Source organism: Lepisma saccharinum, chromosome 9 (genome assembly GCF_977018435.1).
Source record: "Lepisma saccharinum chromosome 9, izLepSacc3.1, whole genome shotgun sequence".
Lineage (NCBI taxonomy): Eukaryota > Metazoa > Arthropoda > Insecta > Zygentoma > Lepismatidae > Lepisma > Lepisma saccharinum.
The window spans coordinates 75,762,135-75,832,505 of record NC_139237.1 but is presented as its reverse complement, the minus strand read 5'-3'; the positions used below and the strand labels follow the sequence as shown (position 1 = coordinate 75,832,505).

At 38.6% G+C, this 70,371-nt stretch overlaps 2 protein-coding genes, 1 non-coding gene and 1 pseudogene across 3 annotated transcripts in view; all 4 read left to right on the top strand.

Annotated features, from left to right (window-relative positions):
- Nucleotides 1-15,861: 15,861 nt before the first annotated feature.
- Nucleotides 15,862-16,476, top strand: LOC145992484 (puff-specific protein Bx42 pseudogene; annotated as a pseudogene).
- Nucleotides 16,477-20,541: 4,065 nt separating this feature from the next.
- Nucleotides 20,542-20,613, top strand: TRNAP-AGG (transfer RNA proline (anticodon AGG)). The gene has a single exon. It is a non-coding gene; the product is annotated as a tRNA-Pro (tRNA).
- Nucleotides 20,614-28,004: 7,391 nt separating this feature from the next.
- Nucleotides 28,005-52,158, top strand: LOC145992740 (INO80 complex subunit B-like). Its single transcript, XM_083129126.1, has 7 exons — nucleotides 28,005-28,284; nucleotides 31,363-31,540; nucleotides 39,340-39,520; nucleotides 44,347-44,473; nucleotides 48,629-48,729; nucleotides 50,495-50,667; nucleotides 51,910-52,158. The coding sequence occupies exons 1-7, from the start codon at nucleotides 28,239-28,241 to the stop codon at nucleotides 52,055-52,057; spliced, it is 954 nt and encodes a 317-aa protein (XP_082985252.1). The 5' UTR covers nucleotides 28,005-28,238; the 3' UTR covers nucleotides 52,058-52,158.
- An 8,463-nt stretch (nucleotides 52,159-60,621) lies between these two features.
- LOC145992152 (TLC domain-containing protein 2-like) overlaps nucleotides 60,622-70,371 on the top strand; it is a 106,730-nt gene continuing 96,980 nt past the window's right edge. Inside the window, exon 1 of the mRNA XM_083128425.1 lies at nucleotides 60,622-61,033. Coding sequence (XP_082984551.1) covers nucleotides 60,846-61,033 — 188 coding nt within the window. The 5' untranslated portion in view covers nucleotides 60,622-60,845. The remainder of the gene's footprint in view (nucleotides 61,034-70,371) is intronic.

Below are 70,371 nucleotides of genomic sequence, written 5' to 3'. Positions count from 1 at the left end.
CACGATCTAATATGAGTTCAATTCTCATGTTGCTTTATTAGTAAGGGTCGTCGTGTTAATTAGATTATATCGACTCCTGATCATCTACCGATGATAAGTGCCAAGAACGCGTCTTACCGTGTTAAACGTATTTGAAAATAACACAAGAAATTTTTACATGATTATGACTTATTGAGGAGAGCGCACATGCATTGGGAGGCTGATAATAGGAAACAGAGAGGACGAGCGCTCTACAGAGAGAGAGAGAGAGAGAGATAGATATATTAAAAGAGAGAGAGGAGGGGAGATAATGAAAGACAGAGAGAGAGAATAAAATAGAGAAGGGAAGACATTGAGAGAGAGAGAGAGAGAGAAGTAGGGAGAGAAGGGGAGACAGTGCAAGAGAGAAAAGAGAGGGAGATATAGTAAAATAGAGAGAGAGGGGGAATGGAAATAGTGAAAGAGAAAAAGAGAAAGAGATATTACAATTGGTGAGAGGAGAGGGATAATGAAAGACAGAGAGAGACAGGGAAAGAGAGTGAAACAGCAAATGAAGGAATGATAACATTAGAGTAAAGAGAAAAAGAGGATGAAATAGAAATACGAAAATAAAGAGATTCGGAGATTGTGAGACAAACAAATAGATAGAAAAGGGGAAAGATGGATAGAGATAGTAAGAGAAACAGGGTTTACTTTTGCAACTTCTAGCAGCGTATTTATTACCTATCTGGATTTATTTAAATAAATAAATATAAAATAAGGCATGTCTGTTTCTTCTCTACTCCATTTCATTAACTCAATATTCATCTTTAAAGCCTGGTTTACATTGGTCGAGTAGACGGGAGAGTAGCTGGAGCGAGTAGAGCAAAGCGAGCTACTCTCCCCGTGTAAGCAACTGGGGAGAGCACTGGAACCACTCGCTGCAGTAGTCAGGACAGTCGAGTGGCTGTCCACGGAGGACAGAGACTCCACCGAGTAAACGCTATCCGGGGACAGTATAGAGTCTGTGTTGTGTTGTGTCTGTGAGTGTCCATGGAATTTGTGTCGATTATAGGAAGAAACAAAATAAACTACAGGCGTATGAAGTTGAAGAGATGAGACTTGATTGTATTTGACGTAGGGGAAATAATATTAAAAATAAGTTCAACGTTCAACCAAGAATGACCGAAAATAGAAAATCAAAGAAATTAGTTTTTTTTTTATTTTTACCAGACATGTCCTTGTGCATTATTGTATTCATTTCTCGTGAATAAAAAGTGTGTAAACCGTTTCAGAACTTTTTTTAAAAAAAATCGCCAACGACGTCGATGGTCCATTCTGTCAAAAGAGCACCAAACAGCTGCAGCGACTATCCCACTTTGCTGGAGGCGAGTAGAAAGTGTGTAAAGAGCTACTCGCCATAGAAGGGTCGAGTCGAGCAGACAGGCCAGTAACTCTCCCGCTCACTCGACCAATGTAAATCAGCCTTTGGTCCAGCGGCGTAGTGCCCACGTAAGGCTTGTAAGTCCACCTTACAAGTTGAAATTATTGAAGAAAACGTATTTTATTCCCGTATTTATCGCTTGAACACACACAGAAATATCAGACTTCAAGTAGAACTTTTAACGAAACAATTGAGGACTTGTTTTGATTCGAGTTGTTTCTCTGTAAGGCTTCTTGAGAGGACTTACGTGTAGGTGAATGGAAGAAATGATTTGGACTCTGCCATGGTGGGTGTGTTTGCTTACGTAGTATCTTCTCAACCAATGACAGTGCACCCCGATTCTGGGACAGATGTAAGGCGCATTACGAGTGGGTGCTAGCTGGCGGGAATTTCTGTCCTCAGGCAGGCGAAGCTTACGCTGGCATGGTTGCCGCTGCTTATGACTCATATGCTTGCCACGGTCGGAAGAGAAAAAAGAAATTCGACTCCCGTGTTGTTTCAACAATGGTTGACGGAAGGTGTAACAAAACGGGTGTCATTTTTAATGTGTAAACTAACTATTAAGTTCACAAACGAGATGGTTTAATGTTGGATATTACCTCCATTAGAAGCAGCGAAGTTAACGATAAAAGAGGAATGTCTGGCAATCCTAGATCCGGCAGCGCCCGCAAAGTTTGGCGCGTGCATCCCAGTTACCCGTAATGTTAAAACATGCGCGTAATACTTAACTTTATGATTTACAGATTTTTTTTTACCTTTTCCTTTCACTAAGTTGCTTGATATGCTTTTCAAAATTTGCGCAAATATCGTAACCATGATAATAATATTCTCGAATGCATTTGCTTGCATTTGCAAATTGTATTCTACGCATTTCCCACAAATGTCTTTTTTTAGTGAAAGAAAAAGAATAAAAATATGACATGACCTTTCCAGAAGAAGAGTTTGTGTCCTTAACTAAGCTGTATGCAAAATTTTTCAATTGCTACCAGTTGAAAGTTGAGCTACAGGTAATTTATTCTGAAGTTTATTCATGAGTACTTGCATACTACCCATTTGAATGAAACTGTTGAACAAGTGTACAAACTAACAGAATTGTTCCTCACTGTTCCTGCCTCTAGCTCGTCGGTGGAAAGGTCGTTTTCTGCACTGAAGAGGATTCATACATTTCAACGCAGCACAAGACTCAGGCAAGGAAATCTGACTTGGGACTGATATCCATTGAAAAGGAGCTGCCAAAGACATTGACCAGAAACTCCCATTTCTACGACGAGGTGATGGAGGTGTTCAGACTAAAGGATTGTCGGATCGAGTTATAGTATAAATGAGAATTTTCATTAAGTAATACATATGCTATTATTGTTAACATAGAGTGTGTGAATTTTGTGTTTGAAATTGAGTGTGCCCATGCATGACTTAGATTCAAATAGATTCTATTTAGTTAAAATGTTTTTAGGTTTTCTTTATCCAATATTCAGGTCAGGTTTATCTAAGGAGGCCTTACACCTTTCATAGACTTACGCTACGCCACTGCTTTGGTCACAATTAATCTAAAACTTCTTTGTATAGAAAATTAATCACAATACGAGGTGATGTATAATATCAATTATTACTTTCTGATTGGTTATAATTTCGCAGTTTACTGCTCATGTAACATTTAGAAACACAGCACTCAAACTAGAGAGAATAACACACTTTATTTAATGAAAATCTCGTAAAAGGAAACTACGAAATGAAGCAACGTGAGCGTTTGGGTTTATTATCCATGATTCTCTTGTAACACGAAAGATTGTAATGTACTTACTTTCTTATGCAAACATTCACGTAACGGACATAATGTTCATCAATCACGATGCAATCATCTCTTCTTGCATGACGGACTGAATAAATATTTAAATTGAGTAAAAGCCCAGACGCATTCTGGGAATTCTTATCCAGTTGTGCATACGTGGATGTTACCTGTTCATTGCATTGTTGTATTCTTGAATACTTTCTAAACAAGTTAGCAGAGATATATGATTTTCACTTGTTTTTATTTTTTCCTTCATTGGTATTCATGTTTCCTTCCGGTGTATTCGGAAAATGAGCTTTCACATGTATTGTATACGTTATGTGGTTATGTTATAATCTGAGCTTGAAGTGGAAAATGTTTGCTGGGTGAATGTTTGGTCAAGGCTTAGGGTTAGCTGGGGGATGCTCCGATCGTTTAATATGGTGACAATGAGACAGCTGGGGGAATGCTTTACAAAGGAATTGCTAGCTAGGGGAGATACAATCCCCCCGCACCCCTGTCTCTTCGAGCACTGTGTATAATCGGAAAGAATTAATTAACAGTTGGGAAGGTTAAGATTCTGTCTGAGGAAATGAAAATTGACACGTTCCAGAAGGATGTTACGATGCGATCAATACTATGTTTGAGACTGAATACATATATAAATGACTGTGCTTTTTCGATGATGTAGTCTAGACATCATACCCCAAACGTCCAGATTATGACGCTGCTCATTATTGTTTTGTAACGAGAAACAATTATTTGAACTAAAGCTGTGCGTACTGAACCTTCTGATCAGCAATCCCCGTTGACGTAGTGGTAAGATCTCAGTCTTGTAATCAATGGGTCCCGGGTTCGATTCCCGGTGGAGTCACGTGGTGGTTCAGATCCCACTTTAAACTGTAGGTCCATTCCATATTAGCCAATCTGTGCATAAAGTGGATTTATTTAAACTCACACAGTTCCTAAGGGGTAATAAATTCAAATTCATGGCAGGCTAAGTACTGGATATAGTAGATTGCTATAAAAGGCAAACCAATTGCCCCCAGCATTACGGCCGCATTCTGAGCACGCCAGTGTACTCTAAATTCCTAATCCTGCGAGAATTCTGATGACACAGTTTACAATAAACAAACCGTTAAACTTGCAGAGCGTTAAATTTCGTCGACATTAAAACCTCTCTGAAATAGTTTTTCTTCATGTGGCGGCTGGTTAGTCTTTCACAAGAAGCAAATGGAATGGACGTAAAAGAACCAAGCAGTTTTAAAGCGAATAAAACCAAACCTTGGCGTGTTCTCCGACTTCAAAACGAATTATCTCTTCGACAGAGTAATGCATGATAACTGTTCTGTGCTTTTACATTGAACTGTACCTGAGTAATTTGAAATGCCCTGCTGTTCTGATTTACATGTTGCCTCCGCGATCTCATCCATAACAGTAAATATTCCTCATAAATGGAATTTCATACAAGTTGACGGAAATGTTTGCCAAGAGTTCAAACTTGTCGATATACATATAAACCACGTTGACTGATTAAATCTATTGTATTTAAACTGACATCTTGTTATGTACTGTAATTGCCCGCTTTAGACGAAAGCATTTTCCTTAACATTTTTCTTAGCATTTGTGCCATGACCAAAATGCTACCGTGTAAAGTGAAAAATGTTATGGCATTTCAGATACCATGGCATTTCTCAAGGATAGGCTCGGTCCGTAGCATTTTTCGTAGCGTAACCAATCAGAAGCAACCTCTAGATCACGAGCGCAGTTGTAATGGCGGCCGCGTGAGATGTAAACAACGTATCACTTCACATTTTTAAAAGCCGATAACTATTCAACCGAGAGGAATAACGTTTTCTATAAAACTGTATTAGGTACAAATCAATGGCGCTGTTTAAATACATACTTTATAACGTATAGTACACGGTTTAGTTGTAAAACCGTGCACTAACCATAGATGGTGTAACTCGGTGTGCCTTTCTTTCTGTATCTATATATTATACAGGGTGTACACAAAATAATATCGGAGTTATAAATTTGTGTAATTTCTCTTATCTATGGCATACAATAATAAGCCATACATGAGATGGAAGACTAAGTCTACAAGTTGATACAACACCTACTATACGCACTCCACATACACACACTGCAACTTTTCGTTACACAGCACAAATCCGACGGTAGTTAGACATTCTGGTCAGCGTCTCCGGCGTAATGGATGCAACACACTGTACATTCTAGCGTCTAAAATCCTGAATTAGAATCCTTCCAAATTCACGTGTGATTTCCCATTGAACTGTAACGACTGAATTCCATTTCGTAAACTGCTAAACACAAATACATTTCTGCTGAGGAGTCGCCATCTTGAACACTGGCGCTGTCACGCGGCGGGGTGAGGAAACAGCTTTTCAATATTGGCAGACAAAATTTTCACAGTTGCTCTTTTGTTACATTTAAGGTACAAATGCGTACGTTGGCTTGCATAGCCACAATAGCTACTTATAACTCCGATATTATTTAGTGTACATCCTGTACATTGGAATCGCAAAAGCTAACCGGAATGTTACATGAAATTCTTCCGTTTAGATTACGATCTGATTTAAGATGTTAGGAAGCATTTACATAGCATTTATGCTAGCAAACATGTTAAAGGGAATTCTTCCGTCAAAAGCGTCCTGTGAAGCTGTTTAGGTAGCTAGAATTACAGATCGAAGTGTGTGTCATACGTCACCTCGGGCAGTTTTGCCCCCATCGCACTTTCTCAGAAATACCGAGAACGTTAACGATTATAAGCTTCATGTTCCACAAGCTTAAAAATATAACATCCATCGTCAACACTGCTGTCATTCTGTTTATTGTTTAATACAGATATATTATTTGTAAGACGCGAATCCTGGAACTAATGTGAAATGACTTAACGCTCTCGGCTATCGAGTCGGTTACTGTGAATATTATTAAAATTAGACACACACACACACACATGGATACATATTTCAGTTGTTGTTTTAAGTCCACTTTATTCACAGACAGGCTAATCGGAACTGGATCTATAATTTAAAGTGGGATCCGAACCACTATGAAATGTGCCTGCACTAGTACACCCGGGACTCCTTGACGACGTTAGCGCTCATATAAATTCGAATAACTCAATAAAATTCTGTGGCTTGTATATACATAATTTGCCTGGATTTAGGCCTATTTGAATATTCAGTTCCAATTAAAATATTTCGAGGCTATGTCGACTGGAGCAGTGTTTCTTTTTCCTCTATGTATTACGAAGACCAGTAGTAAACCATCATGCTGGCCGTGTGGAGTAGGAATAAGGCAAGTCTCGCGTTGAAAACGCTATCTTTTATGCACGTAGTGGAATTGAAAGCAAGAGGCTAGCGACTTCATTTCCTGCGATGAGGCATTTCCGGTACTTTCGGGATCCACCTGATGCGTTTCCTCTGTACCTGCAGGTAAAAAAACTCGGAACCAGGGAGTGACGCGGACGACAGTTGCTCACCCTTAAAGAAACAACTTGGAAATGTAATTAAGTCTGGCCTTGCAGAATTCTAAGGCAATTTTCAGTTCTGTCATCTACTAGCAGCCACTGGCTGCTAATTTTTAATGTTTTATCGTAGGGCAGAATAATATATTATGTTATCGTCAACATTATAACAATTATTACTACTAATACTTCTGCTAGTTGCTTGAATAAATAGCGGCATGTATGTAACAAAAAGCAGAAAACTCTGGGATGCATTTTTGAACCTCTTTACAATGGTATGTTAATATTATAAAATCTTTGACCACATGAATGAATAATATGTCATACATTGACTGCTAAATGTCTGGTAAAAACATGCACATGAGTAGCTGTAGCCAGTGGCGTAACAAAATCGTCAAGGGCCCGCTCACAAGAAACAAAACACACGTACAGTCAGCAATAATATTTTCTTTCTTGAAATGTAAGCAATTACTTTGAATCGCTGGTTGGGCTACATTAACATTATTATTCAAGTTGAACCTGTGCCTATGAATATTTATCATAGATTACAATGTATATACCTTTGACACTTGTGTATTCAAAAGAAGGAAAAAAACAACTACGCACGCTCTTCTTTACAGAAAGCGGGCTCCCCGTCGAGTTTTCTGTGCTGTGCAAATAACGCTAAATAGCGTTAAGTAATAGTAAGTAATATTACTTCACTAACGTCAATAGATGTTGCCATGCTGTGCATAAGGTGGACTTAAAACAAACTAAGGAAAAAAGCAGGATAAAAAGAACTGAGGATCGAATTCGGCACCATGTGTTTCAGATCTCTTCGAAACATCAGCTTTTCGTAATCGGTTAACGGTGGCATTGCACCTGCTATTTCGGTTCAAATTTAAAACTCTACGCGGAGCATTGTAAACATATGGGGGCAGAACAGGTTGACTTCCTCGAATTCTTATCCGTTACCTGTAACATTCCCTGCTCCACTCCCTTTGAAAGAAAGTCCTTGAAGAGCGGAAGGGAACTATTTTCAGGAGAGGGTCGCAGGTGCTGCTGAACAATTTAAAATTTAAAAAGCTTCTGCTTAAAGTGATCAGCAGTGATGTGCCCACAGAATGTACGTTACATAACTTCTTGATTACACGAAATTTACGTGAAGATTACATAGACTCATACAGGGGAGGAGGATTAACCGCGAAAGGGAATAAGCGCGAAATGGAATAAGCGAAGAAGAGCACAACCGCGAAATATAACACAGGATTAAACGCGAAAGGAGCAAGAGGGAAACGGAACAAGCGCGAACAGAATAAACGCGAAAGGTTTAAGGCCGAAACGGAATAAGCGCAAAAGGAACAACCGCGAAACGGATTAACCGCGAAACCAAAATTGAACACCGGAATAAGCGCGAAAGGAACAACAGCGAAACGGATTAAGCGCGAAATGACCAACCGCGAATATTTTTCATTATAATGAACCAAAAATGTTCAAGCAATCCTGTTCCAGATTTTAAATTAATAAAACAAAGTTAACACAAATACATCAATCGGCACTTGATTTAGTAGACACTTGAATAAATACAGCAGAAATCAAATCCTGGGCTTTGGTAGTTATTAACTATAGAGGCTCTTATATAGAAGGAGACTACAATATAAGTCGATTTATTATTTTAGTTTTATTATTTGTTGGGTCTATGATGTTTTTTTAATTATTTCTCCTAATATTATTAGAATTATTTTGGGGTGAGATGGTTTAGGGTTGGTTTCATGTTGTTTAGTAATTTATTAACAGAATGTTCGTTCTTATTGTGCGGGGATATTAACTGCCCTGTCTAATCGAGTTGGGGATGTATTTATCTTACTATCTATTGCTTGAATATTAAATTATGGTAGCTGAAACTATATCTGTTATTTATGGTTTCTGCGTTGGTTCATTCTTCTACTTTGGTTAGTGCTGGAGTTTATTTGTTGATTTGTTTTGGAGATATAGTAATATTTACAATCTTTGGCAGGGTGTTACTACTATTATCTGGGCTAACAATATTTATAGCTGGGGTTGGCGCTAACTTTGAGTATGATTTAAGGAATATTATTGCTTTTTCTACACTAAGGCAACTCGGCTAATAATGTTAACATTGTCTATGGGATTAAAGGAGTTAACATTTTTTCACTTATTAACACATGGCATATTTAAATCTTTGTTATTTTTATGTGCTGGGGTGGTAATTCATGTCATAGGGGATGTTCAAGATATTCGTTGTATGGGTGGCCTTATTAATAAGATACTAATAATTATCTCCTGTAGGGCCTCGCGATGGGGCAGTGGTAGCGTCGTCGCCTTGTCAAGGGGTCCCGGGTTCGATTCCCGGTGGAGGCATATAGCACAGTGGTTTGGATCCCACTTTAAACCGTAGGTCCAGTCCCGATTAGCCTTACTGTGCATAAAGTGGACTTGAAACACCAACTCAAACTATCTCCTGTATGATAATTTCTAGCCTTGCTTTATGTGGCATACCATTTTTAGCTGGATTTTATTCTAAGGATTTAATTTTGGAGATGTTAAGTATATATTTTTTTTTAAATTTGGTTGCATTTATTTTATTATGAATTTCTACTGGTATGACTATATCTTACAGTTTTCCGCTAAATCATTATTTAGTTGGTAAGTTTTATAGAGGTATATCATTTCAATTTTTTTCTGGTGAAGGAGGTTGAGGTATATTTCAGGGTATATCAGGTTTATTATTTTTATCTATTATGGAAGGTTCCATCTTAACATGATTAATTTTTCCGTCCGTTTTTGTTGTTGTTATTCCATTTAACTTGAAGCTAGGGGCAGTTATTTGTATTTTATTGGGGGGGGGGGGGTGAACTGGGTATAATATTACATCTTTCTTGTTTGAAAATTATCCTTTTTTGACTATAAAATAATATACTATGTGTTAGCTGGGGTATGGTTCCTTCCTTATTTATCTTCAGGGGGCCTAATTAATAGTTAATTTGCTATAGGTGGGGGCTATATTAAGTCTATTGATTATGGATGGAGTAAATTGGTTGGTGGACAAGGAATATATAAATGTATAAGGAGTGGTTCTCTGAATATTCAACTAATATATTCTAATTATTTTAATATTTATTTTATATTTTCATTTTTAATAGTAATTTTATTTATAATTTATGTGTGTTTATATAGCTTATAAATAAAGCATGACACTGAAGTCATTAAAGCTTTGTAAGCATTTCTTGAGTTTATTTAAAACCCAACTTTATCATGAAACCATAACCCCATAGCTCTACAGCACCTTGGCGGTCCTTGGCTTACCTACCGACTGCTGGTCTCCCTCCCACACTGTTCCTCCGTCACCTGTTGTAGCGTGGAGATCTTAGACCAGTATTGGGGTGACGGGTGGTCAGCCCGTCGAACCCCCAGCCGTTGTAGGTCTTCTCGACCGGGTTACCGCTCACTCATTCGGAGCTTCCCAATTTCCTCACGATGGTGGGGAAAATATACGTAGGCCGAATTTATTAATAATAAATTCCGACCAGGGCCAGATTCGAACCTACGCCGTCCCGCAGCGAACGATCTCAAGACGAGTGAACGCCTTAACCCTAACCCGCTTTTTTTTTTTTTATAAAGGAAAGCCCCCTAAGCGGAAGCTTCCCCCATCACATTCACTCATGTCATTTCATTCACATTTCTATTTCAGGACTTTTTCAGGACAGACAATCACAAATACCCATGCCTTACCCGGGACTCGAACCCGGAACCCCTGGCGTTGTAGCGCGCTCTGCTAACCACTTTTTTTTTTTTAATTTTTTTAAGGAAATACCCCCTATACTTTTACACTTTTCAATTCTTACATATTTCTTTGTTTCTTATCAACTGGACAAACACAAATACCCATGCCTTACCCGGGACTCGAACCCGGAACCCCTGGCGTTGTAGCGCGCTCTGCTAACCACTTCGCCACGGAGGTCGACACTCGGCTACGGAGGAGGACGTAAAGAAATAGTGGAAGGAGCATTAATGGAATCTCACCACTAAAGATAGAAGTTAGCTACCTGCCCTTGATATTATACTCCCTTAACCGAGGAACTAACCTAATTGTATTATTAACATTAATATGCCGCCTTCCTTTGGCTTCAGTTAAGCAAGTAAGGGTAATATATAATACCAATTTATTCAGGTCGAAGCTGATTGCATTATTGCTTCTTACTTTATGAAGTAAATTGAAGTATCCAATACTTTTTGAGTGCAAGTCAAATGTTATTATTAACCAGTGACGTGCGGTGACGTCGACACTTGGAGTAGCAGTCAGTGGCGTGCTCAAGGAGGGGCGGGGTTGGTGTGGGTCACACCCCTCCCCCCTTTAGGGCCCAGTATTTCTAAAAGAAAATAATGTCCATAACAGGAAAAGATTGCAAAATGATGAATGAGTACTAAAAAAATACACGTAAACCCCACCCACATTCGAAAATAAAAAAACGATTTGATTTGACTACTAAGCCAGAGATCCTGGGTTCGAATCTCAGCTTGGCCATGGGTATTCTTTGCGTGTGTCCCTTCATCAATTTTATCGTATCATCTTCGCGATTAGCCAAAAGTGGCGGAAAAACGAAGTAAAATAAACCAAATCAAGCAATCAATCAATGAATTCACTTCATTTTTGTTACTTAGCGTCGCTTTTTTGTCACATTTGGTTAATTGCGAAGATAATACGATAAAATTAATGAAGGGACAAACTCAAAGAACACCTATGCCCAGGACGGGTTCGAACCCGGAAATCCTGGTGTCGTAGCGCACTGTGATAACCACTCCCCCACAGTTGGTTGATTTGATGTTTTAAACACACTTTATGCACAGAAACAAAACAGGTAACAAAACACACTTTTTTGTAGTTTCTTCAATAATATTCATTTGGCTTTTTGAGTTCTGAGGTACATTTTTCATTCCAAATTATTTCATTATTCACTGCAGAGCTAACTAACTAACTCTATAGCCTTCTTAAACCCGAAGGTTCATGGCTGCAGCAACACAGGCCTTCCATCTGTCCCTATCTTGAGCAAGATCTATATACTCTTTTCCATCCCTACCAATTTCCTTTAGGTCCATCTCAACATTATCCCTAAATTTTCGTCTTGGTCTTCCTTCTGGTCTCTTACCATCAGGTTTCCCAACAAGAATCCTGTGAACTCCTCTTTTCTCTCCCATTCGTGCCACATGGCCTGTCCACCTAAGTCTTCTTGATTTAATCATTCTAATAATATCTGGACATGAATACAAATTACTGCAGAGTACAACACATAGGACAAGAATGCGCACTCATCATGGGTTCGAATCCTGGCCTGGATTGTTCATATGAGGTCCCTTCATCAATTTCATCATATCATCACTCATCCTCATTTTCGCGATAATTAAATGTGGCAGAAAAGCGAGGTAAAATAAACAAAACCAACAACAATATGAAGACGCGTTCTCTTGCCCAAATAAATACATCCGTACTTATTACTGTTAGAGGCCAAGAGTAGTATATTTAAATAATACACTACGAAAACAAGAGTGAGAGAGAGCCCGAGCACATATTTGTAATTTAATCATTGTATATTCCATACTTGAAAGAAAAAAAGAAAGAAAGCATAACATTATTGTCTGCACATAACACGTTCCCATTTCATAAATAATAAAACTACATCCCATATTATACATACATATTGTACAACGTGTAAAATGTTGTGTAAATACAGAGAACATAAGTACTGCAGAAAATTTTACCTTGAGTTCTTTAGAGGATTTACAAAAAAATCTATGAGAAACCAATCCCCTATCTGTCCTATAGGAGATAGACTGGGGGATCTGAAAGCACGGGCTTTCAACCATTGCAGCGGGGAGAGGGGACAAGGGAGGTAGAGGTAGAAATCTTCCTTTTCTTTAGCGCGGCCGTTTCTACCTGGAAACTGGTCAAGCGGAAGAAGAGCGCCAGATTTGCCCACGGAGAACACCGATGGACGAGAAGAGCGTGGAAAAAAAAGGTGTTGCATATGAGCTGTGGTGGCTTTAACAAGACAATAAATATTGTGATTTGAATATAATTCGAGATGTGAGATTGATTGATCTATCTCTGCTAGACTAGCTACTCCTCAGTGCACGTCACTGTTATTAACTATTACTCCAGCATTACTCATGGTAGTGAGTAGCCACCCTGATATTGTGCAGCAACTTATACATACGTAATTCATTTTTCATATCAACAAGTAACATTTTCTAACAGCACAACTGCAGTATTATAATAATTTGTAGCTAATTTTGAAAATGATATAAAGAAATGAATATTTGTTTAGAAAATTAATATTTGGTTATTTCGGTTCTTGTGAAATTTTGTTTTTAACCATTGTATCTAATCAGTATTTTTCAGAAATTTTGTACCAAATTATATCTTTTGGTAACCTATTTCAGGATTTTCGGAACCTAATTTAAGGTTTTTAGAACCTATTTTCGGATTTTTAGAGCCTATTTTAGAAACCTAAAAGCACACTTTTTAGAACCTAAAAATCGGAGGTCTAGTAATAACATAGGTTGTTGACCATGTTGAAGATTGACCATGGAACATCGACATGGTGATTGAATCTTTGCGTTAATTATGTTCTTCAATTTGGAAAACCTTATATTTAGACAACGGTATCAACAATTGTGACAATCTCTGCAAAATATTCACTTTCTATAAATAATAATACAAATTATGTTTGTTTTTGTTTGCTTATGTCCATTTTAGCGCTTTTGCCTTTGGTGCTAGCGGTTCCGGGTTCGATTCTTAGTGAGAGTCCCCAAAATTGAAGTCTTGACCTATAGTGATGGGGACATTTGGTACGTGGAAATAAAAAGTAGCAAGCTCCGGTCTCGAAACCCATAAAATAGCGGCGATGGGACTCGATGCCCTGACGGCCTGACCACAGGTCACCCAATGAAAAAGCCGCTCTGGCACGCCCTGTCCCTTAGAGGACTGTTGCGCAGAGGAGTTTAGTTAGTTAAATCCACTTTAAGTTCAGACAGGGTAATTAGGAGAGAACCTGTAGTTTAAATGAGAACTGAACCACTGTGCTATTATATCTGTGTGCGCCGGGTCGAGCTTGGGACTCTCAGATTACAATGCTACTGTAATATTACGCCTTCAGAGAAGTCCAAACATCCATTTATGGACAACAGTGGTAAAATATGTACAACAGGTTTTGTTTCCATTCACTTAAATTTCTCTGCTGAAGTAAATATTTTTAGAAATGTGCATTCTCAACAAAATATACATTTGCATTGGAATTCTCAGTGGTGTCCAAAAAAATGAACTGGGCCTGTCCGGGATTTGAACCCGGGACCTCTCGCACCTGATAGACGCATGTTAAGAGGAAGAAGAAGAATTTGTATTCTATAGCATGTTATTGATTGGTTGTTATAGTAAGAATGTGTAAGATGTACGTGAATGGCTTCCATGTATTAAAGTTACGTTGTTAATTTGAACCTACGTGTTTTGTATGTCTTGTATATGTATAGATAAGAAATCACACACACACACAACAAGGCTTACATCTATGGCGCAGTCGTACAGGATATTCTTGGTGATTCTTCGTAAGAAGAAGTATGGATGAAGACGTCACGAAGAGTACGCGACGATCATCATTCCAGCATAGGTTTATGCAAGAAGAAATTGTGTCAGCTTGATCAATTTCTACGGTAAGAAACCAAGATTGCACGGTTTGTATATTATTTACAATAATTGTACAAGAACAAAGTTTAAATCAGTGTGATACGGATTGTGTTTACGAAATTGTGATATTTAGTTGACCTCAATTATGAATATGTTCGGTTTGAATTTATTCTCTGAGTTCCGGCCAGATTCGGAAGAAATAGAAGATTATTTAACGAGGTTCGAACAGTCTTGCTTGGCTCATGATGTTAATGAAGCCAGGAAGGTACCCATACTGATTGCAGTTATAGGGTCTGAAGCTTTCAAAGTTCTGAAGAACATCCTTGCACCTGAACCAGTCGATCGTCAAACGTATTCGACCCTCAAAGACAGCCTGTTTACATTATGGCCAGAAAATAAACAAATATGTGGAACGTTTTAAGTTCAGGCAATGCATACAGGAAAGTGGTGAGGATGCAACACGATTTATGGTACGTGTTAAACAACAAGCACTAAAATGTAGTTTTGGCCAGTACTTACAGGAAGCCATTGTAGAGCAAATAATTGTAGGCGTTCGGTCTGACGCCATTAGAAAGAAATTACTCTCTGAACCTACATTGACTCCAGCAACATGTCAAGATATTGTGCTTCAAATGGAATTAATTGAACGGGAAACACAAATGTTCGCACATCGTGAAAAGGAATGTAGTTCTAATGTAGTTGCATTTGCTGGGACACAGAAATTTAAACCATGTTTCCAGTCCCCGCAAGCGCACAAAAATAACTTTGTCAATCCTCAGAATAGAAGTTATAAAAGCACTAAAGAATGTGATAGATGCTCCAGAAGGCATGATCTTGGACATTGTCCAGCAAAATATTCGATATGTTCATTTTGCAAAAAGAAAGGTCATTGGCATGTAAAATGCAAGTTTAGGAAAAAGAACCATAAACTTACGAGTAAGACAATTACCTCGGATCAAACTTCTAAGTCGAATATTAAACCTTTAGACGCTATTGTTGAACAAAACATACATAACGAATTTCATGATTTGTCTTTATTGCACGTTGAAGTCAGTGATTCTCATCCGCCAGAAGATAGTACTTGCACTATTTCATCGAACACAGAAAATACGCAAGTGGAAGATGCAAGGAGTGTTAGTTTCAAGCCAAGAGCACAAGCTATAGATGGCACTAATGTTCTTGTGTCAGCAGAACCGTGCATAGTTGATTTGTGTATTGATAAGCGAATTGTACAATGTGAACTAGATACTGGATCTACAGTTACTTTGTTTAATAACAAGTATTTCAAACAATTGTTTCCACATCGGCGAACACAATTTACTTCACTAACGTTACGAGGCGTGAATAATGATACGTTAAAGTTGAAAGGTCAAACCTTAGTGGATTTATCATTGAATGATGTATTATATAAATTACCGGTTATATTGTGTGAAGAAGAACTGCGTTATCCGTTGATTGGACGTTCATGGCTCGACAGTATTCATCCAGGTTGGAGGAACTTGTTAGCACAATGTAACACAATGTTCACAAATACGGGGTCCGGACGAAATTACAACGCAGATATTAATACAAAAATACCGGAAAGTGAAGGTTTGAGAGCGCAGCTGGAAAAGAAACTTACCCAGAAAGATAAGGAATCATGGGAACGTGACCAACTGCGATATGAGGGACATAAAAGATCGAAGCTCCGGAGAGACAGGGAGAGGGACATTAGTAAACAGATTGCCATTGGAATGCCAGCTAAGAGCATGGCCAGTGACGACACTCAGTTTGACCAGAAGCTGTTCAATCAATCAAAGAGGATGGACAGTGGGTACGGAGATGACGAAGCGTACAACGTGTATGATAAACCTTGGTGGCATGCACGACCTCTGGGCCAACATATTTACAGACCATCAAGAGATCTGAACAAGGATGTGTATGGAGATGATTTGGAGAAAATAATGAAAACAAACAGTTTTGTCCCAGACAAGGAATTCAGTGGCACGGACCGTGGAGCAGCACGCAGCGGACCTGTTCAGTCTGAGAAAGATGAAGACGATCCTTTCGGTCTGGACCAGTTCTTGACTAAAGCTAAAAGAGCTAGCAGAAGACCTAAGGATGCAGAGGGAAGAAGGATTGTCGAACAGACTTAGGTGAGACCAGCACTTGAAACAAAAAGAGACTCCAGGAGGAGATGATAGACGCATGTTAAGAGGAAGAAGAAGAATTTGTATTCTATAGCATGTTATTGATTGGTTGTTATAGTAAGAGTGTGTAAGATGTACGTGAATGGCTTCCATGTATTAAAGTTACGTTGTTAATTTGAACCTACGTGTTTTGTATGTCTTGTATATGTATAGATAAGAAATCACACACACACACAACAAGGCTTACAGCACCCTAAGCGAGAATCATACCCCTAGACCAACAGGCCATGTTGTACGTGAATCGTGTACATTCTGAAGAAAGAAAAATAATAACCTGTTCCGTGATTATAAATAGAAGACCGACTTGCCCTAAGAGGAAGCACAGAATTGGATTATTGCTGTAGGACAATGACTGTATACTAAGGACATGCAGTGGCGTGCCCAAGGGGGATGTTATTGGGGTTATAACCCCCCCCCCCTTCGCCCAGTATTCTTAAAAAAATAGAACGTCAAAGGTAGGTTTGATTGATTTGGTGTTTGGGACTGGACCTACAGTTTAAAGTGGGATCCGAACAACTATGTGCCTCCGCCGGTATCGAACCCGGCACCCCTTGATTACAAGGCGATGACGCTACCACTTTTTTTTTTTTTTTAAAGGAATACGCCTACGCGGTGGTATCCCCCGTCATTCACACTTTTTCAACTTTTACACTTTTTAATTTTTAGCCCGACCCTGTGGCCGAGCGGTTAGCACATCTCGCTGCAACGCCAAGGGTCCCGGGTTCGAATCCTGGTCGGGCTTGGTTGTTTGTGAATGTCCATTTATCAATTTCATCCTTTCATCACTCATCCTCATCTTCGCAAATTAGCCAAGAGGCACAAAACGCGAATCAATATCAATTTTCAATTTTTACAGTATTCTCAGTTTTTCACTTTTGGACAAACACAAATACCCATTCCTTACCCGGGACTCGAACCCGGAACCCCTGGCGTTGCACGCGCTGTGCTAACCACTCCGCCACGGAGGTCGACATCACTGCGCCATCGGGGAGGCCCGTCAAAGGTAGGATAATATGGCAAGTTCAGGGCTGACTACCAAGAAGAAGAAGTATACATAATCCCTTCCTTTCGAAAATCCTGGGCCCGCCACTGAGGACATGTATTATTGTTGGGAGAGACAAGGACCCAGGAGGCCCGGGTTCGATTCCCGGCATGGGAAGTCCTTTTTGTATTAGAACATCTTTCTTCTTCTACTGATTTGCGTTATGCAAGAGTTGATTTTTCAAAAGCAATCCATTACCTATCTCTCCCCGAGAGTGTGGGATACTAATGGTCTTAGGCCAAAGCGACAAAATTGCCTGTTTGTCAGAGTTAAACATTAAGGGGTGCTGAGGGACATCAGAATATGCGATAGGAGCGACGTTTATTATATTTAATAGTAACCCTATAGCGCTACAGCCCAATATTGGGCCAAGGCTTACCTACCGACTGCTGGCCTCCCTCCAACGCAGGCCACCAAGGGGGCGTGGAGATCTGCAGCCAGACTAGGGGACGGGTGGTCGGCCGTTGTAGGACTTCGCGACCGGATTATTCTCACTCACTCGGAGCTCCCCCATTTCCTCACGATGGGTGGGTTGCCACCGGCCCTATACACAGGCCGAAAATTCCCGCAAGGCACCCGCAAGATGCCTTAAACCGCACGGCCACTGAGGAGGACATTATATTTAATGCCAAAACTTAATATGTTCAATATCTAAATATTATTTTACCTATCAAAGTGGCAAGTTTTTTATCACATCCAGTAACACCACATTGACGTTGCAGTGAATTTACATTGCTTCAATAAAAATATTTTTACTTCATGATTTGATTCTATAATTAAATGAATAGTGCACATAAACTATTCTTGATTTAAATATTTGAACACTATTTTTGGCATCTAGTGAGCGGGTTAAGGCGTTCACTTGTCTTGAGATCGTTCGCTGCGGGACGGCGTAGGTTCGAATCCGGCTCTGGTCGGAATTTATTCGGCCTACTTATAGGTCCGGTGGCAACCCACCTTCGTGAGGAAATTGGGAAGCTCCGAGTGAGTGAGCGTAACCCGGTCGAGAAGACCTACAGCAACGGCTGGGGGTTCGTCGGGCTGATCACCCGTCACCCCAATACTGGTCTATGACTTCCACGCTATAACAGGTGACGGAGGAACAGTGTGGGAGGGAGACCAGCAGTCGGTAGGTAAGCCAAGGCCCTTCAAGGCGCTGTAGCGCTGTGGGTTATGTTATTTTTGGCATCTAGTGAGCGGGTTAAGGCGTTCACTCGTCTTGAGATCGTTCGCTGCGGGACGGCGTAGGTTCGAATCCGGCTCTGGTCGGAATTTATTCGGCCTACGTATAGGGCCGGTGGCAACCCACCATCGTGAGGAAGTTGGGGAGCTCCGAGTGAGTGAGCGTAATCCGGTCACGGAGACCTACTATAAGGGCTGGGGATACGTCGGACTGACCCCCCGACTATTCCAATACTGGTTGAAGATCTCCACGCTTAGAGGTGACGAAGGAAAGCGTGGGAGGGAGACCGGCAGTCGGTAGGTACGCCTAGACCCTTCATGGGCTGTTGCGCAACGGATTTATTTATTTTTTAATTTTTTTAGAATATGAGTTCAATAATTTTGTATACTCATAACTATGTCAAAACAATCCTTGAAGTCTGGAAAATTCAGATTTGAAGCACCGGTGTGCTAGCTATAAACCTTGCACAAGCAATCATTTTTATTTGGCGCGGGATTTCTGGCCAGTGCTCGACTTGCCCCTCATTTTCATAGAATATTATTAAAATTTGATTGGTTTTGGTTAGTGGCTAAAGCATGCATTAATGTTTCATGTTTTCTTAATTTTCCAAATCGTACCCCAAAAATTTCATTCCGCTACCCCTCAGAACCCCGGCACCGCCGCTGGAATTCAAAATTGGTCAAAAACAGGCAAATTTGTAGCTTTCGCGGAAGACCATTAGTGTCCCACACTATCGGGGAGAGATAGGTAATGGATTGCCTTGGAAAAATCAACTCTTGCATAACGCAAATCAGAGGAAGGAAGATGTTCTAAAAAAATATATAAAAAAATACTTCCCATGCCGGGAATCGAACCCGGGCCTCCTGGGTGAAAGCCAGGTATCCTAGCCACTTTTTTTTTTTTTTTTTAAAAAAAAAAAGGAAAGCCCCCTAAGCGGAAGCTTCCCCCATCACATTCACTCATATCATTTCATTCACATTTCTATTTCAGGACTTTTTCAGGACAGACAATCACAAATACCCATGCCTTACCCGGGACTCGAACCCGGAACCCCTGGCGTTGTAGCGCGCTCTGCTAACCACTTCGCCACGGAGGTCGACCCGGCACCGCCGCTGGAATTCAAAATTGGTCAAAAACAGGCAAATTTGTAGCTTTCGCGGAAGACCATTAGTGTCCCACACTATCGGGGAGAGATAGGTAATGGATTGCCTTGGAAAAATCAACTCTTGCATAACGCAAATCAGAGGAAGGAAGATGTTCTAAAAAAATATATAAAAAAAGACTTCCCATGCCGGGAATCGAACCCGGGCCTCCTGGGTGAAAGCCAGGTATCCTAGCCACTTTTTTTTTTATTTTTTTTTTATTTTTTTTTTATATAAAGGAAAGCCCCTATGCGGAAGCTTCCCCCATCACACTTCATTCTTTCATATCATTTCATATTTCAATTTCAAGACTTTTCAGGACAGACAATCACAAACACCCATGGCAAAGCCGGGAATCGAACCCGGGACCCCTGGCGTCGTAGCGCGATGTGCTAACCAGTCCGCCACAGGGGCCGCCCAGCCACTAGACCACATGGGAGACATACTTTGTACTTTGGCATTTGATCGTCTCTTCCGTCTCGACAATAATACATGTCCTAATTTGTCCATAGTATACAGCCATTGTCCTACAGCGATAATCCAATTCTGTGCTTCCTCTTAGGGAAAGTCGGTCTTCTATTTATAATCACGGAACAGGTTATTATTTTTCTTTCTTCAGAATGTACACGATTCACGTACAACATGGCCTGTTGGTCTAGGGGTATGATTCTCGCTTAGGGTGCGAGAGGTCCCGGGTTCAAATCCCGGACAGGCCCAGTTAATTTTTTCGGACACCACTGAGAATTCCAGTGCAAATGTACTGCATATTTTGTTGAGAATACACATTTCTAAAAATATTTACTTCAGCAGAGAAATTTAAGTAAATGGAAACAAAACCTGTTGTACATATTTACCACTGTTGTCCATAACTTGATGTTTGGACTTCTCTGAAGGCGTAATATTACAGTAGCATTGTAATCTGAGAGTCCCAAGCTCGACCCGGCGCACACAGATATAATAGCACAGTGGTTCAGTGCTCATTTAAACTACAGGTTCTCTCCTAATTACCCTGTCTGAACTTAAAGTGGATTTAACTAACTAAACTCCTCTGCGCAACAGTTCTCTAAGGGACAGGGCGTGCCAGAGCGGCTTTTTCATTGGGTGACCTGTGGTCAGGCCGTCAGGGCACCGAGTCCCATCTGTTTTCTGGCTTTAGAGACCGGAGTCTGTTACATCTTATTTCCAATTGTCCTTACGAGACTGAATCAACGGCGAAACTCTGTGGGCTCCCGCCGCGAATCGAATCCAGAGCGCTCGTACCAAAGGCGAGAGTGATCCGTTTTGTCTATGCAGGAGCAAAGATTCGACCACCATGTCGATGCTCACAAGTTAAAGAGTGTCGAGCGGGACTGCTGAATGGCATTACTGGCACCATACCATTTTTGGACAATAGAACTCTAAGTGGTAAGCACAGCGCAGAGGTCCTGGGTTCGAATCTCGACCTAGGCAAGAGTGTTCCTTGTGAATGTCACTTCATAAATATCATCATATCATCACTTATCCTTATCTTCGCGATTAACCGAAAGTGCCAGAAAAGCAAAGTAAAAGAAACGAAATCAATCAATCAATAAATGACAGGAAATGAATTCTCGGAATTGTCCGTTAGGGGTAAGGCAGTGATTTAATCATTCACACCCGACACCCACCCTAACACTGATCCCTAAATTTACTGAACCCCTCCTAAAATTCTTCTGAAAGGGCTGATGGTATGGTAATTTTCATACTAAATTTACCTTTACATTCCCATGAAACCGGCCTAACACACCCCATCAGACGGCAACTTCTGGATAAGTTCTTGGGGCAAGCTTTGTTTTAAGACCAACTTATGCTCAGATAGGCTACATTGAATGCTTAATGTGCCTCCACTGAGATCAAGTCTTAATTGATCTATATGGACATAAAGTGGACTAAAACAAACCTTTTGAAAAAAAAAATTGAAACCATTTTCTAAATGTATATAACATAACCCCATAGCTCTACAGCACCTTGGCGGGCCTTGGCTTACCTACCGACTGCTGGTCTCCCTCCCACACTGTTCCGCCGTCACCTGTTATAGCGTGGAAGTCTCAGACCGGTGTTGGGGTGACGGGTGATCAGCCCGACGAACCCCCAGCCGTTGTTGTAGGTCTTCTCGACCGGGTTACGCTCACTCACTCGGAGCTTCCCAATTTCCTCACGATGGTGGGTTGCCACCGGCCCTATACGTAGGCCGAATAAATTCCGACCAGAGCCGGATTCGAACCTACGCCGTCCCGCAGCGAACGATCTCAAGACGAGTGAACGCCTTAACCCGCTCGACTACGGAGGAGGACTCTAAATGTATATATTATAGTCTTTAATTTTCAAACTTGGTTGGTGGGTTGGTTCATTTGGTTTTTAAGTCAATTTATGCACAGTAAGGCTAATCGGGACTGAACCTACAGTTTAAAGTGGGATCCGAACCACTGTGTACCTCCAGGTATCGAACCCGGGACCCCTTGATTTCAAGTGGGCGACCCTACCACTGCGCCATCGGGGAGGCCCCATTTCGAAACTTATCGCAGAAAAAAATAATTGTGCCATTATTATTGTCATTTATAAAAAGGAATAAACACGTTGCAAAAATAGAAATATAGAATATGCGTATCTGGCTCATTCCATAATAGCCTTGCCACCTCAAGGAAACACCCGTTCAGTTTGAAGTTTTCTGCAACGTCCTTAATAATAAGTAACGTAAATTTCACTGACGATTTACCGTTGATTTTCCAATTCCATAGGGAATACCGCCATGCTACTTTGCTTTTGATTGATTGATTGACGTCCTTTATTTTACTTCGCTCTTTCTGCCACTTTTTGGCTAATTTGCGAACATGGGAATGAGTGATGATATGATATGATGAAATTGATGAATGGACACTCACAGACATCCATGCCCAGGCCGGGATTCGTAACCGGGACCCCTAGCGTCGTAGCGCTAATTTGCGCAACAGAAATGGAACACAAACTGAAATTACTTTATGGAAGAAAAAAAAGTTAAATAGGCTTTATAAATAAAGTGAAGAATGTGAAAATTCCTATTTTGCACTACATAGGTAACGGTAAATATCGATAAATATAAGTTTAAAAAATAGTTTTGAGTCTCTGGTCAGCAACCAATTTTATAAGCAATATTTTCGCATCGCCTGAGAACACACACGCAGCTGAACCCTTTCATTTATCTTGCACGTGAGCAGCAGGGATATTTCATAGAAGAATGATCATTACAAAGCATAGCTTTCCTTTCTCCTATCGCTCCTTCTTCCATTAATTAAATCGGTACAGATTTGTAAAACTGGTGCACGTGTTCGCTCACCGTGGGCTACCCATCCGGAACTGGACGCTCGAAGCAGACGACAAACGAGCTCTCCCTAAGGAGCAGGCGCGTGCCCAGGATTTTCGTAAGGGGGGGGTTATGAATCTAACACATTTTCCAGTTCACAGGTCAAATTTCTTGTAATAAATTAGATAATTAATATACTTGGATTTTACCCCAATGAACGCAATCAATGTATTTGCTATGGATGCTTCATGTTTTTATTGCATCATATAAAAGCACCTGCTTGAATATTTCCAAATTATTAATATTTTATATTTAATTGCTCAAATATAATTTTTAAACAAAAAGTATGTGCACTCAACATTGTAACAACATTAAAGAGATTAAGACTACTTGATGTCTTAAAGACAGTAATAAATAAGGTACCACAGTTCAACAATTTAAATTCTGAAATTTAGGCATCGAGGTTTCTGTGCGAGTTCTGACAGTATGTCGTCACAAGTAACTTTTATATCACGGTGAATGTTCAGAGCAGCTAACCCATTTAATCTTTCTTCGCAAATGGTATTTCGAAGATAGGTCTTCAAGTGCCTCAAAGTTGAGAATGATTTCTCATTTGATGTTGTTGTTACCGGGATTGTACATAATATGAGCAAACGTGTGTTTACCCAGGGAAATATTACTTCACTGCACATATCAATTGCTTCAAGAGCATTTACTAGACGTCTTTGCATTGCTGTAAGATGACGATACCACAGTTTCATTTCAGTGTGAGCGTCGTGGCCTTGTAATCAAGGTGTCCCGGGTTCAATACCCGGTGGAGGCTAATAGTGGTTCGGATCTCACTTTAAACTTTAGGCCCAGTCCCGATTAGCCTTACTGTGCATAAAGTGGATTTAAAACATCAATTCAATCAACATTGTACTTGTTGTGGAGATGGTTTTGCTAAATATTGTGTACATTTTTGGCATTGTATTATTATATTATTGGTCAAAACATTTGTTTGACAGTCGACAAACAAATACGAACCGCTTCAGTAATTAACATTTTCTACTACAGTGTCATTAATGTGTCATATTCATTTTCATATTAGGTCTATGGAGAGGAATTTTGTATAATGTTAACGTTATGGAACTGCGAAACCAACTGTTGAAGGGGCCACTCCCCCCTTCCGCTCCGAAGCCCAGTACCGCACCACAGGATCTGTCACTGAGCCCGACAAAATCTTGCCAGACAGTGCTCGAAATGCAAATTCGTAGCCGAAAAGGGAGGGGATGTTTGATCGATTTTGGAAATACGAGGGGGTACATCCTTGTATGGATCAACATGGAGACAATACAGTAGGTGGAGGATGCTCAATATGAAAATTATTCTAATTGGGGGTATGATTTGTGAAACTTTCTTAACTGAAGGCAGCATCCCCTACTTCGACCACTGATGCCAGAAAAGATGCTTTCAGAAAATGAATTTATTACTGCACACGTATATTACTTATTGTATTTGTTGCGTTTGTACAAGAGAAATATTCAGAAGATTTGTAAGGAATATTTACAGTTAATAGGATGCCTATCTAGTCTATCCCGTGTCGTAATACAAACTTTATCCCTTTCCTACAAAATAATAAAACTGTCCATGCCAACCGTGATTTTATAATGTGGTTGCATACATATACACTAGCGACATTAGTGCCACTGCTCCGACGCCAGGGTTTCAAATACCTTGGTGGATCTATAAGATAGGTAATATCGTTTTTCGAGGGTTCGTGAACAAAACAAAAAGTAAATGATTTTAAAGTCCATTTTATATTCAGATACGTTAATCGGGACTGGTCTTAAAGTTTAAATCGGGATACGTACCACTGTGCAATGCACCTTCACAGGGGATCAAACCCAGGACCTCTTTGATTACACCACCATCGGTGAGGCCCCTGAAATCATTGAGGAAACTTGTTCATCATAATGTTCTCTCGCCCTGCGAAAGTTTATTGGTGATATAGGGTGACATCCTACACACGTCTTCCAGACATACACACGCGGGCACACCCCTCCCCTGCACACACACGATTGTATGCTTACAGCACATGCTGTGCCCTCCCAGAAAAACAATTCTAAATCCGCCTATGGATATATCTGCTATCAAATAATGAACGTCACTTACCTCGACAGTTCCTTGACATAATTTTGCAACAAGGTTTGCAATATCTTCTGTTATGCCTTCTTGTTGAATATCAAGAGTCTGAAAGTTCGCACGTTTCACTCTCGCAATTCGGATGGAATTCCTCTGAACTTAAATCGACCTTTTCTGACGTTCTATTTGTGGAAGGTGAAGCTTCAACTTCCATTTTTTGTTTCTTTTTGAAATAATCTAATAATGTATTTCTCCTCTTTTTTCTATCCATCTTTAGTTCCACCTCAAAAATCTATTACACATGCAGAAACGTAACACACAACACGACAACTTCGACTTGCTACCTTGCAGACTGCAACTCGCTACAACCCCAGTGAACACCAGGACTTGGGAGAAAGATACCGGGCGGTCGAATGTCTGAACCATGCATCCAGCTTGGTCCAGCTCAAATTACGTCACCAGTGTTGACAGCAACCAGTAGTGTCAGTGTCAGTAGTGTTGGCAACTGCTAAATTATTTACGCACAAATTCAAGCGAGATCTTTCACACATGTTACAAGAAAATTCAATAAACTGAAGGCTGGAAATTGGTTGCGAAAAAAATATCTAATTTGTAAAGAGCACAAGAGTAAAACGTATAATATTTTGGCATATTAATTGCTTTTATTTTGTTTATGAAACTGACTGGGCCAGTTGCGCTATATAACGCATCCCTCCCTTCCTCCCGGCATGCTATTGTACAAAACATCGATTGCCTACTTCGTAAAACCATGCCTCACTACTGCCTGCAACAATTATTATTATTATTATAATTATTGATATTTTGAAATAAATATGCATCCAGGTGCGAAATAAGATTTTGACTTACTTTGCTACTAATTGTAGTGATTCAAATCTCACAGAACTTTGCTCTGCTGGTATAAATGGTATAAGAAGGGGAAAGAAAGAAAAGGGAAGTTAGCAGCACTGTCGTAACAGGAAAGGGAGGGTCATTCTCCTAAGAGGGTCATCGTGGGTGAAAGAAAGGGGAGGAGGGATTCCTTCAGTTCGCATTCCAAGGGTTGCGGCTCTTTTCTTGACCATACTGAGAAGGAAATTCTCCTTCCTTTTCAGTGACTAAGGAATGAATGAATGCTTGTGCATTGCTGTAACTCAACTCCAATATTATCAAAAGTAATTGAAGAAGCAATACATTTCTCATTGCCAAATGTAAACATTTTACAATATTGGCAATTTATGAAATAAAATGTATTTCTGCTTTGAATTTTTTTTTAAATGACGAAACCAATGGGGGGGTTTAACCCCCACCAACCCCCCCCCTGGGCACGCCACTGCTAAGGAGTGACGTAGTAACATGGCGGCGGCGTGTTTTCAGCGCAACGCTAGCCTCGCAACTTTGGAAGTCTCGTTTCTGCCTTAAACTGGACGCAGAGAAACGCGAGAACTTGCAGGGGTCATTTTTTTCAGGGTGTAGTTTTTAAAATTGTTGTAAAAAAAATCAAATGAACAATTTACGTACTGTAGCTCTCTCTCTCTCTCTCTCTCTCTCTCTCTCTCTCTCTCTCTATTGAGCCAAAACAACATTCTTGTATTGTTTTACCAATGTTTAATGTGCATGATTGATTGATTGATTTAGTTCATTTTACTTCTCTTCTTTGTCGCTTTTGGCTAATCGCGAAGATGGGGATGATCGATGTTATGATTAAATTGATGAACGATACACACAAAGATTGTACACTCGCCTCACTTAGTACTCCGGCAGTTTGTTTCTTTATACAGCATATTTGCAGAAGATACAATTCAACATACAAGTGTATAAAACAAACTTATTACTAACTTCGTTGACCCTGTACAAGCCCATGCCGGGATTTGAACCACCCTACGGATCCCTGACGTCATAGGGTGCTGTGCTGTAGAGCGACCACAAACAAAAAAAGCTTCGGCCAAAAATCTCCGCGCACCTCCCCCTTCACCCGTTCGACTAGGGCCGTAAGGAAGCATGATCCACTCTGTCCCTCCGATCCAAGCGGGGGCGATCACACAGACAAACAACTAGAGTACGTGGAAACAGGACTGCAGGCTCATTTCCATGTGGTGTTCTACTATAACCACTCCGTCACGGAAGTCGGCTTTAATGTGCACATTCCCATTATTCATAGTTGCATTACAGCATTCGTGTAAAAAAACAACTCCTAACCGGATCGGAGTGTGCTGTCAGAAGCACCACGCTCCGGAGCGGAATGCTGTTGTCTCACGCTCCGCTCCGGAGCGGAGTACTGCTGTATCACGCTCCGCTCCGGAGCGGAGAACTGCTGTATCACGGATCACGCTCCGCTCCGGATCGGAGCGTGTGTCTCAGAAAGCAGAACCACTCCGCTCCGGAGCGGAGTGCTGTTGTATCACGCTCCGCTCCGGATCGGAGCGTACGTCTCAAAAAGCTGAACCACTCCGCTCCGGAGCGGAGTGCTGTTATATCAAGCTCCGCTCCGCATCGGAGCGTGTGACTCAAAAAGTCGAACCACTCAGCTCCGGATCGGAGTGCTGTCGTACCACGATCCGCTCCTGAGCGGAGTAGAACTGACGCTTCGAAGTCGCTCCGGAGCGCTCCTTTAGCATAGAAGTACGCTCCGCACTCCGCTCCGAAACCCTGCCCTAAACAAGTAAATGCCAGAAAGTAAGTGGTGATTCCGAGAAGATGAATAATAGAAGGTGGAGGATAGTGTGTGTGTCTGCATAGTTGCCAAGTTGTTCTGTGTATTGTGTAGGTTTTGTGTATGTAATCAATTACAAGAAAAACGTTCTTTAAATAAGATTTACGATGAAAATGTGAAAGGGTGTAACAAGTGAGTGCACATACCGAGAGAGAAAAGATTAGATTTTCAAATGAACTCTTTCGTACTTAGATAATTCAATTTGAAGCATGGGAAAGCGTAAGGATACTAGCACTGAAGAGGAAATAAACGTTGGTATGTTTTTATTTTCACTCTTATGTTATATCTACAAGCATTAACTAGTTTTCCCTCACTGCACCCAGTAATATGCGATATAGCCCGAACGGATTTCTTCAAATTACAGGAGAAACTACTTACTGAAATCAGTTTCTGTAGCATTGTCGAAGTTCTTCGAGGTATTTTCTATCGCGAAAACTGAAAACTTCACCATAGAATGCTGCAGAACAAGAAATAATCCCTTTTTATGTAAGGAACTTGCATTTTCTGTAAAGCGACAACATTTTGCCGTTGTTTCCATTATGTACCTGCAGATCGCACGAGCGTCGAAAGTCACACGGTCTCGCCAGTGTTTCCAAACGTGCCTTTTTTTTACGAGCATTTTTTTTAACTATGCTTACCTAACCTAACCTTGCCGGAAATGGTCCGTGGAGCTATCGTGAATGGTTTTTGGGGTAACACTTTACTATACCGGAGACGGATTTCGGTACTATTATCGTATGGGTGAAACACCTACGAATCATATATTTCGGACTTCTTTACATTGCTAACGTGTTGCGGAACATTTCTTAAGGCGAAATAATGCATTTCTAACTAAGATAATGTTTATTTTCTATATTTACGAGTACTTACTGTTACTTGTTGTTTCGAATCTGTAACACATTATGGCCGTGATAGCATACTGGTTTAGGGGGCGTTCTGAGAGTGTTTTGTCGATTTATGCAGTGGTGCAACCTCGTTCACCGGAAAATATCTACTTTCGTGCCCCTATTTGAAATTATGCTAATACGTCGCATTTACGTGTAGAACTTGTAAAATAACCTTGCGATTTACCACGTTCATTGTCCATACACAGCAATTCGGAACCATCTTTCTTTCGCAATTCGGAACCATCTTTCTTTCGCAATTCGTTAATGCTCTTCCTTTACGCACAACACTCTTGCAACCTTGAATATTGACGTCAGACGAGGAATGCCTACGTGGTTAGGTTAGGCCTGTTAGGTTAGGTTCCATTAGCATAAATACACAGAAAAAATAATATTTTCGCTAAGAGATGCGTTACCTTTGTATTGCCTAACATGAAAAAGGTCTCTCCTGTGACGTCAGAACACAATGTTGCTAGAGTGCTGTGCGATAAGTGACACCCATTCGGGTCGGAACCATCTTTCTTTCGAAATTTGTTAATGCTCTTCCTTTACGCACAACCATCTTGCAACCTTGAATATTGACGTCAGACGAGGAATGCCTACGTGGTTAGGTTAGGCCTGTTGGGTTAGGTTCCATTAGCATAGATATAAAGAAAAATTATTATTTTCGCTAAGAGACGCATTAGCTTGTATTGCCTAACATGAAAAAGACCTTTCCTGTGACGTCAGAACACAATGTTGCTACAGTGTTGTGCGATAAGTGACACCCATTCGGGTCGGAACCATCTTTCTTTCGTAATTTGTTAATTCTCTTCCTTTACGCACAACAATCTTGCAACCTTGAATATTGACGTCAGACGAGGAATGCCTACGAGGTTAGGTTAGGCCTGTTAGGTTAGGTTCCATTAGCATAAATACAAAGAAAAATTGTAAAAACAGCTCTCTCCTGTGACGTCCGAACACAATGTTGCTACAATGTTGTGCGATAAGTGACACCCAGTCGGGAAAAATGGCTTGTTCCGAACTCGACAGGTGGTTCTAGTGAAATCACGGCGAGGCTGAAACACTGGCTACGGGGTTGCATCGTCTTAACACACGGAACATTGCACTCTCATGCAAAAAGCAAATGGCGGGAGCAGAAACAGCGTGTCGGACAGAGATTTTCGCAGAAAACAAAACGCATTCACATTAAAATGGATCAAATCTACATTCAGGAACTTCCAAAACGCTCAAGAAAATGATTTCCGTAAGTACTTTCTCCTGTAAATTTGAAGGAAATTTGAAGGAATCCGTTTTACCCATACGATAATGTTACCCCGCCATTTGCTTTCTGCACAAGAGCACAATACGCGCTATTGCTGCTGCTAGAAGATGACGTGTCGAAAATGCGTCGTGAAGTTGTTGCCGGGTGTGGAAGATGCTGTGGAATTTGTAATTCCGATGTTGACCGTATATGCTAAATTGAACGAAAGGAGTGCTAATGGAACCTAACCTAACAGGCCTAACCTAACCTAGTAGGCATACCTCGTCCCCGTGATGGTTAGTGGGGCTATCGTATGTAAGAAATATACATTATTTTCGTTAGAAATCCATTATTTCACCTAAAGAAATGTTCCGCAATGCAGAATAGTACGTTAGCAATGTAAAAAATTGCGAAATAAATCATTGATAGGTGTCTCCGGTATAGTAAAGTAGTACCGTTTTTGGGGCTATCCGTCAATGGTTTGTGGTGCTATTGTGAATGGTTTTTTGAGCCTATACGTCATTGGTTTGTGATGACATAATGAACACGAAAGTAGGTATTTTTCAGTTAAGAAGGTTGAAACACTGCATACCCACTTCAAATCTACAAAACACAAGAAAGACGTGCGATGATCCATGACGAGTGCACGCCATATTGTCTGTTACCCAAGCAGAACAAGGAAGACAAATAATGACTTGTAATATGAAAAGTTGACACTATTTTATGGAAAAAGGCATAACTTCACCTCAAAGAATCTTCCGCAATGCAGAATAGGTAAGTATCAATGCTAAAATGAACGAAATAAACGAGTGAGAGGTGTTCGGGCTATATCACATAATTACCTCCAATTTTACTACCAGGGCCTCCTCCATGGCGCAGTGGTAGCGTCATTGCCTTGTGATCAAGGTGTCCCGGGTTCGATACCCGGTGGAGGCACAAGTGGTTCAGATCCCACTTTAAACTGTAGGTCCATTCCCGATTAGCCATACTGTGCATAAAGTGGACTTAAAACACCAACTCAACTCAACAACAATTTTACTACCAGAATCGTACTAAAGCGAACACTTGTTATTCCGGGTTGTTTTTAGTACAAAGATGATTCGCTTGGTTGTACAGAAATATATTCGTGTATTAGGTATGAACAAATTGTGATGCAAGTGAATTTGAAAATGCTTATTTACACTCATTACTGTACCTTTGTTCCAGATGTGACAGATCCCTCTCCTCATAAGAAGCACAAGAAACACAAGCACAAAAAACATAAGAGGAAGAAATCCTATGAAGACGGCGAGGATGCTGATGTTTCACTTGAAGACGGAGACCCACCTAAGCCGTTTTTGAAACTTAAAATCAAAATCGGAAAGGAAACGTTTGGAGAGAAGAAGTGAGTGTATTTCATTCTTTTTTTTTGGCATTCTGTGCCAGATAATTCCTCCAACGCCCGTTTCCTGGTAGAGTTTCACAAAGTGTACTGAAGAATAAGAAAAAGAAAGCATTTGTAAAACAATTTTAAATGGGAAGTGATCTTTGAACTTTTGAACATGTAATCACCCAACAAAATTGGGAGCAGTTTTACAATACCGGATCATTCCACGATTTCGTTCAGATTTCGCATACTTAATGATTTTGGGCTCTGCAGTTAATATTTGGGGGTCACGTGTCGAAATTCGAAAAAAAGGGGGTCCGTGTTTGCAAATCACTGCACGATTGCTCATTATTTACCGGAATATTTGTGTTTCCCATACCTTAAGAAACGAAATTACAACCCCAAATTTTAACTATGTTTGCCTAACCTAAGCTAACTTAACCTTACCGTGAATAGTTTTTGGGGCTATGCGTGAATGGTGTGTGTGGCCTGTGATCGCAACCGATAATGCACGATTGCTCATTATTTACCGGAAGATTTCAAGAAACATGGTTTCTATTCTCATGTGCGGAGAACGATTGCGGCAATTGAAATGTTTGTTATACAACTTCTGCATGTCAAATAACAATATCAACACGTTACCCCCACATGTTAACCTCAGATTCTTCATTGGAACTACGTATTTTGTGAGTATAAGATGTAGGATAGAAATTACAGCTGTGTCTGGTATTGTAAAATCTTACCCAAAATTGCAACATGACACCCTCCTGTTCAAATTCAACCCAAAATTGCAATATGGCACCCTCCAATTCAAATTCCCATGAAACTTTTGGCCTAACTTTCGATTGTTTAATTCCGATTTAAACAAGGTACACACATTTTATTCATGGTTCGAATTCTATTTTTGTCTTGACACACATTTCAGAATTTTAATGATTGCTTACCATGTGTTTTGTGGAGAACGATTTTTTTGTTCCTATTACTTCTACATGATTCTTTGTATGCAAGCAACCATTCGTTTACTGTCATCTTGAATGCAGACTGCCAAATGCTTTATCTACATAGTATATGAAAAAGTATTACGTCACTAAATGCTTTCATTGTTAGGGTAAGTTTGTCAGGGTTAGAGCTCTTAGCATCCCTAAATGCTACTAAATATCTGATCACGTAATATTTGGTCTCAAGGACAAAACCCCATTTGAGCCAAAGAGAATAGAATGTGGATGAGAGACACTGCTTGCTAACCCCACAATGGCAACATTTTACCATTCATTTTTTTAATTCAAGCAACAGATGAAAATCGCCAGAGCTCCTGTCTCCACAAAGAATTTCTGCAAAGCATGACACTCATGTAGTGTACTTTTCAAATCATAATGTCGCTGGTAAATAATACTTGGTGAAGCTTTTAACTGTACTGATTAGTTTTTCAAAACTTTAAACTTATTTCCACAATTGTTTCCATATTAAGAAGCACTTCTAATGCTTCTACAAAACTTGTGAAAAATCATTAAACATTCAGAACTGTCACCAAGCTTTTTATACATACTATATATACATATATCTATAGCAACAAATCCATGTAAATTTTACATCTCTCAGTTTCTAAGATATAGAGCGAGTTTTGTGAGGGATCCAAATGGCAATATGAGACTGTCCCAATTCTCAATGTGTGATATTCAATGTTAATGTTATTAACGTTGCTTTAACTCATGCATGCTTGTTTTTATATAGTTATATTGCTCTTATCACACTGTATAAAAGACTTTATATGTAAAAAGGAAAAAGAAGAAAACAAATTGTTGTAACCATAGCAACGAAAAATCAATGAGTACAAAAATGGTGATGGAAGTGGTGAGATTTCCTGCACCTGTACTGTATTTGTTTTAAATGTAACAATTAACGTTAATTACCGCAATATTATTTGCATTGGTATTTGTTCTGTAAGTTTAAGTGCAGCGGCGGTAATGTTTCTACAAAACTTCTGAGAAATCATTAAACATTCAGAACCGTTACCAAGCTTTTTATACATACTATACCTATATACATATATTTATAGCGACAGATCCATGTAGATTTTATATCTCTCAGTTTCTAAGATATAGAAGGAGTTTTGTGAGGGATCGAAACGACAGTACTGAATATCCGGTGGAACTGATCCAAGGACTTCTTCTTTTACAGAGTAGCAACCAGTGGCTTCACATGAGGTTCACATACGGGTGTTCACAATAAAATTTTTATACTGAATGCAGATTTACTCCTCTCCATTGTAACTTCATATTCAATTGAAAAAGTGAGAATAACAGTTCAACTTATTTTCAACAATTTCCCCCCAAAATCACGCTATACAGCGTGAGCACAAAAACACTCCCTGGTTTTGAAAGGGTATAACTTTAATACCAAAAGTAGTATTCTACAGAAATGTTCACAGTAGTTGTAAAAACTCATAAAGTTTTTGTGGTGTTCATTGGAATTACAAATGCTCAATGTGTGCGCAACCTGTTACGTGGGAAACATCGAGACGACAATCCAGCTCCAACCACACCTTCTCAAGCGTATCCGGTGTGATGAAGTTGACAGCTGTACTGATGCGTTCCTGAAGATGATTCAAGGTTGTGGGTAGTGGAGGTACATAGACCTGGTCCTTCACGAACCCCCAAACGAAAAAGTCACAAACTGTCATGTCCGGTGATCGTGGGGGCCACTTGCATAGATTTTGATCATTGGTCCAGCTCGTCCTATCCAACGGTGAGGGAGGTTGTCATTCAGAAAACTGCATACAGTTTGATGCCAGTGTGGGGGCGCTCCATCTTGTTGTAGAATGTAGTCACCTCTCTCTGCAGCAAGTTGAGGAATTAACCAGTCACGTAGCATTGTTAAGTAGCTTTCACCTGTGATTGTTGGTCCCTCAAAGAAGAACGGACCGTACACTCGACGCTCTGACACTGCACAAAAAACATTCACCTTGGGTGAGTCACGTTCCACATCAAGAGTGGCATGCGGATGCTCGCTTCCCCAGATCCTAACATTATGCCTGTTCACATTTCCACTCAAGCGGAAGGTCGCCTCATCACTAAAAATGATCTTTTTCAGAAAGGTTTCATCATCCTCCATTAAAGTGTGGATAGTGTCGCAAAACTCACGTCGCTTTACCTTGTCTTGTGGATATAACTTTTGAACCAATTGCAGCCGGTATGGGTGAAAATGCAAACACTTCCGTAAAATCTTGCTTACAGTAGTTTGTGGCACCTGCAACTGCCTGCTGGCTTGACGTGTTGATTTTCTGGGACTACGTACAAAGGCTTCTCGCACACGCTCCACAATTTTCTCAGAAATGGACGGTCGGTCAGAATGTTCTTTTCTTTGATCACAAATGCATCCTCTCTCAAGAAATGTTTTATGCCACTGCAAAATGGATTTGTGTGTAGGTGGATCAACATTAAACTTCCGTTTAAATGCACGCTGCACTCTCACAACACTGCTTGTTTTGGCAAATTCTAACGCACCAGCTTCTTTGCTGCGGAGTGAATGCCATTTTCGATGTTACTGCCCTCTAGCTACCAAATTCACAACTAGCGATTCTGAAAAGAAAGATATTAAAATATTTTGAGTTAACTCAGCTTTGGATATCAATTTTATCAAAATATTCAAGAAACTATTAATTTTATGACATCTTGAAACCAGGGAGTGTTTTTGTGCTCACACTGTATTTGAAGTAATACAAGATTTATTTATACAACTAACACCCTTTTAATTACGTTATTTATAATTGGTAACGGCTAGTCCAAACTAATTAGTATAGCATGCAATCTCAGGTAGGGAAAAGCAAGACTACCATACTTTGCATATATATATATATATATATATATATATATATATAATATTAACTTACGTTTTGCGAGTATCGAGGTAACTCCTGCGACGTTTCGGGGTGCAACTGCTCCCTTCCTCAGGCTGCTCACGTTTAGGTTATGCATAAATCATAACCACGTCGAACTCTCCATAGGTTCAGGATATAGGATTGGTAAAAGGTGTATGGTTAATTAAATAACGTGGTTATGATTTATGCATAACCTAATCATGAGCAGCCTGAGGAAGGAAGCAGTTGCACCCCGAAACGTCGCAGGAGTTACCTCGATACTCGCAAAACGTAAGTTAATATTATATATATATATATTAAACTTGTGAGTAATTCGCACAACCTTCATCATGTATTCATACTTTGCAATCTACTTTTTATTACATGACCATATGTTAACCAACGACATTCATTCAGCATTGAGAGCATGTGCATCGTTAGCGAGACAGAGAGGAGGATGTGTTCTCCAAAGAGTCCAGAAAAAATGTGTTATGCTTATGTGAGATATTTGGGAATTATACAGAATTCCCCCCCACCCACAATAACTCAGTTACGATGCTTATGATTGAAGTTTGAATTGAATTGAATTGTTGTTTTAAGTCCACTTTATGCATAGAAATTCTAATCGGGACTGGACGTACAGTTTAAAGTGGGACGTGAACAGCTGTTCCATGTGCCTCCACCGGGTATCAAACCCAGGTCCCCTTTATTTCAAGGTGACGATGTTACCACTTCACCATCAGAGAGGTTTATGATTGTAGTATCAGTCAATGTGACATTGCTAATTTCCTTCTTCCCGCAGCACACTTCGGGAACCACTGATTTAAAGCGTACAGTAACATATATTCGTCGTCGTCAACTATCCTTGATCTTATGCATTACACGAAACTAATCGTTCCAGAGGACAACAGAGGGAGTTGTTTGTATATGTGCACATGGTAACAAATGCCCAGGATGTGCCCTTAGTCCATCCATGCATTCGGGTGAATTGATCAATTACAAATACTGTGCGATGAAAAAAAAGATTAACTGTAACAATTCTCTTTTAGATGTACTTATATATTTTTTTAATGTATCCATTGCGAACAAGATTTGCCCAAATAAGTTGCTCAAGAACACACACTAGACATGCGCTTCCATTTGATTAAAATCTGCCAGGTGTAGCAACTTCTCGCTAAAGTTAGCAACTATGTAATGCAGACCTTTTCTAGTCTCCCTAGACATGTCTTGTATATGCTGCACTGTGCTGCCGAATGAAAGAAGTATTGCCGCTTGCATCACTGTTCACCAGGGTTGTGAAAAAAACAGTTTTTTTTTTAAATAAAAAAAAACATGGTTTGCTTGGTTTAAACAGGTATTTGTTATTTAAATCAGTTTTTTTTTTGTTTATTTTAAAAAATTGTTTTGAAGTGTAGTATTTTTTGTAACAGAATGGTATAGTGAAAACACATTTCTTCAAATTTACAGGAGAAACTACTTACGGAAATGAGTTTCTGTAGACTTTTGGAAGCGCGTGGAAGTGTTTTTTCCCTTCGTTCAACTTATTCGGTCGTTAAATCATGTATTTTTCGACATTAATGTATCTCCGATGCACGATAGCTCTTGCCACCATTACCGTCTACTATGTGAATCAAATGTTCCATGCGTTCGATTATGTAACCCCCTGTTAGTGTAGCAACCACGCAGTAGTTTTACAAGATGACATGTGAGCATTTTTTTTTTTTCAATTTAATTTTCTGTTTGCCTAACCTAACTGAACCTAACCTAACCTTCCGTGAATGGTTTGTGGATCAATTTTCACTTAAAAATCTGTGAATAGTTTGTGCGGCATTTTTCCGTTAATAAGTTGGACGTGTGAGCATTTTTTTTTAAAATTTAATTTTCTATGTTTGCCTAACCTAACCTTCCATGAATGGTTTGTGGATCAATTTTCGCTTAAAAACCTTCTGTGAATAGTTTATGCAACATTTTTCTGTTAATAAGATTGGAAACACTGCATATCAGCTGACGTTAGACAACGTGAGTCAAGATTTGCCCGCCATATTGTGTGTAACGAAAGCGAATTAGCAACAAACAATAAATACTTGTAATGTGAAAAATTAGACTTTTCTCAGTGAAAAAGGCAAATTCCCACGTTCAAAAATGTTCCGCTATGCTAACAGGTAAGTACAAATGTAAATAATTAGAAAATGAACGAGTGAAATGTGTTTTCACTATACCATACTGGTACCGTATTTTTATTAGAATACATAAATCAACTTCTTGTACATAATTAAAGCAATATGAGGCACAGATGAATTGTAGGGCCCACCTCTGTCCTCTATACAACTTTTTCTAAGCCTGTTGTGTTGTAATTGAAAACTATACCGATCAGCTAGTTAACATCCGTAATTTTAAGGACAGAGAAAGTGAAAAAGCAGTACTTTATATGCACAGAATATTACACAAATAAATGCATTTTATAAGAGAATAAAAACAACACTGATTTTCATTTCGAATTGCCTCTACATAGATTGTTAAATTTTATTTTATCTACCTCTACCTTACTTGAAAACTTTTCTCAAAATTGTATTATGACATAACACTCAGTAATAAGAACATAAATGTATAATTCACGTGCCATAATAGAAATGAACATATGTTATGATAATATATGAAAGAATATTGTGCAATTGCAAGTCTGTTGTAACTTTCTTGTTCAAAAACATAGTACTTCATTTCAACTTAAAAAAAGAGGTGCCTCACTGATGGCGCAGTGGGAGCGTTGTCGTCTTGTATTCAGGGGGTCCCAGGTTTGATACCCGGTGGAGGCACATAGTGGTTCGGATCCCACTAAATTGTAGGTCCAGTCCCGATTAGCCATACTGTGCATAAAGTGGACTTAAAACACCAACTCAATCAATTAACAAAAAAATACCAAGACCAGTTAGTCAAATATTCATATCTGCCATGCCAACTAGCTGTCAACTACTTCTTCATGCTTCTCGTTAAAAACTTTGAACAAAAATACCAGCCTAGCTACTTTTTCGGTTTCCAAACGGTTTCTTAGCGATGACTGAACAACACCAAACGAGGAAAATTATCTTTCAACGCCAGCTGTGGATGCTTGTGCAGTTAGCAACTGTTCGATAATGGTATATAAATCAGTCATATTTGTCTATTTGAGATTTGTGGCTTTTCCACCATTCATATACTGACACCTGTGTCGTTACTGTTGAATCAAAATAGGGCTCATTAAATGGTTTGCTTTTACCTTCAAAGTTTACAATCAAAGGAAGAAACGTTTGAGGATATCTGGTTCTTGCAAACTCTAAAGCTTCACCTTTTTCCTTATCTGTTAAATCAATTCCTGTGGGTTTTTCTTTTGGATGTAATAAGAAGCCGAAGAAATGAGCTTGAGAAACAGCCATATCGTAGCGATTACTGAATTTGGAGATCACCTGCTTGTCTTTTATTTGGATTTCATGTACTATCAAGTAAGACAGAGTGATGACTGAGTTGTGGTTTCTTTGAAGTTATGCAAGATGCACACCTAACAGAAAATGGTATCCTCGAGATAAGTGTGGAATTGGTGTTCCCCAATGAATTCTAACAAAGAATGACAAATGAAAATATATAATTATTTTTCCAACTTACATTTTTAAAAAAATGGAATCTGGAAATTGACCAGCATGGAGCTTTGATCTTGATAACATGAAAACTGCAAGGAATATTCACACTTTTTTCTTTAGCAGTGCAGCTAAGTCTAATTTCAGAATGAGTTCCATGTTTATATTTTCATCCTCACATTTCTCTAAAGCAGTGCATATTGCCACCAGTGGACAACTATCAGCATCTAATCATAACCATTCCATCACAGCACTGGCTTTCTAAAGGTTTAAGGAGGTTACGTCTTCAAAAACAACCACAGTTGTTCTATATGCATATATTTGTTACATATGATAATGCTCTTTTGTTGTAGTGTCAACGATGGATCAGAAAAGGGCAAGACAACTCCAACAAAACCGGGAGAGAAGGGGCCCAATAGCACTTCACCAAAGAGTGCTTCCAAGAATAAGAAGAAGGGAAAAGGAAAAGACAGTGGAACATCCAGTGATGAAGAACGATGGTTGGATGCAATTCAGTCAGGGAAATTGGAGGAGGTGAGATTTCTTCCATGATGAAAGCATATATTGGATTATAGTTTCATAAAAACATAATTCATTGTTTACTTTGAAAAATTATTTTCCTGTAGTTTACGGTTATTACAAGCATAAGAAAACAGTTTTTCATTGTGACATTTCAGGAGAACACACACTCCCTTCATCAGACATTTATTTTAAAGATGGTGGCTTACTCTATTTGTGAAAAAGAAAACTTCATACTGGATCTCTGTTACCATTTTCATTATTTAATTTATTCCAGTGTTCTTCTGCAATGAACGAAGCTTCTCAGACATTCACCCTTCTCTTTTTAATCAAATTAAAATGCAAGAAATGCGTACATACAAGAAAAACTATTACTTTGATAATTAGAAACATTGCATATCCCATACTCACTTATTAATAAAAATAAAACAGTGGTTCGGATCCCACTTTAAAATGTAGGTCCAGTCCCGATTAGCCTTTCTGTGCATAAAGTGGACTTAAAATAACAAAATCAACAATTATACTCTTTCTTTCTTTCTCTCTCTACCATACTGGTTAGTTACATTTCGAAACGTATTGTAAAATACAAAAACTTTTTGTACTTACGATTTCGTGAGTATCTGGTTTTCCAAGTAACAACGTTTCGAGAACAACTGTTCCCTTCTTCAGGTTCTTAAGTTACATAAGCTATCCAAAATGCACCATAGCCACATCAATTCTTTTCTTCCAAAATTCCAGGAAAAAGGAAACAGGTTTGGTTATTAATATAGGAAATATTGGAATCCATACTAAAACCATTTAAAACTTCCAAGGCCTTTGTTGTTGTTATAAACACGGTATAAAACCATCTCAGGCTAAGAGAACCTTTCCTCATTAAAAAGATAAAATTATAAAACACAACCTCCTATTTTACTCCCTCGAACTGGCTCTAGGATGCCTCCTCAACGAATGCAGGAAGTTGTCCGCGTGCCGGACATAATGTGGGGAGAGCACGACAAAGATATAAGGGAGGGAGTTCCTAGGACAGGGCTCTCGGACAGTGGCGAAGCGTGACATTTTTACGTAGTAGTCGCAAGATTTGCCAAACATCAGGGTCGTTCTTTCAACGGAGAGGGGGGGGGGGCACAATTTTTCTCTGCGATGAACACCAAGGGCACTGCCCAGTTCAATGTAAAAGCTCATATCACAGACCTTACGACTACAAAAGAGACATAATTCTATCCGATCCGACAAGAATGATTAAATATGATGGAAACTGAAATGCAAACACCTCAATTGTTGCGTTCAAAGGTAAGAAGAACCTTTATGGTTCACAATCAGTTGTTGTTTTGATAATGAAAAGCATATTCATATCGTTCAATGTCTGCTTTTCCTCATAACAAGTGGAAATAGCAGACATTCGAGTGGTGTGCCCAGGATTTTCTAAGAGGGGGTTGGGTTATGTGTACTTTTTAGTAGTCATTCCTGAAGTCCTAATTTTACCATCTTATCCTGCCTTTTCTTTCTTGTTTTTTTGCAAAGAATATTGAGCCTAAGCAGAATTATGTTCCTCACCACCCCTCCTTGATGACTCCAAACAAACCCTGCTGCGGCTGTAAACATGGGGTGCTGAAAAAAGGGCCTGTTATGACCCAGAACTTCAAGAGTGGGATAAAGTACAGGTCTTTGGACCTGTCTGCCTGTTTGGAAGCGTTCAGTTGTTCTCGGCATCAGCAGAGACCAGAGAGATTCGCACCATTCTGCGATGAGCTGGGCTGACGAACACCATTGCCTTCAATAGAAAACTTGGCGGGAGGGTTCGGCACGAGGGGTAGTACTGGGGCCTCATTTCGATGTGCTAATATTAGCGAATCTCTTGCATATTTTGAGCTGTTTCATGCTGTCGCTTGGCTCATTTTGCACAAATATGCGAGTATTCTGACTTATTATTTTTACTGCTTTTCTAAAATATATAAAATGCAATATTTTCATTATTTTGCTTGGTCATTGCCGCATCTCCCGATGACCGGATGCTTCGCCTCTGCGCTCAGAGCATATCATTGAGGAAGGACATGAAATTAGAAAATGGGAGGTAATTTGGGAAGAAAGTAAACTAATTAGGAGGAACATATGTGAGGCTTCCTATATTTGCAAAGGAAGGGAAAATAAATTAAACAGGGATGAAGGAAACGTGGATGAAATATGGATAGGGATGTTTAAAAAATGGGAAAAGCGGGAGTATAAGAAGATAGGTTTCCGTATCGCCCCAGACGTATTACGCGAGGCTCAAAAAACACACGACTTCAAGTTCGATATGACGTAAGCGGGTAGGGTAAATGTAGGGGAAGTAAGCGAGGAGAAAGCGGCACGCTGACAACTTCCTGCATTCGTTGAGGAGGCATCCCACAGTCCGTACGAGGGAGTAAAATAGGAGGTCGCATTTTATAATTTTATCTTTTTAATGAGGAAGGGGTTCTTTTAGGCTGAGATGGTTTTATACCGTGTTTTGAACAACAACAAAGGCCTTGGAAGTTTTAAAGGGTTTTAGTATGGATTTCAATTTTTCCTATATGAATAACCAAACCTATATCCTTGTTCCTGGAATTTTGGGAGAAAAGAATTGATGTGGCTATGGTGCATTTTGGATAGCCTATGTAACTTAGAACCTGAAGAAGGGAACAGTTGTTCTCGAAACGTCGTTAATTGGAAAACCAGATACTCACGAAATCGTAAGTACAAAAAGTTTTTGTATTTTAGAATACGTTTTGAATTGAAATCAGTGAGTAATTTGCACAACTAATTATGGATTGATGCTTAGTTTCAATTTGACTGTTATGACATTTTTTTGGCTTGAGTTATGTATGCTGTATAATTTTTATATGGTGGAACAGGAACATATTTGTATTTTGTTTTTGAGTAAGATTAATGAATGGTGAATTTATGAAATAGGTGAAGCAACTAACTGAGCGAAACATTCATAAATTATGCAAGGTTTGAATCTGTTCTCTTTTACTTGGCATGCTACGCAAACAACTCCGCAGCTGTCCTGATGGCCTGGCACATTAATTGGTGGACTCAAAACCACACCACAATTCTTTGTGAATGTCTGCCTTTTATCAATTTCATCTCATCATCATTCATCCTCATCATTGCAGGAGCAGAAAAGAGACAAAGTGTATTTTTGACCCTTTACACTGTATGGGAGGGGGTCTTATCTACTTAAAGTAAGTGAAATACTAGTGCAGCTCTGCCATTCTTATATTGGTCAAGCTGTACACTTTTTGACAAATGGATTTTGATTTTAAAATATTTAATGCAGTTTTTTCTTGTACAGGGTGCGGCAGCGTTCATAGCTTATTTTGGCTTGCGTAGTACAATGACGTAATGTATGAATGCGTTCCATCTCGTGCAGCATTTGTGTACTAATGAGGTGCCATTTCGATTGTTAGAGTGAGATGGATCGGTGGAGTGTACAGCATCGTGCCTTTGTTGTGGAAAGTTATTTCAAGAATAATGACTGTAATTGCTACCCAGCGTCTATTTAGGCAACATTTCAACGTGGGAGGTCATGGGAAAGTTCCAGATAGACGGACCATTCTGAGGTGGGTTAGTGCATTTCGATTAACGGCCGCTGCGTGTAATCGTAAACCAGGAAGAAGCGAAAGAACTGTGCGGACACCAGAAGCCGTGGAAAATGTTCATGCTGCAATATTGTGTAGCCCAAAAAAATCTGCTTGCCGACATTCGCTAAATTGGCAAATGTCAGATCGCTCATTCAGGGGAATATTGCATGAAGATCTCCATTTTCACCCATATAAGCTGCAGATTGTGCAGGAAATTAAGCCTCGCGATTGGGTTTCACGAGAAACATTCTGCTTAACGATGCGTGATCTCCTTCGCCAAAATCCCGAAATGTTAGACACCATCATGATGTCAGATGAAGCTCATTTTGAGTTATGTGGTTCAGTGAATAAACAGAATTTGCGTTATTGGAGTGATGTAAACTCGCATGAACTGCACATCAAGCCATTGCATAGTTCTCGTGTCACAGTGTGGTGTGGAATTGCTTCGTTTGGGATTATTGGCCCTTATTTGTTCGAGAATGACATCGGTCAGGCTGTAACTGACACGAGTGAACACTACCTAATTATGCTGCAAGACTTCGTTCTTCCTCAACTAGGGATGTTGAATGTGGATATGGAACAATTATGGTTTCAACAAGACGGTGCAACCTCGCATACAGCCAGAATTTGCATGGCTTTTTTGCGACAGACATTCCCAGGAAGAGTAATTTCCCGTTTCGGTGACATCTCCTGGCCGCCACGGTCACCCGATCTGTCATGTACCGACTTTTTCCTTTGGGGGTACCTGAAGCAAGAAGTTTTCCGAACACGTTGTGCCACCATTCCTGAGTTGAAGGGCCGCATAAGAACCGCTGTCGGCAATATCCCAGGGAATATGTTACGACGAGTTATGGAAAGCTTCCAACGTCGCCTGGATGAATGTATTGTGCAGAGGGGACATCATTTGAGAGGGGTTATATTCAAACATTAATCCACCCAATTGGACAATGACTTACACTTTATCAAATGGCATACCTTTAACTATTAATTGACATAATAACTAATAAATAAAATGCATTTACTTCCTCATGGTGTGCTATTAATATCCTACTATGAACGCTGCCGCACCCTTTAGTACAATGTTAAAAGTGCAAGTAACATTAAGATACATGCAAGTTGTTTGTTATCTGAATAATAGAAAAATTCCATCAAATCTTTATCTCAGCACTTAACTGCATTATTGAATTTCCGATGTGAATACCTATTGTAATTTTTTTTCTTTCTTTACTAATGTGTTAGGTGGATGATGAGCTGAAGAAGATGAAGGATCCAAAGTTGATGACAGCAAGGCAAAGGGCAATGTTTGAGAAGAAGACTGAGAAAGAACCTAGCCCGGGAGGGGAACAGTTAATGGCCCTACCTTCAGGTAAATGCCTGCAGATCCATTTCAAGTGTTTACTGCAGTTAGAACATGACAGCCAGATTTTGCGAAAATACTCCCAGGGATGTTACAAAGAAATATAGTAATAATAATTACACTGATTAACAAAAAAATAATTTCGGCGGATATCTTGGTATCCAACATGCGTTCTAAGACAATTGAAACATGCTGATTCAAAATATGCAAACCATTTGTTTGTAACACCCACCATTCTTGAGATATACGACATCAACCATTTATACATTGTATCAAGGCAAACAACTCACAGACATAGGTTTCACTAGAACACTTTTTGCTACATGGAGTACTATTGAACATGGCTTTAGCTAAGAAAATAATGCAAATGCATCACATGACACATATACTATATAGTAACAGCTAGTTGAAGGTATAATACATATATAAAATACATACATATAGAAAATACTTCCTTAATTTAAGGTGTTTGGTTTGAATTTCTTGGCTGTAGAGTTGCGTTTGTGCTGAGCATTTGGCATGTCGTGCTGAAGCGTCCAACAGTAGTCTGCCTACATTGCTGCACTCCATCGACACTGATAGCGTGATTCCATCACCGAGATGTCCTGAAGAAAATGTTCACCATGTTCGTCTTTGACTGAACCTAGGTTCTCGGGGAAGAAGTCAAGATGTGAGTTGAGGAGATGAATTTTGAGGGACATGTTGCAACCCAGCTGTCTTCTGTACGCACTAATGCACTTCTGCAGAACATTCACATAGTCAGCAGATTTATAATTTCCAAGGAAATTGGCTACAACTGACTTGAATGCCACCCATGCATCTCTTTCAGTGCCATCCACTAAGTCTTGGAAGTGGCTGTCAGCAATGATCTTCCTTATTTGTGGACCTATGAACACACCTTCTTTCACTTTCGCATAACTCAACTCCAGAAACTTGTTGCACAGGTACCGAAAAGCCTCCGAGTCGTTGTCTAGTGCCTTCACGAAATTCTTCATGAGTCCCAGCTTCAAATGAAGCGGTGGCAAGATAACTTTTTCACTCTCAACCAACGGCACACGAAAGACGTTTTTACTTCATGGCTGCATTCTATCTCTGATCAGCCAATTCTTCTTTATGTAGTGGGGTGTCAGGGGTGCTCCTTCCACATAGTGCACCCAATAGTCAACCTCACTTCCACATAGTACACCCTGGACTGCAGACTAACGAGGCTCTGGCGACTGGCCCCATGGCCAGTATAATTTTGTTTGTGTTGTCCTGTGTTTTTCCTTATTTGTGCTGAGTGCTCCTTTACAGCATCAGCTTTTAACGAAAGTCAGAAGATTTTAATATTTTATATTCTATGCTTTTAGTTATGCAACGTTAGAGTTGTTATTTGTAACGATAAGGGGCTGGACCCCGAATAATGTGACGGGTGCAAAATAGCATTAGTGCTGATGCACCCAAAATTTTAAATTCACATTCAAATTCAATTCTTTATGTAGTGGTGCTTCCTATCTCTGCTCTCCCACTCGCAGATGAAGCAGCAGTACTTCTTCACCTTCCTTATCCAACCGCGCAAGTTGCGTGCACATGTCAAACATATGAACTGTGGTGCCCACGACTTACCACTACGTACCTTTGAATCAAAGTATAGTTTATATGCTTTCTTCAGAAACTGTGTAAAAGTTTTTCGATGGGATTTCTGTTAGATAGCTGCACACGTAGCAAAACAGATCTGGTGAATTTATGCAACCTCTGGACGCCATAATCTACTGTCACTCAAAATAAAAAAAACAAATGAAAGTATAGTAATTCGATGTCGAAAATATCTCGACGTATTACATTAAGTATAACTGTGTTCACAAACGATGAAAAAAATTTCGGTGTTGCACGAAAAATAACTAAAAACGACGATTTTTTTTTTGAGGAACGGTATTCCATGAAAAATAAAATTTTGTTGATATCTTCAAAACCTGACGTGATAGTGCAAAACGGTTTTCAGATTTGAAATCAGCATGAAAAACTGCATTAGAAAATGTCAACATCATGTCAGATATCTACGGCATGTTTATCAGTGTTATTAGTGTACCATAATGTCGTCATCTTATAATCAAGGGGTCCTGGGTTCAATACGTGCTGGAGGCACATAGTGCTTTTTGATTTCACTTTAAACTGTAGGGCTAGTTTTGATTAGCCTATCTGTGCATAAAGTGGACTAAAAAAAAAACAACCTTTTGTTCAACTGTCAGTCAAATTCTGTGTGATGCACAGTCTGGATAAATCAAAATCAGCTTGAGTCAAGTATAGAGTTGGAAGTGGCAGGAAAAATATGACTTTTTTGGGGAAAATCCAGGCTTTTTTCTGCTTTTTCCCCCAACTAACTAACTAACTAACTCTCTAGCCATCTTAAACCCGAAGGTTCATGGCTGGGCCTTCCATCTGTCCCTATCCTGAGCAAGATCTATATACTCTTTTCCATCCCTACCGATTTCCTTTAGGTCCATCTCAACGTTATCTCTCCATCTTTGTCTTGGCCTTCCTCTAGGGCTGAGTATATTATTTTCAAACCGGGTAATCGAAATTGCTCTACCCTGTATATAAATGAAAATTCAACTTTTGACGTGGAGTTCATAACTAGACACAAGCAGTAGTTGCAGAAATGCCGGCTTTTTTTGAATTGATGGTTTTTCCCCCAAGTGTTAACTTCATATTTCAGTAGGCTTATTAAATATATCTATGTAGTATTTGGTACGGTCAATAAATAACCGGATTAATGCCGTGAAAAATTGAAATAAAGTGGTGACTTACGAGTCACTAGGTGGCAGGACTGGTAGGGAAGGGAGGTTGTGTATGTGCAGTTTGCCTCCAAGGTGCCAGTCAGTCAGTCAGTGAGGTGAATCGTGGCATTCACAGTGTCAGGTGCTACAAAGGAAGTTCAGCGATCCGTGATCCAGTTTTTGACTGCAGAAGGCAACACCATACGCAAAATTTTTTGATGGGTATCAATGGTGTCTGTTGGTATTTACCGAATGAATAAACGAACGATAAATGTTTACACATGGCAGACAATTTATGGGTTAACTATGGCATATTCATAAAGAAGTATGTTTTAAAAAATTACGAGGTGTACTGGCAACACTGGTCTTTTCTGAGGGCATTATCAGGTGTCCCCAACAAAAAAAGATTTAAAATTTTTTGTACAAAAAATTTACCTGCCTATCTTTTTATAAGGATAGATTTCAAATCTTTTCTTTCATCTGGACACTATTGAATAATATAGCCAGATGTTGGGCACACCTCGAACTGCCCTCCGACATGTCCAATGTTTCCAGTACACCTCATAATTATAAAAAAAAAATTATGAATATGCCATAATTAACCCCATAAATCATTTGTAATGCATAAATATTTATCATTATTTTATCAGTTCTTTATATATCCACAGAGACCATTGATACACATTGAAAAATTTTGCCAGTGACTCCATAGCTGTCTTTTATCCATGTTTGTTTTCATGTACAAAAACTTTTTTACAATCTAGTAAGTTTTCCCCCATATTGAACGTTCATGTACAGCATGATTTTCTAGTTTAATGTTTGAAAAATATCCACTTGTACGAAGTTAATACCCAGTGTAAGATACATGTCTGCATAACTTTTTGTACAAAAGTTACGTACATTCAAGGTCTCAGTTGCATGACTTTTTGGACACCCTGTAGAAGAAATGGCAAATGTCTCTCTTTTGGCTGATACACCATATAAAATTATTTAGCTATTTCCAAAATATGACATTACGAACCTCTAAAGTTGTAACTAACACTGCAAGTGAAATTGGTAAAAAGCCAAAAAAGCCAAATTTCCAGTTTCTTCTCCCAAAACGACGACTTTTTTTATTTGCAACTCTAGTCGAGTAACACCAAAGGGACATATTCATTATGTCATGTCACTCAAGTGTGAAGGGTTGCATGTATTTATTGATGTTCATTTTCAAGCAACATCATTCAGATGCCAGGCTAAATGAGAGCATTTGAGGTGTGTGTTTTAAAGATAGGGATATAATCATGCAATTAACCAGTTGATAAAATATCTGCTTTAAAAATATCATTGTGTAAAGATTTGTCAGACATTGAATTGAATGTAAATTCAAGTGCTTGTGTAAAAAAGTTTAATTTTGGGTACATTTCAGGGTACAAAGAGAAGGTGATGACAGAGGAAATGATACAGAAGCGAGCACTGAAATCACAGAAGAGAAAGCAAATGGCTGAAGAAAAAAGGGAAAAAGATAAGGTTTGGATATTTTATTTATAAATACTGTACCATGCCTGATAGAGTACTGCATGGAACCACTTTCGCACACTCGCATTCGTTTGTCTCTCCCATGCTTGTGCGTTTACAATGGAATATAATTTTAATGTGACAAAAATTGTAGACACACATGTGTAAAATATCCATTCTGGCTGTTTCAACCCACAATCATCTGTTTCATTTTTATATATCACTGTATTGGTAAGATAGACTAAACTACATTTTAACATGGAGATGTTCACTTAAGTTGCAGTTTCACTGTGTCTTTCACTGCATGACCCATATTTGAGGGTTGACTATCACAGACACATTACAGTTACACATGTACTACTGGGCTTCGAGCGCTCTCGATTCCGTATGCTATCTGGTGTCATCCGTGCAAACTATTTGACGCTCGAGCAAAATGCTCTCCCTGCAGCACCCTAATCCCTGAATTAGTTAGAAATCAGAATGTCTTCAAAACTACTTTTTATTTCAGTAGAGACCTAGGTTTGGCATTATTATGAACAATAATTTTCTGTGTTTTGTGCATTAGTGATAAATATTGATCAATCTGAAGATAGCTGAATTAATGAAGTTTTGTACCTTTTGCTGGAGAGCAGTAATATTGGTCAGTATCAAAGATTAAATTTACATTTTAATTGATAACAGCTTGTAACCCGGCGCCCACCCAGCGTCGAATAACATGGGTACCTGGGGGAAACCCTGGGGGGGGGGGTAAAGGTGGTCAGGGGCATGATGCTGATCACATCACCCCACTTACGACCTGATCAAGAAAGTGTGGGGCGTTACCCCCACACCCCCTATACGCCTTCATGGCGTGGTGCTATGCACAGGGGAGCACTTTACCTTTACCTTTGTAACCACGGTAGCTCAGTCTTTATGGCGTCTGACTACCATGCAAGAGGCCAGGGTTTGAACCCTGGCAGGTGAGAACCAGGATTTTTTTTTCTACCTGTTCAAGTGGCTCCGGCACCCACCCAGTGTCGTATAAAGTGGGTTCCTGGAGGAAAAGGTGGCCAGGGATGTGGTGCTGATCACATCACCCCTACCTTCAACCGTGATGAAGAAACTCCAGACCCCCTATACGCCTTCATAGCATGGTGCAAAGCACAGGGGAGCGCTTTGCTTTTTGTAGCAATACCATTAGTCCAGACTTAATTTTGTCAATAAAAATTAAACAGATTCTGTTGTTAATATTAAAATGTTTATTCTAAAGTGGTAAATTGGGATTGAAAGATGGTAAAATTGTAATAACCATGTGCACGTGCTTACACATATTGATGATACTGACACTTGAACACTTAAGAAAACTGAAAAATGGCTAAATGTTAGACCAAAATTATATTACATTGCAATTTTACAGCATCATTGTAACAAAGGTTCATTCTGAAATATATCTTTATTCATTTATGGTATTATCATGATATTAATACATTTTCCGTTGTTATAAAAATATGCTCATATAATTTAGCTTCAAAATTAATCAAAGCTTTAGCTTCAAAAATAATCAAAGCTCTATTATTTCACACCAGTACTCTCCAATGCCAGTGCCATTTTTATATTAGAGTTTTGCATATATGTAGTAGTATAAATGCTTGAGGAACGAACTGGTCTCAATCCATCCCCAAATTGTTCTTAATTAGCACCAAATGATGTTCTTATTTTTAAAAATGAATTTATAATTAAAACTGTAACGTGTGAATTGCACACTAAATGTTGTTTTATTTCGTCTCAAAATCAACAGAAAAAGACAATGGACAGGTTGCTGAAGAAGCAGGAATCAAAAGCAGCAAAGGCGACCAAACCAAAGATGCCACAGAAGAATGTCCCACGCATCACGTATCAGAATACAGTGGACTGCATCAGCATCTCCTTACCAGAAGGTGTAGAGTTCTCAATGAAACCACAACAATCTGTGTAAGTACATCTCTTTTTGCAGGGTTATGGAGCATTCAGACCAAACAGACATGTGACAGGCAACGGGTGATAAGTGGCACATGCCACTCAGAAATAGATATAAGCTTTCATACTAGAGTGCCAGGACAAGATGCACGTGTCGCTGTTCCTTATGTGCTTATATTTTGTTACCTTGTTTTAGTGGAGCAACCTGTTGTTGTAGCTTGTCACTATGTGTGGAAGCTCCCATACACTTTTGAATAAATAATTCCATTTATGTGTTCTTTCACATTGGAATGAAGCACAGGGGAGCACTTTACCTTTTTTTTTACAATAATATCTAAATAGTCTAATAATAATTTTCTAAAGTAATAATTATTCTATTATTGTAATGGGTTTTATTGCAAAATAATTGCTCATTTATGAAAGACTTATGTCTCATAAAGTTGTATAATGTAACTAAAAAAATGTACTTTATTAATTTCCTTAATGGAGGGTTCCAAGGGCTAAAATATATAATATAATATAAATTTCCAGATTTTGATAGCATCTGAAGACTGGAACTCTACCGTTTAAAATTATATATAACACATGGTATTAACTATCAAGTGACCATGAACAATATTACATTTTATGAAGTAATGTGCATTAGAAAATTTGGAAAAACTATACCTACAGAATTAATTAATGGGAGGAATTCAGCAGATATTTCTTGTAGAGATATAATCTTTTATTGCATTACATTTGTTACAGTTGCATATTCTGTATCAGTATTGATTTTCAATTGTTTACTTTCATTATTTCAATAATATAAACATCATCTCAATGTTAGGAAAACCTGTGCTAAAGTGATAATGAATATTCAGAGATCATAATGTTAAAGTATCATCATCATATATGTACATAACATGAAGTTAACGACAGTTAGGCTAACATTGTGCAGATAGGTAATTGAAACTACCCTTAAGGTACCCCCAAATACTGCACTCACCTACGATTACGGTAGTAAAGGTTCAAAAACAAGAAAAATAATGTACAACAATGTATTTGATTATTATTAATGGTGGCTGTAGTTTTTTGAAGGAACAGGTTTTGCATAGTCCTCTGAACTGCTAGTCAGAAGTAACCTACCGATACAAATAATAGACATTAAGAAATCAATAATACAACTAACCAATACATTTCATGTAATACATGCAATGTTCATAGATTTCTACTTTCACACATACATAATTTTAAATCAAGGCAATTGCATTTTTTCAGGGAAGCACCAAAACCAGTTTTGTGTGGTGTCGAAGGTTGTATCAACATTAAGAGGTATTGTTGTTCACAGACAGGAATTCCATTGTGTAGCCTTGCTTGCTACAAGAAGAACTTACAGATACTGGAAGATTGTGGTAGAGGTAACTAAATCGTCTTTGTGAGTGTTGATATTTATGAATGTATGTATCGATGGATGTATGCGTGTATATAAAGGAAGTGAATGTTAGTGAAATATATGTTTGTGAAGAATATTGCATTTCTTACTTTATTTCTTGATGTTTGTGTACCCTGTCTATTGGCACCAAAGTGGGATTGGACAGTCAAGAACACTTATTATCCTGTTGTAAGTCAATGGGGTAGTTACAACCCAGAAGTGTCCATGACTGTACAACTGTAAAGTGCTTCTGAATATTGAGATGGTTAGCATTCTTGCTTTTGTTGCGAATGGTCCGAGTGTTGATTCCCAGTGCCCCCTTCCCTCCATATTTCAGCATTGACCCAGCATCATGACAATTGGGGAGCTACTTGAAAAGAGGAAGTAGTGGGCTCTGGTCTTGAAACTCTGCACTGACCACGTGCCACCCGATGAAACAGCCTATCCGGCTGTCTATACCCTTTAAAGGACTACTGCGCAATGAAGTTTAGTTCTTTGGTTTAGTACCACTTTTTAGTCCACTCTCGCCAGGAATCAAACCTAGAACAAAGTGACAGTGGTAGCCACTGTGCTATTGTGATGGCCATTAAAATATAGGATTATACTTCGCTTTTATGTTTGGAGATTCAAATTCCAATTGTAACAAATATTATGAGGGCCAGAGTTCAATATTTTACTACATTAGATGCAGGTGAAAATAACCCTCCTTCCTCCCCCACCTCTCTTGCTCTCTCTCGTGCACAAATAAACCTAACCTAAGCAAGATTTTTAAAGGAGGTGTTGAAACTGGTAGAATAGCTTTGTAGTGTTTCGAAAGGTGGAAAAACAATGTCCACCATGGTAATGAAATTCTAAAAATATGGGTTTATGTGGTACATACCAATGAGCAGAACCAAGTTAGGAGAGGAGAAAGAAATTGAGTAAGCATTGTGATGCCCTGAAAAGGTACTGGCGCAGGAACGTTTTTCATTTGGGGGGGGGGGTACAAAATTCAGCCTCCCATATACACATACTAGTTCACAGGCATGTGTGTAGAAACATATTTTGGGGGGCAGGGTCCAACCAAGTGTTGCAATAATAATAATAATTAGAATTATATTTAATTAAATTAAAATATTAATTAAATATGTAAATAAATTAATATTGTATTGTTATTTTTACATGAATAGGTAAAAGATAGTTAAAGAATAGAGATACAACAGCACTTATTCATTATCTAGCTTACATGTAGTTAAGATCACCAAGATTTGTATAAAAACAAGAAACACACAAATGTCCTGTTATTTAATGCAAAATGTGCATAAATATTTTTTCTTTGTTTTTCTTAGGGTGGCCGTGGTGGCTCAGTCAGTAACGCATCTGACTACCATGCTAAAGGTCCCAGGTTCGATCCCCGGCCGGTTCAAATCCAGGAACTTTTCTAAGGTTGGAAGCGGCACACCCAGCGTCGAATAATGGGTACCTGGGGGGTAAAGGCAGTCAGGGGGTGGTGCTGATCACATCACCCCCACTCACGACCGGATCAAGAAAGTGTGGGGCGTTACCCCCACACCCCCTATACGCCTTCATGGCATGGTGCTAAGCACAGGGGAACACTTTACCTTTTTTGTTTTTCTTAGAATTTATGTTTTTTTTTTAAAGATATTAAAACCAGATAACAATTCTGAAACATATAAAGCTCTGGACCTCGTTGTGGACTTATTTGGATTTAACGGAACGGAAAATCAGGAGTTCGAAATGTGAAAATTGCGTACATTCATTTTAATGTAGTTGAGATTAAATGGGATGAGGAGGATCTTGAGCCACCCCAACCAGGAATAATCATCTCCCACCCACTGGATATAGAAACCACATTTTTGAATATATCATACTTATAGAGTTCCACTTCAGTTCAGTTCATTCTACTTTTAGAGTCCCATAGCTACGCATAAAAATATATTTAAGCAATTTTTTTTTTGTGTGTGTGGACAATATGAAGAGCCGGCCAAGGTTTCTTTTCGTATGTAGTGGTATTAAATGCAGGTACATGTGTGTGTATTAAGGTAGCACCAATTTCATCATATCATCACTCATCCTTATCTTTGCGATTAGCCAAAAGTGGCAGAAATTCAAAGTAAAATGAACCAAATAAATCAATCAAACATTCCCGTCTCACTCAAAGGCCTTATGTATCCAATTCAAAATCTACCAATAGAACCTGCAGTGAGTCTCATTTATCTCGTGCATTCATCTGATGACTTTAGGGTTTAACTTAAAATGACCTTGTGTTTGTGTTGCATTCGATATGAAAATTAGATTTTTAGCAATTAATGTCCAGTTGTAAGTATACCTAATACATAGGTAAAAATATGTTCTCCCCCCTCTCATAAAATCACAAATTGCACCCTGTTTAAATGTCTAGGAAAAATTTAATTTCACCTACGAATGATATTGTGATGCGCTGAGTCGAGAATTGTCACAGCCTCATCTCGTCTCCTGTGTGGTGAGGTCCTTCTGATTCTTGTTTGTGCTTATTTTTGTTTCGGTTTCCACTTTGAAGTTATTAAAACTTATTCTAGATTCACTTCATGTTCAATAGGCTAATCGGGACTCTATTTTCCAAAAAATCTCTTAATATATAGGTTTAAATACAGTTTTCCGAACACCCTCTTACAAAGTTATGAAAAATATGGGTGAGGTACAGGACTACATTGTACTCCCCAAGTTGATCTGTTGTGTCTCGTCTCTTTCATGTAAGTATTTCGTTTCAGAAAATTCCATTTGAAATATTCAAAAGAAAATGGGGTCAGTCATATACCCTTCTCATGAAGATTTGTATCTTATCTTCGAATCGACGCAACCACTTTAGAAAAGTGTACCCCCTTACGCAAAGGAGCATTCGTCTGCAGAGTGATTTTCTGAGAGCAAATCTGATTCCATCGTTCCACACACATTTTAAACAATTTTCCATCTCCTTAAAGAGGTTTCCAAGAACATAGGTCAATGAACTAACTAGTAGCAACCACAATATAGCAGAATAAGTTTACAATGGTTTGAATTTCTGTGGTAAGGAAGGTAATGTTTATGAGTAATAAACAATATACACTTTTTTTATTGGGAGACTTGAAAATAGGTTATTTTAACAGTAGCTCTTGCGTCTGCTGTCAAATTACCAAGGGGTGGTACAGGGGGTAGAACTGGATTTACGGATTTAGGGGGTACAGTACCCCCTTCAAAAATTTGGGGGGTACAATGTACCCCTGTACCCCCCCCCCTCCTTTCCTGAGCCACTGCTGACGCCCAATTAAACTCACATTATTGTCAGTTAGATAAGAGACAGATCTAAATATTTTCTTGCTATCTCTATATCAGTTACTGCATATTATTTGTTCATGATGATTTGATATTCAAACCACCTAATGGTATGTGCAAGAGCATTTTGAAATTCACGAAATTCATGGTTATGTGATGGTATATTCTATTCAGTATTGGTTAATATTAGTTATAGAATAATACTTCACGTTTCTGTTCTATTATGCAGATGCATCATTTTTACTAATGTTGCTCTACTATAAATACCATTGATAGTGCCTTGTAATCAAGGGTCCTGGGTTCGATGCCAGTTTTGAGCACAAGTGCTTCGGATGCCACATTAAACTGTAGGTGCAGTACATAAAATGGACTTAGAACCAACACTCAGAACCATTGATAACATTTCTCTTTATTCTGTATCAATTGTGCTCAATATATTAAATAGTACTGCAGAAGTTTTGATGTAAGTGAATGCACACGCTTGAGACAAAATTGATGTAATTTCTTCTACAAACTCCTTATGCAGTTTACACCCAAATATTAAAAATAAGTTATACTAGGTGGAGAATGTTATTGCATCAGGCATACAGGAGCAAGTTCTGTTCTCATCCTGAACACAGAAATATTTACCAGTGAGGGTTAGCAAGTGTATACAGGAAAGGAAAGCCAGAATTATTCACATTCTTCCTGACTGCAGAAACTGAGGAGACAAGACAAAAACATGAGGAAAGTTCCGGAGTACAAAAGGTGGATTAAAGTGAGAAGAGGGGTCAAGGTCAACTTCCACCGAGGACCTATTTTATTTTTTCGTATATTGATACATAATTTATACAGTTTACTGAAATACGAGGGTTATGGCAAAAGTCATGGCAACTATTTTTTTCCTCAATAATGCAGGTCAGGCAAGAAATTGTAAAATATACAATTGGAAGGTAACAATATATGCTAACGTTTCATGTATGAATTTTGAACAACAAAGAGATCTGTATTAGGATAGAAAAAAAATAAGAAACACCAGTCTTCCTGAACGTTGCATGTCGGCAGTTGCTTCTCTTCCATGCCCGAATGCTGCTGCCCACCTCGCAACAGTTATGGAGAACTGCTATTTTCACATGAGAATGCTATTGGTAAGGGTGATGAAAGATAGTGTGTGCTGAATGATAAGGGGAGGGGGTGGGATAGGTGGTGGTGATGAAAGAGAGGGCATGAATGGTAGGAAGCAATGAAAGATAAAGAGGTGACGAAGGATGAGGGGTTTGACAAACAATAGAGACGACAAAGGATCAGGATGGCGAGAAACTCAATAATAACTTTAGGTGATGGACTGGGGCCTGGGTAGAGGCAGGGAGCAGGACCTTATTATTTTTTTTTCAGTTATTGATAAATAATTTACCACCTACTTAGGATAAAATAGATATTGAGTACTTTTTCAACAGACATGGCAAAGCAGTGACAACACTGGTGAACTGGTGGGTAGGGGGGGACCCACATTCCTGTAACCCATCTACTCCTCTATCCCCACCAATGAACAAGAAATCTGCATGAATAAATGCTCTTAATCTCAAATAGGCATTTTTGTTTCAATCTTTAGACTATATTGAATGTGACTGTCATCCTTCCAAAAATTCTCACCCTCTTTTTCTAAATTATTCTCATGACAGTCACTGTGTAAAGGACGCAGCTAGGTGGGGGTAGAGATGGTATGTTCTCTGGATGCCGAAAGATGGTTCTGGTGACAAAAGTTTAGGCAAACTACAATTACCAATCTTAGTAACTTTCTGCAAGGTTGGATTAAAGGCTTGGGGGAACCATCCTCCACTGAGGATATTGTGGAGGCTTTTATGTTCTCAAGTGCCTTATTTTTTAGTTGTTGATAAATTTGCATAGTTGGAATGAAATACACATTTATGACACCCATGAGGAGGAGACATTGTGGGAGAGGGAGTGGGAAGACAGAGCCTTTCCCCCCCCCCCAGCACAACCGGAGAGAAACCTTACTAACTAGCATCCAGGGAGTGTGAGAACAGCCCTTTCTTGAGGACCTTGGGGAAAGGCAAGGTTCGACTATTCTGTTTCGAGAGCCTCTAGAAATCGAAAGGTCCAATACTAGCAATGCACACACATAAAATGTGAATATTTATCAATATCTGAACAATTTATATAAAGCCCTTTCAGTATACAAAATATCAAGTGAATCATATATGTGAGGTTGAAAAGTGCCTCTTTATTGGTTGATTTCATGTGGAATGCAAATGACCCATGTGCAAATCTTCAGGCAATTCGGAGATCAATTGGCAAAAATAGATGTGTCAACAATTGAGAGTGAGTTAGTTGTACATGAAATTGTAGAAGTGTAGGGATGGCATTAAGTACCAATACTTGTGGAGATGGGGAGTCCTTCTGATGATACTTCATTCTGCTACCAAGGTATGTTCAATCCTGAGACAATAATCATAATAAATAGTGTGAACTGCAATATTTGCTAAAGGGGATATCGAGTGTTCCTTTTTCTTGTTAGGGCAGCTCTTACCCCTCTGACATCATCACCATTGTTCAGCCAAATGTTCTCTCATCTTGCGACTTATTATTATTATTTGCTGGCGATGTTATGGCATTGTACGTACCCTGGCTAATGTTCTCGCAACCCGGCACATACGAGTACGGAGGTATGTAAACATATGAGATGTGCGTAGCTCGTGGGATGGAAAGCTTTGGTGAGAGTGGGTAAAAGGTAAAGGTAAAGTGTTCCCCTGTGCATAGCACCACGCCATGAAGGCGTATAGGGGGTGTGGGGGTAACGCCCCACACTTTCTTGATCCGGTCGTGAATGGGGGTGATGTGATCAGCATCACGCCCCTGACCGCCTTTACCCCCCAGGGTTTCCCCCAGGTACCCATGTTATTCGACGCTGGGTAGGTGCCGGGGCCGCTTCCACCGTTAGAAAAGTTCCCGGATTTGAACCGGCCGGGGATCGAACCCGGGACCGTGAGCATGGTAGTCAGACGCGTTACCGACTGAGCCACCGCGGCGGGACGAGGAGGAAAGTATTCAAAGTTTCTCTTCGCTATGAAAAACTGCCATTTAACAAACTTGGGCAAAACATCAAGAATTAAGAAATTACAATACTCGATTGTTCGGGATTCCGGAACCGACAATTCGGGATACTGCATATTATTAAATCAAATACATATATATTGCAATAACTCATCCTCAATCAATGTTTTTTTAGTATGGACGGTGTTAAAGGTGGATCTACTGCGGAGCATGTGCACTCATCTGTTCCCCCGCGAACATCCAGTTACGCTGACTGTGCTATGGATGTTAACATGAATCGGCAAAGTGGAAATTCTTTTACAAGGAAAAAGGATGGAAGCTGTGTAGCATATGGTTACACAGTTCGATCGGGAACAAATTTATAGTGTCAAGTATCACTTCTAGGGACCAAAGGATATGGAGAGAAGAAATATGTCAACACAAGCGGAACGAAGAAAGGATTGGTACCCGGGTCAACAGTCATTTGTACGACTTGTACGATTTGTACAACAGTGGGGTTTCACACTGAAGTGACAAGCGACACAGGCCCCTTTATAACCAAGCAAGCATTTACCGTGCATTTACCATTGGGAGTCTGAGCAATTACGTGCAGCTTGTGTTGCTTCGGTTCGAAAGGTTGCATTGATTACTGATGGTTCGCTTTCAAGTGACACAGAGATTTTACATCGAAGTGACAAGCCCCTTTATTCTAAAGTATGCAAGAAGAAAACAGCCCAGTCCAAGTGACGTGTGCATTTTGTTGTGTCGATGCGGATCGAAAGGAAGTGTTCAGACTGAAGCAACAAGCGACACGTCTCTTGGAAACCAATCTTCAGAAATAATCAAAACCTTCCAAGAAGCCAAAGCCGCATGACAAGTTGCAAGTATCGTTTGTTGCTCGGACTGGGTCATTTTATCGTGTCGCCTCAGTCTGTTGTTATTGCATGGGTGGTGAATGGTTTGCTTTAGATTGAATGTTTCTGTGTCGCTTCGGTGTGAAATACCAATATCGCTTGTCACTTCAATTTCAAAGCAACCTTACTGTTTCAAGTAAATTAGTCCAATTAAAAGTGGCATGTTTTATCATAGTTTTTTTCGTAAATACCCCAGGCGCAAAGCGAAGTTCACAGCACACGTGTTTACCAGCATGTCTAAACGTCTGCTGATTTGATGGCAAGGCAAAGATTCACTTCAGCGTACATTGTGTTATAAGTTATAACAATATCACCAGTTTTATAGCATTCTATTTCCCTCGCTTTTCCATTTACAAAATAATTGAATATATCTAAACTTTTGTAAGTTTTGAGTTCTTCGTTCCTGTACTGCCCATGTTGTATGTCTACCTGCTGTACAACTGGTGGCCACAAAGAGACGTCGTTTTTTTCAATAATCTGCACTGCATTTGATCATCCAAAGAATTCAAAAAGTTTTTTACGTTAATGGTAAAACTTTAACAGCTACCTTTCTGGACTATCGTCGCATAACTAATGAGAACAAGTGCTAATTTCTTACTTCGTATGCCGGGGAATCTGTACTGGAAAGGAAACAACGGGGACTGGTGTAAACGGGAAGTTCCGGGGAACCCGGACAAAGACGTCACCAATGTTTATGTTTACATTTTTAACACTGTCTATACAGACATGTCAGTTAAAGTAAAAGAAAAATCACATTGGAAAAATGAAAAAAGGCCGAGTCTGCTGCCACGCACGTGTCAGCAGTAAGAATAAGCGTCAAATTTTCTCCTGCCACGTAATTCGTCTGCTAAGAGGATGTTACAAATCTTAAGAACAGATTAAGACGAGAGAAATGCAAGTTTATGATTAGTGGGAATGAATGTACATGTAATTTAGAACTTTTTTCTTCTTTAGAAAGCATTTAGCGATAATATTTTAATGCTAACGGAACCTAACCTAACTACGAGAGCATTTAGGTTTATTATTAGAAGAATGCTAAGGGACCTAATCTAAAAACATTTTTGTGAAAGTAATCGCTACAACTTCACAGTATGTGTTACAGACGTAATTGCATTCATAGCATGATGAAATCACGATAAAACAAGACCGAGTTCGCTGCCACGCGCATCTCTTTTGAGGTTACAGCAGACACAACCATGAAAAAATGCAGGGTAGAACAATCGAGGATTCCGATTCCTGTCCAGCGTCTTCCTTGTTAGTACCTGCCAACATTGTTCGTACACAAGAGAAAGAAGAAGAAAATTTTGGCGCTCACACGGATGAGGGCGTGTTGTTGTCGATGCTGTGTTGTATGTAGCTGTCAACTGTCACTTGTTGAACGCACAGATAAGTTGGTGTTGTGCTAATTTTCGTGAGAAATGGTCAAGGGGTTTACTTTGATATTGGTGATTCGGCAAGTGAAATTTAGGTAGCTGGACGTATTAAATGTTTGTACAGCTACATTGGATTTGTTCATTTTGTGTCAAAATTTGAACGTGCCAGAAATGGAATCAACAGACATTTGGTGCCTATGGATCACTGTTAGTGTGGGGATCTTCGTCACTACAAATCGGTTACTACGTTATGTAGTTCCTGCCAGTGCAAAGCAGTCTCAGACACAAGAATGGAAGTGGAGAAATATAGCAAATTCATTTATACATTCCCTGATAACAGGGCTGTGGTCAGTATTCTGGTAAGTATCTTTGTTCCACATTCTATAATCTATATCCATGCCGTACAAACCATCTTGGTCGAATTTTTTTTTAATCGGCAAATTTGAATGTTTTACGTAATGTAAAAGCGGTTTCAGCGTTAGGAAGGCACAAATAACAGATATTTGATCCCAAAGTGTGGCCCACGTAAGTAAAAACATGCAATTTCAGAGTTCTTTCGCCGCTTGTTGTTAGTAAAAACTGTTTGTATGTACATTAAAATAGCGAGAGAACACGTCAAAAATAACTATCAGTACCAAACCTAGCAATCCAAACCTAACTGCGTAAAATTAAAGCTGATGTGGAATGTCGTCGTGGGTGCTATATTCACTTGCGTGAAGATTTGTGACTGTTCTGCTTCACGGTAAAGTAACACGCTGAGGTAACAGACGTACTTTACTCACAATAATACAGGAGCGATTTTACAATACAGGGAATTTCTCCATTTTGTTTGAAATTCGGCATACTCACTAATTTTGGCCCCCTAATCACGAATCTGCGGTCAAAATTTGGCGCTCACATGTGGAAATAGCAAAATAATCTAAATTAAGTTCTTATTTCCACACCCTCGATTTCCAAATTTCCCGCCGATTCCGGGCTCCGCCCCTGGGGTAATTGACCTACCACCCCCAACTGCTATCGCGGCCCCGCCTATATCTATAGAGTCCCTGTTAAAGGCATGTTAGAAATTGGCCGGATTTACCTGCCCCTAAATAAGCGCCAAATTTTAAGTGCAGATTCGTGATTACGAGGCCCAAATTTTAAACAAATTCGATACAGGTACTTGTTTACTATCCTTCGGACACATTTATTTATTTTTACAGAAGAAACTACTTACCGTAATAAGTTCCTGTAGCATTGTCGAACATCGGGAAGGTGTTTTGTGTTAATAATGAATGTTTCATAGCTGAAATTAATGTTGTTCGTTGAAAATTAATTCTCCAACGGAGAATAGCGTTTGGCGCGTACACCTTCGTACACCATCACGCATCGTGACTGTATCAAATCCGGTGGTTTTGAATTGCAAACCATTGGCGCTAGCCCCACGAACCATTGGCACGTGGTTAGGTTAGTTCAGTTAGGTTAGGAAACATAGTTAAAATTTGGTGTCTTGTTAGTATCAGGATCTAGAAATTGGAAATAATTGCGAACCATTGGCGCGTGGTTAAGTTAGTTCGGTTAGGTTAGGAAACATAGTTAAAATTTGGTGTCGTGTTAGTATCAGGATCTAGAAATTGGAAATAATTGCGAAAAGGCCTACAAGAAAGACATACTGGTAATGTGAAAAATTGCAATTAATTTCATCAAAACAACGTTGATACACCTTCAGGAATATTCCGCGAAGCAGATACGTAAGTACGAATGTCAAAAATTGACGAAACGAAAAAATTGGAGGTGTCCGAAGGATAGTAAATTTTTACCAAAAGTTGAAAATGAACAAGCAGTTCACTTCCACTTCTGGATTCGGTTCTTGTGATTCCACTCCCAAAAAAGATTCAGTTTAGAAACTTGTTTATTTCATTCTTATGATTCTCAGTCTTGTGCAAAATTATGGTTCCTTCGAATTTCTGTAATACATTTTCACTTTTTTAATACTAGATATTAGAAAGAATATCAAAGTAAAACTTGCAGTGCCGATATCTGATTGATAACTAAAGTACATTGACAATATGATCATAATTATCAGAAAAGTTGATGAAGATGAGGTTATCATCTATTATTTTATAGATCTTATCTTGTTGGCATTTCCTATAGAATTCCTATATGCAACAAAAATTTCTCCAGATGCTGTGTACTTATAAATGTAAGCAAGAAAGCAGCATTTTCTACGACACTATAAATCTGCCAGAAAATGAAAAGTTGTATATGGTTTATGAACTTTTTCTGTTGTTATTATATTGTGGAGATGTGGTAATGGTGAAATAACGTACCTATGTTACCTTAGCCTGAAGGCTAGATGCACGTGATTGTAGCACCCAATACATTTGATGCCGATTTTACATTTTACTCTTCGAATTTTCATGTGTTCTTGTGCATGTAAAATAGAATTTGCTAAAAAAAAAGTTGTGAACGTGAATGTTCATAATAATGAACGGATTATATATTTAATTGAAAAACACAAGGTTCAAAAGCAAAAATCGTGATGATAAACATATCTGCAAAAAATTCATTTTTGTACTGGAAATGTCAGGGAATTTCATAAACAAAAAATAGTAGCAACCCAGATACTAAACATTACCGAGCACGAGATTCAAGCAAGGATATTGAGATTGATGTGCATAATTATGCTAGTTTTGTGAGCTAAGATATTACAATATAGTTTTTGAAGATTTGTCAAGAATTGGTGAGGCTTGTATGCAGTTTCCACATAGTCCATCAGAGTGTTAACGTGTCTTTAGCCAGCTATTTGAATCATTTTCTTGTAGAAATAGCTTGATCATGAATTCAGTGCATGGTCAGTGGTTTCCTTATGATCAAAATGAATTGCAAGAAACAGTAAAATTGCCCTGGTACCATATGTCTTGTGGACATGCTTCCAACTTTCAGTAGCCATATGGTTCGGCATCATATATAATACATACCACTGTATTATATCACCCTACTTTTAGTATCGAGTTATATATTACCTTAAAAGACTGAGCACTATCAAATTCTTACTGAAAGTATTCGGCATTCATACATTAGTATTTGATCTTTATTAACTAAGGTAAAATTTGGCGACAACATTTTCACATTTAATAACTAGGTTTGATGTATTAGGAGCCAAATTGCAGCCAAGTGTCAAGGTGCAGTTTTGAACACTGCATCGGATCTATTGGTCTATCTGGGCCTGTGGATGGACATATGGTGGCTATGATGTTTAATATACGTAAAGCCACTTAGATAATGGGTTTGTCCTCTTTAAACTGCAAATGTGACAGCCATTTGCAGTCTGCCTTTATTTGTAATGTATGTTTGCTTGGGGTCAGGGAATGACCATCATCGTCTCATGTTGGTGTTAATCAAGTGCTAATAGATGTTGGTATGCTGTTGTTAATTTACAGTGGGAGTGCTTCATGAATTATTTATCGTATTTCTGTGGTTCACTTTGCCGTTCTAAGTGATTTGAAGGCCAGCACTGGTAATACGTTAAATATGAAGTTAATGGGCTTTTTCAAATGTATAGGTGAACTTTGTGGAATAGAGTTCATGGATTAAGGGGGGCGATCCAGTGGCGTATTCACCATGTTACTACGTTTACCGCTGGTAAATCAACTTTTCTTGTATATATGTTTATCCGTTTAGCTCGAATATATTGAAAATCTCACTTTATATATTATGCAAACTATTAGAGCAAGCCACTGATTGTTCTCCATCGCACCCTTCTGACAACGGGGTTTCCTCCCCGATTGTACGCAGGGAGGGTGAAGCAAGTCTTTCACACACACTTCAACGAAACATCCTAGTATTTATCTTTATCCAAATCTACTTACAGTTTGTTAAATTCAAAGAAAACTCGGACGTCACTATATATAATTTCAATATATTTTCCACTTATTGATCTACTGTGTTTTGTTTCTTTACCGTTGCTATGGTCAAAAATGTATATAGAAATGTATACATCGTAATTTTACATTATCAAGAATGTGATAATAATTAATTATACATCATATTAATGCAACAACGTTTTCCAAAATATAACAAAACAGAAATTGATAACATAGATATATCATCGTGCGTATTAAGCACAAAATTAAACAAAACATAATAAATGAAATAAATGTAAATCTTGGGTCAGTCACAATACGCACCCCTTCCGGGTGAAAATTTTCGACTTATTTGAAATATCCAAATATCGAAAATTTTACCAGATTTAATTACAAACTTATGAACATTGCATTTTAAAGTTACAACTTATAATCAACTCTTCATTTTATTAAACAATTTTTTTTTTCAGTTCATTATGAATTCCGTGAATCAAACTTGACTGACACATTTTGTATCCCACTTTGTTGTAATTCCATTCATTCAGTACACTAAACTAAAAAACAATATTCTTGAACGGAAACAATTATTAACATAAATTATTACATCTCATATTGTATTTATAGCTTCTCATTGTCCGATGTAACTCTCAAAATCTTCAAACCTTCTTACTTCACTTCTTCACTAAATCTTGGATAATTTCTTCAGCAATAGTAATTTTTAGATGTATCTAATACAGGACAGTCAAGAAATACTACATATGCACTTTGATCTTCTGTTCTTCAAATCTTCCAATTCACTATCTCAGTTGGAAACTCCGTAATTATTCATATATAGCTACATGATTACTTATTTCCTTGAACAAATACATCAAGTTGTCAATTGAGTAGCAAGTAATAACATAATGCTGCGACTGTTTCTTCAAATATCATACTTATTTGCGCACACATAAACTTGTTAGACGAGGATAATCATCACATCGTCAGGGCATCCATGGCCTTTCATAAAAGTATTGTCTACATTTATTCATGTACTTTGTAGACACATCAATTCTCAAATAAAATAATAACCATATGTAATCTAGTGGATAATTACATTACTCATTCCTACTAGATACAACACATTGGCATAAATCAATTATTTATATGCAGAGTATATTATTCTCTGAACAAATTCTTAAACAATATCGCGCAGAAACAGAATGTACATTTTTACTTGCACGCAACAACAATTCTCGTATTTTAGCACATCAGTAGCAATAGGAAGAAGTTCCAACATTATCAGTTCCATTGAATATGCATAGATTTAAAATTTCACTTTTCTTTAAATTAAAGTGCAAAGAATAACTAAATTTCTTGATGTATGCTTTAACAAAACTTTGCCCTTGTACAAAACTTGCTTGAAGTAAATCATCCCAACCTTTTAATTTAACATCTCACGGGAACTTGCGTTAAAGGTAAAGAACCTTGTACTTGATTTATTTGCGAAGTATTTTGTTCACGATTTGCCATTCTTGTAGAATCAGAATTAGTTTGTGATACTAAACCTGCTGCTTCAGGTTGATAATTTAATGAATTAGAATTTGCAGGATAACACTGATATGGCACTGTATTATTATTAACACTGCGATTTTCATTCCTGTAATAGAATCGCGATTGATTGAGCAAATTTTCATCATTAAATTGTCCTGTAGGTGAACGAGAATTATTTTGCCTGTAATTATTTCGGAATTGTCCTCCGTTTCTAGATCTCAAGCCATTATAATTGTTTCGTGCATTGAAATTTCCATGATATCCATTATTATTAGAGATTCGCCTAAAATTGTTGAAATATCGACCTCGAAGATTGTTTCCCTGCCGATTTTCGTAACCTTGATTGATAACAGCATTGGCATCTACCTCACTACTAGTTGGAGTCTGAGTACAAACACTACTGGTCTTCGAATGTCGAACATTAACTTGCCGCACATTTAACTTGCCTCTATTTTGTTCCGAATTCTTAAAAACCTTTGGAATATTTTCACGTTCGTTGTCTTCATTAGGAAGAACAACAAGCCCCTTTCTACTAAATTTTATTACATCTAATCTCCTTAACATGCTAGTTAGTTGATCTACTGAACGAATTTCGTGACAAGTAATGTGATTGGCAATATTATCAGGTAATTGGCTAAGTATTAACTGCACAACATCTATATCTTGAGGATTTTCAACCAAATTGCAATAACTAGAGTGAGTTTTTAAAGCAAAAGTCTCTAAACTGCCATGTACACTGGGATCGTATTTGCGATTCCTCAATACGGAGAGTTGTGATAGGATAACTTCCGAAGAAGCAAACTGATTAATGAATTCTTGTACAAACTGATCATAAGAATTAAAGTAATATTTATGAGTCCGAAACCAATAACCAGCTCTCCCAGTGAAGCATTGTTGGATACTTTGCAGTTTCATTTCTGTTGGCACTCCTACAACATTTGATATGTTATCCAGCTGCTCAATATATTCTCTCGCTGATTGTTGCTCTATCTTTCCCGAGAACTTAGGCAATTGAGATAATTCACTTAATTTTAAACGTCCACTTCTTGCATTTCCTTCTCCATTGCATGTATTTCTAGTTATAGGATGATCACTTCTTGCTCTCAAACTATACGGTCGATTATAGCAAATATGATTTGCTCCGTTTAACCCTGTGTTACTACAGTTATGCAATCTCGAACCATTTACAGAAGAATGAGGATCATCGTGATTGTTCGAAACTGAACATGGTACACTTGCATCACGATAGATATTACTAACACAATCATTTTGTGGGTTAGGTTCTGATATTTGTGGGTTAAAATCACACCACATACAAGGAGAATTAACGCTTTGATCCAGATGACAATGTGGATTATTATGTACATTACTAACATTGTCATTAATCTTAGTAAACACAGAACTAGAAGTAGGATGTGAATTTGTACCAAACAGTTGATAGCAAGCGTTAGTGTAGTTATATTTCTCAGCACCTAACTCTCGTTTTTGGAATGGACCTTCTAAGTCGTCACTTCGGAATTTCTTTACGGAAGTTTCTTCAGAGCTAGATCTTACAGATTTATTATACTTGTGCTTCCAACGGACATGTTTACGAGCGCGAGTGTTAGTAACATTCTTCTTACCGGAAACTGTCCTAGAAGAATCATCTGATACATCACTAGACGAAGTACTGAGTACAACATCACACTGAGTTTTTCCATTCCTACATGTATTAGATTCTGCATTATCCACAACAATTGATTTTGTTCTACTATTACTATTTGTAACAACAGAATTATGAGCAGAGGAATTATGTGTAAGGGCTACGCTACCTTCATCATTATCGTTAACCTTGGCTGTTAAATCCTTGCCATCAGCTTGAAGCTTTTTGATATTTTGTTCTATACCTTCAATATGGGAATTAAACTGTTGGAACCTTTCTGTACAATGAGAAATATGCTTATGTACATCAGCATTAACATCGCTTTTACTTTCTAAAATAGTGACTCTAGATATAAGATCAACTATATTAGCAGAGCATTCATTACAATTTGAATTGAGATTATCTAAACGTTGGTCATAATCAAGAACGTATTCTTTCAATGATAATTGTACATTTTCAAATTCAGATAGTTTGACATCAACATTACGACATTTATTATCAAACACAGATTCAAGACTTGTAGTTGATTGTATACACGCTGTACTAACCGCATCTATTTTGTCCTTAAATTCAGACATTAAAATATTGAGCCGATTGTTAACATGACTAATATCATGATTAACAGCTTCAAATTTGACATCGAGCTGTGAAGATAACTGTGTATGTGCACTAGATAATTCAGCTTGTTTTAAAGATATAACGTCAAGTTTAACCTGAATATTTTCATTAGACAGATTTAATTCTGATCTAAGTTCCTGATTAGACTGTTCAAACTGAGTCTTAAGTTCCTGATTAGACTGTTCAAACTGAGTCTTAAGTTCCTGATTAGACTGTTCAAAATGAGTCTTAAGTTCCTGATTAGACTGTTCAAACTGAGTCTTAAGTTCCTGATTAGACTGTTTGAGATCCTGATTAGACTAAGTTCCTGATTAGACTGTTCAAACTGAGTCTTAAGTTCCTGATTAAACTGTTTGAGTTCTTGATTAGACTGTTTAAATTCCTGATTAGAAAGTTCAAACTGAGTCTTAAGTTCCTGATTGGACTGTTCAAACTGAGTCTTAAGTTCCTGACTAGAATTTACAACAGCTAATTGTATGCTTCTAATGCTGTTTAGTATGTCATTTAAATTAGGATTTATACTTTCCAAATACACTGGCAATTGGTAAGGATCGTAACTGGAATCACATTTCTTACAACAATATTTCCTTAGTGGTAGAATAAATTGTCCAATGTGTGACGGAAAGCTTCAAACATGAAACATGATACCCCGAACGGCAATCAAAACATTGCACATACCTCAGGTCATTATAGAGCTCATCACAACACGTCACTCCTTCAATCTTACCTGACTGTACATCACAAATGTCACCATCGTGAGAATTACTACTATTTAAGTAGGTTCCTTCATATGCAACATTAGATTTTAGCCTACGTGAATGTCTAGGCTTCGTTTCTTTAGATTTATCTGCCATGATTTCACAGAATAGAAAGAAAATATTTAGGGTCGCCAATTTTGTCTTCGCAACATGTTCAACAAATTGCAACTCGAAGACAAAATAACATTTAAAAGTCTATAACTACCATTGCGCAAACTTCTCACCACGCATCAGAAGATTGTCCTTTTTTTCTTGAATCCTGGCTGTAGGCGCCAAATTATTGAAGCAAGTCTTTCACATACACTTCAACGAAACATCCTAGTATTTATCTTTATCCAAATCTACTTACAGTTTGTTAAATTCAAAGAAAACTCGGACGTCACTATATATAATTTCAATATATTTTCCACTTATTGATCTACTGTGTTTTGTTTCTTTACCGTTGCTATGGTCAAAAATGTATATAGAAATGTATACATCGTAATTTTACATTATCAAGAATGTGATAATAATTAATTATACATCATATTAATGCAACAACGTTTTCCAAAATATAACAAAACAGAAATTGATAACATAGATATATCATCGTGCGTATTAAGCACAAAATTAAACAAAACATAATAAATGAAATAAATGTAAATCTTGGGTCAGTCACAATACGCACCCCTTCCGGGTGAAAATTTTCGACTTATTTGAAATATCCAAATATCGAAAATTTTACCAGATTTAATTACAAACTTATGAACATTGCATTTTAAAGTTACAACTTATAATCAACTCTTCATTTTATTAAACAATTTTTTTTTTCAGTTCATTATGAATTCCGTGAATCAAACTTGACTGACACATTTTGTATCCCACTTTGTTGTAATTCCATTCATTCAGTACACTAAACTAAAAAACAATATTCTTGAACGGAAACAATTATTAACATAAATTATTACATCTCATATTGTATTTATAGCTTCTCATTGTCCGATGTAACTCTCAAAATCTTCAAACCTTCTTACTTCACTTCTTCACTAAATCTTGGATAATTTCTTCAGCAATAGTAATTTTTAGATGTATCTAATACAGGACAGTCAAGAAATACTACATATGCACTTTGATCTTCTGTTCTTCAAATCTTCCAATTCACTATCTCAGTTGGAAACTCCGTAATTATTCATATATAGCTACATGATTACTTATTTCCTTGAACAAATACATCAAGTTGTCAATTGAGTAGCAAGTAATAACATAATGCTGCGACTGTTTCTTCAAATATCATACTTATTTGCGCACACATAAACTTGTTAGAC

Excerpts from the sequence above, each read along its gene's own strand:
- LOC145992740 (XM_083129126.1), top strand. The coding sequence starts at position 28,239 with ATGGGAAAGCGTAAGGATACTAGCACTGAAGAGGAAATAAACGTTG. Across the intron at positions 28,285-31,362 it reads TGAAGAGGAAATAAACGTTG|ATGTGACAGATCCCTCTCCT; the intron begins GTATGTTTTTAT and ends CCTTTGTTCCAG. Across the intron at positions 48,730-50,494 it reads AAAAAAGGGAAAAAGATAAG|AAAAAGACAATGGACAGGTT; the intron begins GTTTGGATATTT and ends CAAAATCAACAG.